Source organism: Hordeum vulgare, chromosome 2H (assembly GCF_904849725.1).
Source record: "Hordeum vulgare subsp. vulgare chromosome 2H, MorexV3_pseudomolecules_assembly, whole genome shotgun sequence".
In the NCBI taxonomy this organism is placed as follows: Eukaryota; Viridiplantae; Streptophyta; class Magnoliopsida; order Poales; family Poaceae; genus Hordeum; species Hordeum vulgare.
In genome coordinates this window covers 204,278,709-204,350,797 of record NC_058519.1, presented here as the reverse complement: position 1 = coordinate 204,350,797, position 72,089 = coordinate 204,278,709, and the positions used below count along the sequence as shown (strand labels likewise).

General features: G+C 43.2%; 2 protein-coding genes, 1 long non-coding RNA gene and 3 pseudogenes across 7 annotated transcripts; 3 read left to right on the top strand and 3 right to left on the bottom strand.

Moving 5' to 3' along the window:
• Nucleotides 1–8,672: 8,672 nt before the first annotated feature.
• Nucleotides 8,673–12,144, top strand: LOC123425851. 2 transcript variants are annotated; one of them, XM_045109594.1, is made up of 6 exons: nt 8,864–8,938; nt 9,066–9,085; nt 9,846–9,870; nt 10,488–10,575; nt 10,943–11,207; nt 11,668–12,144. In XM_045109594.1, exons 2-6 carry the CDS (start codon nt 9,070–9,072, stop codon nt 11,745–11,747), a joined length of 474 nt encoding a protein of 157 aa, XP_044965529.1. In that variant the 5' UTR covers nt 8,864–8,938; nt 9,066–9,069; the 3' UTR covers nt 11,748–12,144. The 2 variants fall into 2 exon arrangements, with proteins under 2 accessions (XP_044965528.1, XP_044965529.1); XM_045109593.1 differs by lacking the exon at nt 9,066–9,085 and having other exon boundaries at nt 8,673–8,938.
• Nucleotides 12,145–23,641: 11,497 nt separating this feature from the next.
• Nucleotides 23,642–38,630, bottom strand: LOC123425850. Of its 4 annotated transcripts, XR_006621917.1 has the most exons (7): nt 38,263–38,630; nt 36,928–38,164; nt 36,362–36,403; nt 24,871–25,002; nt 24,570–24,682; nt 24,306–24,405; nt 23,642–24,121 (listed from the first exon to the last, which is right to left on the bottom strand). It is a non-coding gene; the product is annotated as an uncharacterized LOC123425850 (long non-coding RNA). The 4 variants fall into 4 exon arrangements; XR_006621915.1 differs by lacking the exon at nt 36,362–36,403 and having other exon boundaries at nt 36,928–38,188; nt 38,263–38,629; XR_006621914.1 differs by lacking the exon at nt 36,362–36,403 and having other exon boundaries at nt 38,263–38,628.
• Nucleotides 38,631–39,653: 1,023 nt separating this feature from the next.
• Nucleotides 39,654–40,690, top strand: LOC123425849. Its single transcript, XM_045109592.1, has one exon. The coding sequence runs from the start codon at nt 39,773–39,775 to the stop codon at nt 40,178–40,180; it is 408 nt and encodes a 135-aa protein (XP_044965527.1). The 5' UTR covers nt 39,654–39,772; the 3' UTR covers nt 40,181–40,690.
• A 477-nt stretch (nt 40,691–41,167) lies between these two features.
• On the top strand, nt 41,168–46,473 carry LOC123426140 (annotated as a pseudogene).
• A 425-nt stretch (nt 46,474–46,898) lies between these two features.
• Nucleotides 46,899–50,199, bottom strand: LOC123429930 (annotated as a pseudogene).
• A 19,796-nt stretch (nt 50,200–69,995) lies between these two features.
• Nucleotides 69,996–72,089, bottom strand: part of LOC123426138 — a 23,804-nt pseudogene continuing 21,710 nt past the window's right edge.

Genomic DNA, 72,089 nt, shown 5'->3' with positions numbered 1-72,089 from the left:
TTTATCCTCTTGAAGACTTTGGTCCTCCTGATAAATTTGATCCGAGGTTCAGATTCTTCATCGGTGGTGTGATGAGGACATTCACCTGAAGATTTTCAAGACAACTTTTGGGAACCCAGATTTTCCTCAAGGGAGGGCCATTCCAGCAGTTAGTTCCAACATATCGAGCAAATACTTCACCAGATTGATTTTTGAACAGTTTATAGTTGGAGTCAAATGACTCACCTGAGGAATAGGATAATTCACATAAAAAGCCAATTAGATTGGATGGATCAAAAGGAGGCCCAGTAGCAGCAACCCATGAGGTTTTGGGATACTTCTCAGGTTTCCAATAAGATCCATCATCATTCAATTTCCTCTCAAAGGCAATTCCTTCTTTCCTCGGGTTCCTGTTCAAGATCTGCTTTTTGACACATCACAAAGGGTTTGATGTCCTTTGAGGCTTTTGTATATGCCTGTCACATACAATTCCTTCAGCCCTGCATTTTCATCAGTGACATTTGTGTTTTCCTCAAGTGAGGAATTTGACACTACACGAGCAGTTGAAGAATTTGTAGCAATTGCAGCATTTGATGATTCTGGTGAAGAATTAGCAGTTTTGCGTTCAATGCATTTAAGACATGGAGGAATGAATTCAGCTTGAGCATCGCTGATCTGTTGAGCTAGTAATGAATCATTTTCCATACGAAGATCATCATGAGAAATCCTTGGCTTCTCTAGATCAAGCTTCCTTTGAAGAAATTCATAGGAAAGTTTCTCATGATCAGCGAGGAGTGTATCATAACGATATTGAAGATTATCAAATCTAGACTGAAGACTTTTCACATCTTCAGTGGGGATTTGGGTAAGATTCATTTCATCATTCAATAGATCATCACTTCTATCTAGCAGTTTGTGAAGCTTTTCCAGGGCAGTTTCTTGTTTAGTGGCAATGATAGCAAGTTTACTGTAACTGGGTTTTTTATAATCATCAGGTTCACGGTCACTTGAATCAGAGGAGGAAGCATCATACAGTACCTTCGAACCTTTTGCCATGAAGCAATAGGTTGGAGCGAAGCCATCAGCATAGTCATCAGTGTGGATGGTGTTATCATCTTCTTCAAGGTTGAAGATTGACTTGCTGACGAAAGTGGTTGCAAGTGCAAGACTGGCCTGTCCGGATTCTGAGTCTTCATCAGAACCCTCCTCTTCATCACATTCCTCTGATTCTGCCTCGGAATCCATTTCCTTGCCAATAAGTGCCCGAGCCTTTCTGAAACTAGTCTTCTTGTGCGATGAGGGCTTTGAAGATGAGGATTTTGAAGATTTCTTCTTCTTCTTCGAATAATCAGAACTGTCATCCTTGTATTTCTTCTTCTTTGATTCCTTTCCCCAACGGGGACAATCAGCAATGTAGTGACCTGATTTCTTGCATTTGTGGCAGGTTCTTTTCTTGTAGTCCTCAGATGAAGATTCTGATTTCCTCATATCTCTTCTTGAAGATTTACCGAACTAGCCACGTCGTGTAAACCTCTGGAATTTCCTCACGAGCATTGCAAGCTCCTGTCCAAATTCTTCAGGATCACCAATGATATCATCCGAGTCTTCTTCTTCAGATGAGGAAATTGCTCTAGCCTTCAGTGCACGTGGTCTAGAATAGCTTGGTCCATATAGATCTTTCTTTTCTTCTTGCTGGAATTCTTGAGTATTGAGTCTTTCGAGTATATCAGCTGGATCAAGCATCTTGTAGTCTGGTCTTTCTTGAATCATCAGAACTAAAGTATCGAATGAAGAATCCAAAGATCTTAGCAGTTTCTTCACAACTTCGTGATCAGTAATGTCTCGAGCTCCCAGTGCTTGCAGTTCATTTGATATGTCAGTGAGGCGATCAAAGGTATCTTGGCAGCTTTCATTGTCGAACCTCTTGAAGCGATTGAAGAGATTGCGAAGAACATCAACACGAGAATCACGCTGGGTTGATACTCCTTCATTTACTTTGGACAGTCTTTCCCAGATAAGTGTCGCTGAGCCCAAAGCACTCACTCTTCCAAACTGGCCTGGGCTCAGATGGCCATAGATGATATTCTTCGCTTGAGAATCAAGTTGCTTGAATTTATTCACATCAGCAGCAGAGACACTAACAGAGATGATGGGGACGCCATGTTCCACAATATACCAGAGATCATCGTCAATAGCTTGTAGATGCATCTGCATCTTGGTCTTCTAGAAGGGAAAGTTCTTTAATTCGAAAGTAGGACATGCTGCAGTAACCTTGATCATGCCTGCAGTCCACATAACTAAAACTCCAGGTGGTTAAACCAAAATCACACAGAACAAGGGAGTACCTTGCTCTGATACCAATTGAAAGTGCGTTATATCGACTAGAGGGGGGGTGAATAGGAGATTTTTAGAATTTCATCACTGAGGAAATTCCTTTTGAGGAAATTCCTCACTGATGACTAACTTACAGCGGAAACAGTAAAGGATCAGGAGTGTAAAGTTTCACTACAACCGTTTTTCAGTATGAAGAATGCGAAAACATATTGCACAATAAGCACGCACGCAGAAAACAGATGAGGATTAACTTGCGTGAAGAATTTGGGGTTGAGGAATTTCAGAGAAAGTCTTCAGCAAGTTCTTCAAACAGTGACAATGAAAATCATCAACACATAATCTCAGGAATATAAAGAGTTGAGGAATTAGAACCCGTTTCAGAGCGAAGACAGTAGTTGATGGCCCAGTTCCAACTGCTGGGACAGTTGTACATCTGGTTTGGAGCGGCTTGGTATTGAAACCAAAAGACACACAGTCCCGGGACACACAGTCCCTACCGTATTCTCCTTGAACTAAGAACACACAGTCCTCGCCCAACACTCGTGGTAAGTCTTCAGGGCAGACTTCCAAACCCTCACAAACTCGGTCACCCGGCGATCCACAATTGACTGCTGGATTGCTCTAGACCATGACGCCTAACCGTCTGGAGGATGCACGGTCCTCAAAGGTAAAAGGCTTCAGTCCCACACAGGAACAACTTCTTCAGTGATGCTCAATCACTAGGTTCTCGGTTTGTGGTTTGGTGTTTGGGGTATTTCCTCACTGATGAATTATTCTCGAAGGCTTTGAGGAGTTTGGGTTGCTCTTATGACAAGTGTCAGTTTCTAACAGAGCAGCCAACCAGCTAATGGTTGTGGGGGCAGCTATTTATAGCCTGGGATCATCCCGGCATGATTTGACATTGATGCCCTTAACTAATATGACTGTTGGTGTGGATAAGACCAATGATGTGGCGTGGCTATCGGAACGGTCGGGACCCTCAACTGTGAGAGTCCTCATGTCACTCATATTCCTCACTTGAGGCTTTTGGTAGGATTAGGCTTGGGTTGAGCATCATGAGGAAATCCATTCCAATGTGTTACCTCGACCCCCTTTAACAGTACTGTGTTCCTATTACTCATAGTGTGAAGAAAACAAAAGAGAAAGAGTAAATCTTCATGCTTCAAAGTCTTCAGAATGATTTTTTCAGGACACACCGAATTCCTCAATTTCAATATCTTCATGAGGAATATCAATTTCATCGCAAATTCTTCGCGATTCAAATCTTCAGCTTCAGACCAATTTCTTCAACCGAAGATATACATTTTTAGGGGTCGATATTCATCGAATATTTCAAACTCCTCAGTGACTTATAGATCCTGTGTACACTCAAGAACACATTAGATACTTAACCTATAAGTCTTCAAACCACCAAAATCACTAAGGGGCACTAGATGCACTTACAGTTTCCTCAGTTGCTTTCGTGTCAGCGCTACTGCTGCCTCCTGGTTGGAATTTATGCTCGTGTCGTGTACTCTCTTCCAGCAAACGCTGCAGAACAGCAAGTGATGCTTTTCTCCATGTTGCAGAAATAATTCAACATGCTTATGTATTCTGTTATTCAGACATGCCTTTTCACACATTTTAATTTAATTTTATTCTGAAATGAGGTGCCACTATTACTTTTATATTGCTTTTAATTTAATTATATTGCTTTTATTAGTTCTAACCATGCATGTCCTGGGACTTACCAATGGCGGATTGAGGAATCGAATAGTAGATTCTTATAAAGCATGTCCTCATCATGCGGAAACTACTTTTGTTTGACGACTGGATTGCCAATTCGTATCAATATGCAACGAATGGGCATCAGATATATCCTTACGAAGCATAAACTTTTTATATCGGTAAGCCAGTTTGTGTCGTATGAACATACTTCCTTCGACCCAAAATTCTCGTCTTAGGTTTGTTAGATAGGGATGAAAGTAATACTATCTTTCTGCGAGGGTTCAGCAACAGCGGTGCATGCTAGCGTTCGTTGTGTTTGTGTATGCGTGGTTGTGCTCGCCCGTACTAAGCCGGTCAGCTGGAGCACAACATATAAAAAGGCTGTTGCGCGCAACCTTCATTACATTGCAGGGCCGAGTCATACGGCGCAGAACGTACATAAACGCCGCTATCTATTGCACGTACAAGCTGCGATTATAAGACCGCTCTCCATGCAAAAAAAGAAAGAATATAAGACTGCTCTGACTTTTACGTGGACGCTGGGCGCAGATGTTATGCCGCACTTAATTTGTGCCAGTTAACCTGCACGTTTCCTTTCTCGCAAGCTGCAACTGGACAACACATGTATGTCGTCGGTTCCATTTCCACATGCATTACAACATACATGAGGCTCGATTACAGGTAAACTCTGGGTTAGCCTATCTTGCCGAGACAACAAAACAGCAACCGAGGGAGACAACAACTAAACAACAACTCATTTGACCGGAAAGGAGAACGATATACAACATGCTAGCCAAGCTGACTCAACTGAAGTTTTGACATAAGATGGGACAGAAACTGACGATACAATACATATGTGTGTAACGCGAATTACAACGTTAGGCTTACAAGTAAAATCTTGGCTAGCTTTATAGTCCATTGTTTTCATCCCATATTATTTGATTATACGTGTGTTGCACGTGCACTGTTATTAGTCAACAAAAACTACAGGCAGCAAAATAAGCAAACATGGCAGACTGGCACAAGGCGTGCAGCATGCTAGCATTGATTATATAAAAAATAATATCCAATGACCATCGATTATAACTATTTGTTATTGCAACAGAGTAGTCGGCATATTTAAATGCGGAAGCGCTCATATGATTGCATTGGTTGAATGCACTGGTTGGCATATTTGATTGAAGGCCATTTCAATTTCAGTTGATTGTAATATAGACACTCCCTTTTTTTAATACCAAAATGTGGTTAAATGCACTGGTTGGCATATTTTATTGAAGGCCAATTCAATTTCAGTCGATTGTAATATAGACACTCCTTCTTTGTAATACCGAAGTGCTCTCTGTGTACGTAAAGTGTTTATGTCAAGTGGTTTATTTGGGTCAAGCCCAAATAATGAAAAATACAAGAATAATGATTTCCAACCAAACAACAAACTTATATATCTAAAAAACTAAATGTAGTAAAATTAGTTTTATAATAAGTACACATTTATATATATTCATGCCTTTTAAAAACCGGTCAAAATTCTTAAAAGTTGTTTCATTTAAAAAAATGAATTTAAAAATTTTCAAAAAAAAATACTCACTGTCTTTTTAATCTTTTAGTAAAGCATTTATTTTAAACCGACGTTCATTGGAAGTGAATATAAGAAGTGGCATGTAATGACAAATAACTTGAGGACTTCGCGGAGTCCAAGGTTTGTTGGGTGCGTCCTTCGACGAACAAAGTTGTCTATGTTTTAGCTAAGGAAGGTCGTATGAATAAGCTTCTGTTGCTCTGTTTTCTCCTGATCTTTAAGCTTGATGTTCCAGCTCCTAACTGCGGTCTATCAGAATCGTAAATAATGTGTCGTAGATAATGAACCGTGAATATGTGCTTTTCAACACTCGAGATTGTTGAAGCATGTTGATATCGTTGTGAGAACCCGACATTCGAAAGAAAGCATGCCAAATTCATAAGTCATGTGGCCTCGCGCCAGCGGAGGGGATGAACGGCAAGGGGCGACCTACATTGGAGGTATATCGAGAGCTCAACTCCACAAGGAATGGAAGGGAGGGGGTGGCCACCATTGGAATCGGGGGGAGTGACGGGAACAAAGTGAAGAGATAAGGACAACTTTTTTTCTTCGGGAAGAAGATGAGGAGAATGTTTTTTTAAAAGAAGATGAGGAAAGTGCTCCCAAGGACGCGCTTTGTGTCTCGTGCGGAGGCTTGGTGTCTACGCTCAAAGCAGCTCACTCGCAAGAGCTTAGCAAGTTATGCAAAAAACAATTTAAAATATATATTGTTTAATTTATTTTTTGAAAATATGTTGTACACAAAAATGCTATTAGCCATCAAAAAACAAAACATTATTACCACTCAATAAAAATGATAATAATTATTAAAAAAGTAATCCAATTTTTATGTAAGCATTACATTATATTTTAAAACTTTAAAAGAAACTCCTTCCGTCCAAAAATAGTTGTCTTACATTTAACATAATAATTTACATTTAATATTTAATGGCAAAATAAATAGGTTCTGCATTTTTTCTAGCCCGGTACAACGCACGGGCATTTGTACTAGTAAAATCATATGCATTGTCCTAGTTATCGTCGTCGGAGATGTCCACGACGTCGGTGCCGGGTAGAGGGGTGCGTAGGAGGGCTTCGGTTCCTCCTCTTCCTCCACCTCATCCAGGTAGGCGAGCATCTCGGCCTCCTTCGCGGTCTGTTTCACCTCCATCCCCTGCCGACGACGCCGTCTGGTCTGCACATCCGACTCCGAGCGAATCGAATCGAGGATGGCACATCCTTCGCCAGCTCCTCCTCCTTCCCCAACTCCTTCGGATCCACTCGATTCGGAAGTAGCCCCCCCATCGATTCGTGCTCCACGCGCTTGCATGGCTTAAATAGCCGAGCTAGGGACGACAAGGGTGGACGCGGAGTGGAAATTGGCGGCTACGACAGAACGGGAGGAGGAAAATGTGAGGGAGGGGTGGTAGGGTTTCAGTGTCGGCGGTCGGCTTAAATAGCCAGGCTAGGGACTACACGCCCTCCGGAGCGGTGCCACGCGACGACATCGGTCTAACGACGGAGACAAACTTCGGGCCGTCGGTGTTTTCGTGCGGGGCCCTAGTGTTAGTCCTACGTGGCGGACACGTCGGGACATGTTGTCTTAGTCAAAATTTCATGACCGGGCCGTCCGCCCGGATGGTAGACACGTACGTGTATGGATGCTTTGACTCCGCAAGTTGTTGCCGATAGTGTGTTGAAGGTCTTATGTCTCTGTGTTTGACATGTCGTGATGAAGCGCTTTACTTGGTCCACGATGTTGTAAATCTTGAGGTTAATTCGAAGATGTGGACTTTGGTGGATGATCAACAAGAAGATGTGATGGGTATGTCAAAAGGATATTTGACTATCCATGCATATTTATATTTTAAGTAGGGTTCATATTTTACGTGTACCATACCTAATCTCTCCCTAATAATAAAGCAAATACGGTTTTTGGTCGTCCGTCATGGCATTTTTGCAAAAAGATCCTTCCGTTTTCTGTTAATAAACCTGCAGTCCTTTCGTTAGTGAGGAAAACGTTTCACTTTATGATTAAGACCCTATATGTTTTCTGAGGCGAGGAGCCAGATCCAATCGGCGGCTGCGTGGTCCGGCGGCCTTGTGACTACGTCGGCCAGGAGCAGCGACCAGGTCATGCGGGCGCCCTTCTATTCTCCTTCCTCCCGTTTTCACTCCCCTGCTCTCTCTCTCTCTCTCACGCATCTCCCTCTCTTCGTTCTTTTCTTTGCAAGAGCACCCTTCTCCCTCCACCCTCCGCCGCGGCCGCGGCCGCCCCGCCTCCGAGATCCGGCCACCTCGGTCCTTCATACCCCCAGCACTCCTCCTCCGTCCGTCGCCCGGTCGTACGCAGGCCGATCCGCCGCCGCGTCACGACAGCGGGCCCCGCCGCAAGCGAGCAATGGACCGGGTCGGCAGCAGCGAGAAGCACCTCGAGGACTACACCATCGCCAAGTTAGTCACCCGACTCTCCCTCCCCTGCCTCCTGCGTTGTGATTCTTGTTGTCGCTTCGGTCAAATGCATGTCTAGGTGTGGGATTCGCGGGCACCTGCTAGGTGTTCGTTGAAATGCTCCAACGGCAGCAATTCCACGCTCTTCTTTGTTTTTTTCTGTTTGAGGGGCAGAGACGTCAGGGTTTCTTGATCCATGCTATGATGTCACAACATACTGTAGAATCAGAAATGGTGTCGCATTCACGAAACCTCGGGTTATGGACATGGTACGATGTAACCTTTTCCCGAGAGTAACTCATGGATGTGAAGGTGATTTGGGCATTAGGCGCACTATGCCTTCAGTTGCTCTACTGCCATATTCCTCAACCATCACCCTTTTTTTGGGTACATCCTGTGAGAAGTGCACTGCCGTATGGTCACATGTTATATATTCGGGATGTTCACGGCTATATTAGAATAATAATGAATTGTGTTAACAGTGTGCAGTTAAAAGTGCCTTGAGCATGGGCTGTGGATTTGTAGACTTTGCTTGGAATATGTGAGATGATGAACTTACCGTATGCTAAGGTTAGCACCAATAAATGGTATGTTTAGATTTGTAGACTACAGATATATGTGAGCAGGTCATGCCGGCGCCCTTCTCTTCTCCTTCATCCCGTTTTCACTCCCATGCTCTCTCTCTCTCTGACGCATCTCCATCTCTTCATTCTTTTCTCTGCAGGAGCATGGCTGAAGCCCCGTGGGATGTCGCCGCAGTGGACCACCGCCGGCTCGTGCCCCACGGCCGCCGGGAATGGATCCCCTGTGCCTGGATATGCTTGGATCCGGTTGGGCCCCGTCATTCACGCGCCGCCGGACCTCATCCCCAAACCTATCCCGCACATGCTTCGCCCCCAGACTCGTCTACAGGTACAGAGCAAGCTCTGTTTCGGTTTCATTTCTCGTCAGATTCGTGAGAGGATACAATTCATCTATAGAAACATATTTTCCCCCTTGTGTAGTCTGAAGATGTAAATCTGTTTGATTTTCTCTGCAGCTGAATGTGTCGTAGAGAAGGTAAATGCAATGTGACAAAAAAATATTCTTCCATTCATGAGTATTCGGCATACAGTCAGGACATCAAATAAATCACACACAGAGAATGTGACCAGTTGATGTAGTATCCGACGCTTAAGCAACCAGCGGAATTCAGTATACAACTTGACTTCAACAGGAAAGAAATAATTCCAGTTACAAAGATGAAACATAACTCTGATCTCTTGTTTGTCGAGTGACTCTGGCCGATGCCTCAAATAGGTTTCATCCTTCAAATAGTTCTCCCAGCATCTCCTCTAAAACCTCGGGACTAATGCTTCCGCAGCTAAGCTATTCAGCTAGTTCTGGTTGCTCCTTCAGGTAGTCACGGTAACCTGAAATAACTCTCTCGATGATTGCTCTCCGCAGCGCATCTCTGAGCAGGGGGTTTGGAACCTTTGAATGGTCATGTCCTGGCAGGCTCTGCAAAAGGTATGTTTTTTTGTAACAACTGTGGATGAGAATTAGCGATATTTTAGATTGGCCGGTGGATAGGCCAGGCCAGCATTTCCTTTCGGATGTAAGAAAGGGAGTAACCTCACTCACTCTAAAAGTATTTGGTTCTACTAGGGCAAGTTGAAGGGCAGTCGTAGTAATCATGTAGTCGAGTCGGTGTGCCAGACCAGCAGTTTGTGTCCCCAATTCTCTGTTATGGGATTTGAGATAGTTTAACCATTGCTATATTTCTGACTGCATTCAGGAGTTTAGAGATACTCATGGAATTGTTATTATTTTGTTGCAGGTGGCCCTCAAGCTACATGTATCGGGTGCGTGGGTTTTGGTGCTTTCTCTGTGGCGATTGATAAGTTCATGGATATGCATACATGAATTGGTGATGAAAACGTTGCATCCAACTACTGTATAAATCAAGTGACTCACGTGTCTTTGTAGCAAGCAACATTAGCAGGGATTCAGCATTGGCCGAAGAAGTTGTGGCTATTTTGCAATACTCAGTGTAGCCAAACCAAAATTTGACTACGTCTTGCGGCAATCCGTAGCACCGAGTAGCTATTTTATTTTCTTTAATCTGTAGCCAATCTCATGCGAGTCATATATATTTGCTTGAGAGAAGTCACTTAAACATAGTATGTTGCTTGTGTCTGTCTGGTCTCCATTGGCTCTGAATGGTTTCAGACAAGTCTATTTAACATTTTTACTTGTGAGTACAGTTTGCATACAACAACAATAGAAATGGCTTGAAACCTGATTAGGTCGACATAGTAATAATCTGGAATGATACTTTAGCATTGTTATAGCAAATTATCTCCAGCAGTCAATGCGATTACTGGCCAGTACACTTATCAAGCAATTTGAAGTTTTGAACGGATGGGTTTTATCATTGGCATTTCTGTATTTAACTAATTATATGCGTTTTGGTCCACAGGCAAAGAGCAGCTGTAGCCAAAGGACATGAATCTGAAACTGGACGCAAGAAGCAACTTGCAGCACAAAATGGCACTAACGAATCACAGGTATTGCAGAATTAATCCGATCTTAGTATAGTCTGATAATTGTCATACCAAGGGTCTCCTGAGGGATTTTTTTTCTGGTGCCACAGTCTGCACTTTTGAGCTTTGAAACATGCCATTCAATAGCTGATGCTAGCAGTTCGGTGAATGCATTATATGCATGATCCATTATCGTGATGCAATGCAATTGCTTCTCTATTTGTGTGGAACTTAATTTATACAATTGTTTTATTGTAGTGCACACACATTGTTTCCAGCTCCAGAGGCAACTATACTGAATATGACAACTAATTTTGATGCCATGCTGTTAAATATAAACAGTTCACTGTTTCATATTACTCAAATCTCTCTTTTTTTCATGGCTTTGCAGCAACGGCGAGTTCCGGTTAATCCTGAAAGCAGTAGTAACAAGTTTACTCCAGAGGAGGATGCTGTTACCGGCTTTCCAATGGATCCTCTGGTAGTAGACAATGGTCATGCTCACCGTGTTCCTTTGATTAATGATGGTCGTTCATCCTCCACTTTGGGTCGATCAAGTGGCACAGATCCAAATGCCCAAAGATTCTACACCTCTCAGATTGCTGCTGCCGAGATGTCTAACCCATCTACTGCAACTGGGCATCAAGGCAATACTGGTAAGCTGTCTAACCTTGGGGACAGTGCCAGGAAACAGTATTTAAGAGAGCATCGGTCGAGTTCAAGGTACAGTCAACTCGCTGCTGGTGACGAGTCTGACAAACCCAAATGGTCGCAATCACATCAATTCCAAGAAAGACCGTCATCTTCCCATCGGAAGGATGAAGTGGTGGCAGATAAGGAGCCTACAGGGGCGAGTTACTTAATTGTTCTAATTAGCTCCAGTTGGTTTTAATTCCTAACATTTATAGAGAGCAATGCAAAGCATGACCTAGCCCTTAAGAGCCGGGATCAGTTTCAATAAATTCCAAAAAATCTATATGTTAGCATTTCTGGTTGGTTCTTATTGGGTCTAGACTTCAGAGCGGATGTTCGGCAAATAATGTGCTGATAATTTCCCGTCTATATATTATCTTCAGTCAGTTATGCTCATAATTTCTCGCCTATATATTCATTCAGGTGAATGGCACAAGGAAGAACCGAATCCAGTACTCAGGACCATTGATGCCTCCCGGGGTAAACATGGAAGAGATCCTTAAAGAGAACGAGCGGCGGATCCAACAAGCCGTGCGAAGGGTTCGTCTGGACAAGGGAAAGGGCAAGCACGCCGAGAGAGACCAGTCAGAGTCAGTGTTGTATGCTGCCCAGAGAGTGGATTTACAAGGAGAAGAGATAGAACAGAGCTACTCGGGACTCCGCCGCCGCAGTCTTTCTCGATGGCCTTCTGCTTTTGGCTTGATGTGGATTTTGATTTCATTGCGATTCATCCATAGTGCAACTTGATGTTCTTCATTGCGGGGGGTGTCACATTAATGTGCTGTAATATGGATAATCGGCAGGGTAAAGTGATCTTCTATCTTGGAGGTGCGAAGCCGCCATCTTATGTGTCGTATTTGTTAGTATAACACTTGGATGAATACATGTCACTTCTTTTCAGTGTTTTGTTAGAGGTTTTCTGTGTAGAACACAAAAGTGGTCTCTATTTGTCGGTATTGTTTTGTTAAGTAGCTTAAAAGAGTTTGAACTATAATATTGTTCTATTTGACATACACTTAATTATTATAGTTTTGCCTCCATGGTTACACTGCACGTGACGCACGTACACCACATACATCAACACAAGCAACGTACTCAAATGATACACACCCTTACTCGTGGGAACGCGAGGATCACCTCCGTTCCGAATTTCTCGATTTCTTTCAGTCTTAGATCTCGAGGGCGAGATCTTCTTTGTAGTGTGGGAGAGTTTGTAGTGCCCCAGATGTAAACCTTGCCATATTTGGAACCTATTGCATGTGGGTCCACCTTGTCATGTCATCTCTTTCATGCATCTTTATGTCTTTGTGATTGCATGATGGTAGTGGTGATGTGGGTTCTTGTGAGTCCTTGTGATGTGCTTGCATTTGTGTTGTGGTGAGAGTGGAAGTGATGTTGTGGTGTTGGAACTTTGCAAAACCCTTTGACTACAAACCCCTTTCTTTATTTTTTTTCCCTAGTAAAATATTTACTTGCCCCAACCTTGATCCAAAACTGCCCATGATTTAGTGTACTTTGTGGAGGATGTCAAGATGTGTTTTTGTTGTTTTGTATCTTAGTTTTAAGGTGCAAATAAATCCAAAACAGTAAATAAATTGCTATTTTGCATTTAATCAAATTGCTCCAAATATTTCTTTTCTATTTTATTCAAATAGGTCATAATTCCTTATGACCAGGGGCATTTTTATTTTGTTTTTATCTCCTATAGAAAACCCTGTGTTATTTCTCTCTTTTCTGTTATTTCTGTAAAAGAAAAGCACTGGGTCTATCTTTTCTTTTAAGTACAGCCAAGGTGGGCTCTCTCTCTCACTTGTCGGCCCACCTCCCTCTCTCTCGCGTAGCAGAGCCCAGTCCCACGACTTACCGCCTCCTTCCTGACGCCGTTCTCCCAACGCGCTGCTTTCCGTCAGGCTCCAGAGAGAGACGCGCGACGCCATGAGCTCGGACATCGAGGTCCCCCCTATAACTTTGGCGTCCGTGCCCTCCTCCTCTCGCTAGGGTTCCCTCTCTCCCTCTCCTGCCGCCGCCACCTCTCTTCTCCCCCTCCATCTCTCCCTTCCTCCCCTGGTGAGATTCTCTGTAGTCTGTAAGCAGAGAGAGAAGGGGAGGTTCGCCGCCGTCTACGCCGCCTTCATCGTCGTCCAGCGAGGCCGCCATGTCCAGGAGATCGGTGGTGCGTCCCACAACCCATTCCCGGCGTTAGGAGCACCGGAGAGCGCCCTCACCGACGAGCACGAGCTCGTCTTCACCGCGGACCCGGAGGTCTACCTCCTCTTCTTCGGTTCTGCAGTTCGGGAGCTTCTTCGTCGCGTTCGTGTTCCTCTCCATCGCCCTCTCCGCCGATCGGGCTCTCCCTCCTTCCTCAAGGTGAGGATCAACCTCCCCCTTCCTTCTTCCTCCCGGTTCGGCCAAGATTCGAGGTAGTGCGTCGGTTCCTTCGGTTCGTTCTCTGTCTCGAGCAGCAGCAGTAGCAGGTGCAGGTGGTGGTCGTGCCGTGGCGTATAGGTAGTGCTAGGTGCAGTAGCAGTGGATCTCTAGGGGTCCCCTTCACCTCGTTTTGCTCCGGCCTCCGGGAGCAGCAGCACCACGACGAGGAGCCGGTGATCTCTCTACCGCCGCGCCTCTCTGTCGTTGTAGATCGGGAGCAGGTAGATGATCCTGGTGCAGTGCATGTGTAGCGCAGTTCTTGTTAGGTAGTAGATTGGTGAGTGCCCGCGGTAGTTGTGAGTAGCAGGCGTGCGTTTCTCCTCCGGTAGCACAGCGCAGCAGCAACAACACCGGCGAGGAAACCCGGCAACCTCCCTGTCGCTGGTGCGTCTCGGTGCAGAGCCTGGTTCGGATGCTTGTAGTAGCTTAGCTGGTTACTTTCCCCCGTTCTAACAGTAGCCGTGTCGTAGTGTGTTGGTGTATGTCTTTGCTTGTTTCCATGAGGTGCAGGGTTCGAGTCCCCTATGGTGCACCCCTTTTGGGTTTTCTTTTCCTTGTTCAGTAGATGCAGCAGCAGAAGTATACCTTGCTAGCTGAGCCCTCTCTGTCAAAGCCAAGACAGTAGCACAGTGGCAATAGCAGCGGTGCAGTGCAGAGAGGGCTTGGGATCGAACCCCCCCCCCCCCAAGTCTCTTTATTTTATTTTCCTTCCCATGTTTTATTTTTTCTTTGCTGTGAAAATTTGCTGCTAGCAACAGCTATAGCAGTGCATGTGAGACCAGTAGATGTTAATCTAGTTTTTCTTTTGTTTGTTTGTGTCCCTGTTGTTGCAAATGTAGGTGTGTATGTATATGTGTGGGTGTTTGCACTAGGTGTAGTGGTTGTATGAGTGCATATAAAGATTGTGTGTGTGTGTTGCACACCATTTGGTGGAGCTAGTGTATGTATGCATGTGTGTGTAAGTGCCATATGCATGTGTTAGCATTCTTTTGTGTTGCTAGCATGTGTAGGTGGTGTGGGTTCTAACTAGGTGATATGCATATGAGTTGATGATATGCATGTGGTGAAAACATCCCCACCTTGCAACACTTGTGCACCTTCACATGTCCATATGTGAGAGGGCATGGTGATTTGTATGTTGGGAAGCTTAGTAGAAGGGGTTGTGAAGTTGATGTGCATGACACAAACATGGGGTTCAAACCCCCATGTCACTTTGTCATTGTGCACATGAGCTCAACCATGTGGTAGTTGGTATAGTGGAACTACATGAAATGATGCCCTATTCACTAGGCATGATTTGAAGTAGTTTCCTCTTCCTTAATTTGTGGTCACTTGTTCCAAGTAAGAGCCCACATATTATAGATGATTTTGGGGGTAGAATCTCCCAAGGGATCCAGTGGTGAAGTTAGTTTTTCCATTGGGATACTTTATGGAGTTGACATATTCAGATTTGTTGCAAGTTTGCTCTTTGTTTCCATGGAATAGGGGGAGCCCAAGGGCATGAGCTTTTGTGTGATAGTAGTAGGGGTTTTGCTCTACACCATAGTGGTGTCATTTATCACTTGGTGTTATTTGTGTGCAAGCTATGCCTAGACAAAGTGGGCATGTGGCTGAAAATTCCAGCTTAGTGAAATCTGGAATTTCACTAAGTCTGGGAATCTGGAAACATTTTCGTCTCCTATAGATGAGGTTGTGCTGGTCATTGTGTTGTGATCTAGCCTTAGTTCAGTGCTAGGAATTTGGACCTGATATGTTTGTGAAGCTCCCTGTCAAATTTCATCTCATTTGGAATCATGTAGCTTGTGTTTGGATTGCTGTGAAAAAGCTTCAGAACAAAGACAGAAAGTCAGGTGCAGGAATTTTCACTAAGTCCCTGAGATCTGATGGTTTTGTGAAAGTTTGTGGCCTTGTATCTTCTTGTGTTTAATTCATTTTGGTGTGATTCTTGCTGGTGCTTGTAGTGTTCTTGGTTGTCTACATCCACATATATTATTTGTCATATTTGGAGGGCTGTAGCTATGTTGCATGTAGCTCACAAAGAGCTAAGATGCAGATTATGGCAGATTGTGTAGTATAGTCATTTTGATGATTGTGTGTGCTTAGTTGATGTTGTGGTGTTCTTCCTTGCTCCAATCCATTCATGTTGGGTTGTTATATGTCTTGGGAACCTGGGAATACCATATTTGTGCCAATTGTGGGTGTGGTGTTGATTCTTACACGTAGGGCTTCATATCTTGTTTCGTTGGTTCCCGTTGATCCGTAGCTCCGATTGTAATGTTCTTCATATGGTTTTGCATAGTTTTCACGAGACGCATCTGTTCATGCCATTCTCATGAATGTCAAAATATCTTAGTGTACAGTTCTGTCCAGAAACTTGTAGGAGTTTCTTTTGCTTGTGCTAGTGATAGAAATAGTGATGCATGCTCATTTTTCATCTCATGCATCATGTGCTTGTTGCATCTTGTGGTGCTTCCGTTCATTGGTTGTTATTCTTATGTTGGGTAGCACCAGGATCGCAGAACGAATACGTGGAGTCAGGAGAGTACATGCAGGACGAACCAGAACCATTCCAAGTTGAGGATATCACACGCAATATGATATGACCTTGATTCCATCTCTAGACTTGTTATGCTAGTTTGCGTTTCCATGTCATATTGCTCGCTGCCTACCACTGAATTATATTGCCTCCTGCTATGCCATGAACCCAAACACTGACCCCTTCCCAGCAAACTTGAATGGCTAAGTAGGCTTTGCTCGACTACTAATGTTAGCGTTGCTAGATGCAGGTGCTTTAACTCATGTGATAACATGAGCTTGATATCATTATCTTAAAGTCTGTTATTTTAATTAATGCACTTATACACTTGGTAAATGACGGAAGGCCTAGCCTTGTGCCGGGTGCTTTGTTCCGTTATTACCGCCTTAGTTACCGGTTATCGGTGTTTGATTCCATAATGATCGCTCCTAACACGTTCGGGGTTGTTGTGGGGACCCCCTCGATAAATCGCGTAGTGCTAAGGCTTGTCCGGCAGGACCCAACATTGGTGTTAATTTGCTAATCACTTAATAATAAACTGCATAGGGAATAGCTACCCCGAGGATTTTAATCAACAACCCGGGCCAGTGCTCCTCATGAGTGTTGGTCCAAACTAGAGTCGTGTGCGGGGCCAACCCGGGGCAACTCGAGCGATGTCTATCAGGCCACTGTACGCTGTGCTCATTCGGCGTGTCCTGAGACTGAGATACGCGACTCTTATCGGGGTCGTCGACACGTCGGGAGGTCCTGCTAGCCTTGTCTTACCTTAGCGGTATATCTTGCGTATAGGAATCCCAGCGAAGCTTTGGTTTCCCCAGAGTTGAGGTTTTCCTCTAAGGAATCCAACGAGATCACGAGATTCGTGATAGAGGATGCCTTTGCGGCCTATGTACGTTTGTGATGGACTAGTTGGAGCACCCCTGCAGGGTTTAATCTTTCGGAAAGCCGTGCCCGCGGTTATGTGGCAACTTGGAATATTTTGTTAACATCCGGTATTAGAGAACTTTAACATAAGCTAATAAAATTGCCAACTGTGTGTGTAACCATGACTGTCCCCCTCGAAGATCTCTCTTCGATCGGGAACACGGTGGGGTTATGAATGCCGTAGGTAGGTGTTCAGGATCACTTAGAGATCAAGTAATCATGACCGCTAGTGTAGACCACCTTCATAATTGTTTTACGTAAGTTAGCCGCTAAAACCAGCTTAGGATGCTGCAGCCTTATACACTTCACCCTTACCCTACCTAATAACATGACTAGTTCTGGCACCAAGGTCTTAGATTGCTGAGTCCCCGTGGCTCACAGATTCCTCCGAAACTCCCAACAGGTACAGGTACCCCAGAGACAGATGATCCCGACGGCACTCAACTGGCGTGGCAGTACGACGGGGAGATAGACCACCTCTACGTGAACTATCCAGAGGATTGAGGCGTGGTCGTGATCGTGGGCCTGCAGGCAGGGTAGCATAGCATTTCCATGTTTTGTAGTCCGTAGCGGAACTACCTTGATTGTATCTGTGATGTACTCTGAGTTATTAATGAGAAGACAATTGAATCCCAAATTGTCTACTTTTATTATTATTCGTGTTGTGTTACTTGCTTGCAAAACGCTTAGATGCGCTTCTTTCCTATTCGGGGCTTCTATCCCCAGATCGGAAAGGACCGCATCTTGGTCGTTACAGGTGGAGAGGAGCATAAGCAGGGTGCGGCGGCGCACACCAAGGCCGGGGCCTCATCCATGTCGACGTCGGCGACGCCCTCCGGCAGAGACCAGTCGAAGTGGTAGAGCAGGCCGACGAGGGCGAGCTCCATGCTGGCCAGCCCGTAGTTGAAGCCGGGGCACATCCTGCGGCCGGCGCCGAACGGGAGGAACTCGTAGCTGCTGCCGGTAAAGTCCACGACGCCGTCCTTGAACCGCTCTGGCTGGAACTCCTCGGCGGCCTCCCAGTACTTGGGGTCCCGCCCGATGGCCCACGCGTTGATCACCACGTGCGGCTTGGCCGGGACCGTGTACCCTTCCATATCGAGATATTCTGAAGCAAAATTGTGTCCAAACAACCTAAGCAGAAGTGCACCAATGAAACCATACATCCGTTTTGGTGTCCTAATCAAGGAATTCTGAATCAGCAAACATGTTGTGCAACAATATTTGGAGAAGCAGGGAGGCAGGGCTGTCCTGGATCGGTTGCTTGTCGCTGGCGTCTTGCAGCATGGGCTGCCGGATCTTGAGCCTGTGAAGGTCGGGGCGGTTGGGGAGCTTGCGGAGAGATGGTTCGGCCACACCTTGAGACACCAGGATACACATCCGTCCATGGCCGTCGCCGGGGTCGCAGCACAGGGCGCCAATGGGCCATGGAGCGTCGTCGCCGGCCTCCACCATGTGCCACCGCGTTGGATCCCGACCTGACCCAGCTCGCACCGATCCGCGACACGGCGTCCCGTCGTTCGCCGTGCTGAGCGTCTGGGACCAGACCCGCTTGCTCCGGCTGCGCGTGGACGGAGCACAGGCGCTGCTCTGGCACTCGCTCACGGCTGTCCGGGTGCTGGACCGCGTCGCGCCGTGGCTGCGCGTGCCCTCCTGCTCCCGTGTCCGATTTGGACACCGCTTCTAACCGTGTCCACCTACAACTGCTGATTCACCGCCTCCTGCTATAAGAAGCAACGTAGGCTGCGCGTGCCCTCCTGCTATAAGAAGCAACGATTCTTAGCTGAAAACAATATTCAGGTTGTCGTACTTGCAGAGAATCAACGATCCTGAGATAAAATCTCCATCAGTTTGCGTACTTGGACCAGAAAACTCATCAACTCCTGGAGTTGGACCAGATAAGCATCATGCGGCCTTCAAGTTCGATGGAGGCAGAAGCGACAAGTTCGCCGGAGGTAAAAGAATGTTCGCCGGAGGTACAAGAATCTTCGCCGGAGGTAGAAAAATATCCGTCGAGCCATCCAATATCGCCAACGATGGGTACACCACAGGTACGTAATGTCTGAGACACTATTCATAGATGGTAACATCAGGGTTTGGGAGACCAAGTAGCTTATCTTTCTCTCGCTTTCCTTCTGTGTACATAATGGCTTCTGTTATATGTGCATGGTGTGGAATGCTTACTGTAAGTATGTCCAATCTTATGTTCTGTTTCGGAAGTGAGTGCTTTGTGCAGTGTGTAAAATATTAGGTTGTAAATCATTATTCAGATGAAAAAAATCAGTATCATCGGGAATCTTATGTTAAAGGCAGTAGTATTCATGTTGGGGACATGCATAAATTATGAACCAATTAGTCCCGGTTCTCAATTTAAACCTCAGCCTTTATTTTTTTATTGTACAACGAATATGTATGAGATTTTCATGGAATGATCACCATGGTTGCCGTTTTGTATCTTACTTCTGTTTAAACTGATTCCTGCGATAGTGGTTGCCGTTTTGTATCTTATCTCTGTTTAAACTGATTCTTGCGACAGTGTTTGTGACAGTTGGAGGTTTGCCATTTATTTTGGTTGTGACTGTAGAAAATAGATGACAACAGTGAACTTAATATTGCAGAGGATTTTGATAACCGACCTACCAAAAAAGAAAAAAAAACTGAATCAGGTTTTCTGGAATCATCAGCTATGTCAACATTTACTCCTCTTTCTGATTGTTTTGAATCGATTGTGCCGGAATCAGACATTCAGATAGATCATGATCATGATCCATTACCATCAACTCCAGCCCCATCTAGCTCCACATTATCTCATGTTTTGTCATTACATGATGTTAACGAACCAGATTTACATAAAGCGATCAAAGTTGATGAGACATATGATCAGCACCATCCAGCCCCACAATATCTTCTGATTTTCCATTACATGATTTTAAGGATCCAGATTCAAATAAAGAGATCAAAGATGATCAGACATATTATTACCTCCCACAAGGTATTTGTTTTTCTTATGATGTGTATTTTCATATCCAATATATATTCTTAAATTATTTGTTTTTTGCAGAGTATACATTAACTGATCATGATCTATGTGCTCATATAGCAATAGAATCAAACCCTGGGAAAAAATTGCTGGTTCATATAGATGGAAGTATTGTGTTACAAAAGCAATTAATGTGTCTGCTAGATGAAAAAGAGTGGGTCAATGATGATGTAAGTACCCTTACTCAAACAGAAAATGTTTCAATTTCCTAATATCTATTAGTAATGTATTTTTTGAATCTTCATTACAAGTGATCAATGCATATATATATATGTTGTATAAAGGACCAAATACATCTCCAGAATGACAATATTGTATATTTTGAGAGTCCTTTTGTTACCTCACTATTTAAACGTGATGGCGAGCATGGCATACAACAAGATAGTGCCTTTATGACAGAGCTTGTCAAAAAATATATGAAGCATGACATGGTAATATCCATAACTATAATTTACATGTTCTAGGTTTCAATTTTTTTTAAAAAAAACTAATTATCTTTATTATAGATTGAACTTCCAATAAATACGAACAACACACATTGGTATTTAGCCATTCTGAATACAAAAAAGAGTGAGATTCAAGTAGTGGACTCATTGTGCTGGAAGTTTGACCGAGAGGATCTCGCTATTCGGTTAGTTACAACACCAATTTAATTACTATATGTAAATGACATACATTCATTGTTCACTAATGTGTATCATTTCTGCTAACTATTTTTTTAGCTACGAGGAATACAATTTCATTTGGACCACCTTAAAAGTCATAACTTGGTAAGTGATGATTGGAAAGACGTTGATCTTACTGAATGGAAGATCACATAACAATTACAAAAGCCAATTCAAAAAGATAGTTCTTCATGTGGTTTGTTTATGGTCAAATTTATGGAATATTTTACGGTTGTTCTCTACCCTACACAATTACACAGGTATATATTTTCTTTCTTCAATATAAGAAGTATGTTAATTTTACAAAAACTATGCTATTTTTTAACATATACTAATATTTTTTTGTGTTGCACGGGAGATGATTACTTCTTTTAGGTATAAATTAGCCAACATACTATTATGTTGGAAAACAAACACTGCAGATATGACTACGAGCGTTGAACAAAGTGATGATGACACCCTGGGAGATGGTGATGATATTCAAATATTGGAAAGTCTAGATGATATAAAAGAATCAAAACCAAAAATCCCAGTATCTATTGAAAATAAATACAGATCATTGATATCTATTCTATCAAATATGAGCTTGAATGAGTTAACAGGTGCACTCTGTAGCTTCATTACGTCAATCAATTACACCGACATTTTAGAGTAAGTCATTTCAAATTAGTAATGCAATTGTATAACAACTTATTTTCTTAATGGTTTATTATCTTATATTTTCTCAATTGTTATCATCATCAGGAAAGTATGGGTCCAAAGTTCAAAGCCATATCAAATTAGCTTGTCTCTCAAAAAACTACAAGGAATGATAAAGGGTGATTTACCAATGGACAGAGATTGCTTTAATTTGGTTGTACGGAAGGTTATGTTTGATGACATCCAAACGGCAAAAGAAACTAATCGGTTGATAATGAAGCATTATCTTGATATGAAATTTTGGGTATGTTATTAAATTCATTATTTCCTTTTTTCTATATTCTTAATTTTTTAATCACCTTTCTAACCAATTATTTTTATGTACTAGATTACTACTGATTTTGGATGGCACCCAGATTTTCGTAAAAAGTTAGATGTGGAACAACTAGCAAATTATGTTTGTAGTTGGCCTGGTATCAAATATAATGTTTCAAACTGCAAATCGGTGAGAACACTTCTTTATACTTTGGACCATAAATTTTATTACATCTAATATATGTATCCTATCTCAGATCAATATTCGAGTACAATCGAATAATTATTTTGTTCTATTCACATTACATTTTTTATTATTACACCTATAATGTATATATCCTATTTCAGATCCATATTCCAGTACAATCCAACAATGATTTCAATCTATTCACATTGGTGAAAGATACCAGAACAGTGTATATTTTGGACCCTGCTCCAATTAATCCAATTTACAGATGCAACCCACTCGCAAAATATGTGCAGAAAAGTATATGGATTGCAGAACACTTACCAAAAGCAATGTCAAAAACATGCCCTGGGTCTAAATGGAACGAGAATATTCTCCTATGGCATCAAAAAATCCTAGATGATATTCCAGTTTACAACAGGTATTTTTGAATAGATGAATATTATATGGTGAGTATTTGTTGTTTTGAAAATGAATTTAAATTTAAATTACTAACATATGTATTCTTATATATATAAGGGAACTGTCTGGTTATATTGTTCCCCTGTTCATGTCCACACGGGAAGATGAAAGACCACATTTGCCATTTATAAAGGTAAATATCGCGACCGTATAGATCATTTAATATTATAATTACACATCTTATTTTGATGCCATTCGTTTATAAAAATAATGGTTGTACAGGATGGATATGAACTCAGAAAACTAATTTTGGGTCAACTATTAACATTCAAGGACAATGAATGTGAAGATAACATGCCTGCCAGTGTACTTGAATCCATCAGTTGTATCAGGAAAATTCAATTTAAATCTGGTAAAAATAGTACGATTTGGAAGATTTTGTAATAACAAATTCTTTTTTCAAGATTGATTGTTTGGTCGTACTAACTTCTACTTGCTCAAACAGGACGTGCATGCTATTTCTGAAAAAAGAAGCTTTGGATGGAATCTCTGGTGGTAGCTTTAGATAACTAGCAAATGAAAGGGCTTCTCATAATTCATTGGATATAGACCAGCTGGGTCAATTACATATAGTTAGTTGTAAATAACTTTGAGTTCCTAGCTTACAACGAAATCTAAACATGTACTTTTTATAACAGTATTCTGTGCTTGATGGTGTTCCTATGTATTGGTTCAAATTATCATGTTGTTTACTAGCAATTGCAGTGCTCTTATTATTTTATTTCTACAAATATGAGATTCAGTTTTTTTTTCCGACAAATATGGGCTTCAGATTGTTGTCTCATTGAGTGTGAGGGATGTATAAGCAAAAATAAACAGCGCAAAAAATTACAAATAAAATGTAATTTATCACAACAAAAATGTTTTCCTTTTAAATAAAATCTTGATTTTTTATTTCAGAAAACACCTTCTAAAAAAACCGTGCTTGCTGATAAAAAATACGCGTGGCATCGCGCCGGAAGTCCACGACAGTGTAGTCAGCGTCGGGGTGTACCCTGCCGATCAAGGGGATCACGGGGAGGCTGTCGTGGACTGGATCTTGTCCGAGTTGATAGACGGCTATTATTTATGTCCGAGTTGACAGATGGCTATTATTTATAGTTATAGCCTGCATGTGGATATGTAGTTGTTGTTCACTTTAGATACACTTTCGGAATATGGCCATGCATAGGGTGCATGCGACGAAGCATATGACCAGTACGAGTCCAAATCCTATTTAGATTCCTACGTAGGTCCAAAACCTACTTGGTAGCAGGCACAGTTGGTGCTACAGATAATTTGCCAGTCAAGCGTGTCTGTATACGAATCAGATTATATTGTACAACGACTCCAAGTCCTATTTAGATTCCTAAAGAAGTCCAAAACCTACTTAGGGACAGCCACGGTTGGTTCTACAAATACTATCTCCAGGTGATTGTTATCTTACACAATCCCAAGCCTTTGGTTCAATCAACATCTCAATTTCACACGTCGCCCTGTAGTACTTGCCTTCGTCAAGCCAGCTTTACAACAGCTTTACACCATGGTCCGGCCCATGTTCAAATTTGGCAGTTAATAGACCAATATATCCCTCTAGTAGCATATCTGTGAGTCCTTCCAGCTGAGACCATAGATTAGATTTCATTGGCATGCTTGCAGATCCTGATTCTCTCAAAAGCTCCATCACAAATGATGCCAGACTCCTGAAGCAACACAGAATCATGAAATAAATAAACTTTGGCATGCATTGTTCAAAACCTTAGGAATCCATCTATTTGCTGGCTAGCTTTGGTTGTTCTCAAGGAAATAAAGAGACATGATGAACTTGCAAATTATAAAAGCGCAAGAAGAACATTAAGAAAATAGTGGCGTAGAATTAGACAAAACCTGATATTTTTGCTTCTATAATTTGCTTTGCAAGGTCATAAAGGGATCCAAGAAGTTCATCTCTCCGTTCACAGTATTCTTGGGCTAGCACACCATAGTCCTACCCACGTTCAAATTTGGCAGTTAATAGACCAACAGCACAAGACGACAGATGACATTATTGCAAATCCTGATTCTCTCAAAAGCTCCATCACATATGATGCCAGACTCCTGAACCAACACAAAATCATGAAATAAGTAAACTTTGGCATGCATTGTTCAAACCTGAGAAATCCATCTATTTGCTGGCTAGCTTTGGTTGTTCGAATAGCACTGATACTGCTTAATCGTTGTTGCTGGTGCCACCTAAGATGCTGTGCCAACAACATAAATAGAACCTGGAAATATAAGAAATGTTCACTGCTTAAATGATCAAAACAGTGAACTTGCACATATAACATGATAATTTTCAATGGACCTTTTAGGGACCAAAACAACCACGAGAACACCATATTTATCATGCTCACCATGCTTTTGTTTAGTTAATTCATAGTTGAAATTGTCAATCAAAGTGGCCATTAGTTACCTTATAAGCTTGGCAGCATCTTCTGGACCAGGATTTGCAGCGTCTATTTTCCTCTTTCCATCAACAGAACCTGGAGGTTTCCACCATTCTTTGCAGGAAAGATTGTCTTTCCCATAGACTAAATGCTCCGTGCTTTGCAATCAGTGAAATTGTAGACACTTATATTCAATACTTTATATTGTTTTTGAGTCCATTTTGCTTGTTTAAGTATATATAACTTCATGGCATCCAATTTTACTTTAACATGCAATGCACTCAAAACAAAATATCATGTATGGCATTACAAATATTTATTTCTCTCATGCAGGAAAAAACTTGGGCCATAACCTAAAATCATGGATACTAAGGAAAAAAGAAGAAAGAGAGAAAGAGAGCGGTATCAACGAATGTCGAATGAAGAAAACAGGAGAAACTCAAAAAACGCCGTGAAGCCTATCAACAAAAGAAAGATTCAAGAAAGACAGCAGAACAGAAGGCAGCAAAAAGCGCACAAGAAAAACAAAGATATGAAAATATGAAACCAGAAAAGAAGAAAGCAAGAATGAAACAAATAGTAGCTCACCGTCAAATGAAACGGGACACACCATCCAAAGACTCAATAGCAATGGAGAATCCTGAATATATCGCAACTGAACAGGACGTCAGCACTTCTACATTTACTTCTAAATACAGGGATCATGTGGCAGTAGGAAAAAGGCAAGCGTTGCTACACCGTCGTAACGAAGAATTCACAAAAAGACGGAAACAAACTATTTCCATATCATCAAAAGAAGATGCTTCAATGACGGGAAACTGCAATGAAAACAACCAAACTCTAGAGTAGCCACAAGTCATGATTTATGGTAATAATCCCAAATTAATACTCACATTCCAAGTCAATACAAATATGTCTATACAACTAACCATCTATTCTGGACAGACATCCACTCCCCAATGTTTCCAAGCATAAGAGAAACAGATGCACGAACAGAAGTGGATTTATGGCCAAACATACCCTCCTCCAACGTGCTTGCAACAATCAAAGATGTGGAAGCACGAAACAATCATTATGCAATGATGGTCACTGTAAGTTCTTAAATTATATATAAATATTTTAAAATAATAACATTTAATAAATGATGATAAATTATTAAATAGGTGATGATGGAATCATATATGAGCAAGAAGCAAGTATTATGGAAATAGATGCCGCGATAAAATCAATCTACAACGACGATCTCGGTAATGTTATCAATTACATATATGTTATTAGGCAATACAAACAAAATATATAATCAAAAATTACAACACAGGTAATGATGGAGTCATATATGAAGAAGACACGGACGAAGATGAATACGTGTTCACCGGTGAAGGTATGCTTTAAACAATTATTACTATAAATTTGCACAATTATAATAGTACTTACTAAATTTTATATGTTGCATATCAAACCAGAGTGGGATGGAGAAATGGAAATTGAAATCATAGAAGATGAGGAAAGTCTCAATCCTGATCCATATGATTTCGTCTACAACAACATACCAACAAGCACAAACGTTCTCGAAAAAGAAGAAGATTGCAGATTCTGCAATGCAACCAAATTCAAGTATGAAACTAAGGGTTTATGCTGTAGAAAAGGACAGATAAGACTAGCCAATCCCAATATACCACCTGAACTAATGAGACTTTGGACAAGCAATGAGTCTGATGCACGACATTTTCGACAAAATATAAGATTTTTTAATGGGCACTTCTCATTTACAACTCTATATTGTCAACTTGACAAAGACACGACTGACATGCGAACGGCTGGTATTTACACCTTTCAAGCACATGGTCAAATATATCACAACATACATTCATTTGGTAATAGTCGCTCGGATCCAGAGCATCTACAACTATACTTCTACGATGATGATCCAAGCTTAGAGCATCGATACCGCCGTTGTCGTGACGAAATGTACGAGCAAGACAAGCATATGATTGGCATAATAACAAACATCCTATGCGATAACCCGTACTCTCAGCAGTTTAGGAGTTTGGGACAAGCCGAACACCTTGAGGACTACAGACTCGTCTTAAACCTTGACCAAAGATTGGACCAAAGAACATACAATGAGCCAATCAATTCTGAGGTAGCTGCAGTGTGGATTGAAGGAAATGAAAGAGAAGATACTTATGACAGAAATGTAATATTACATGGGAACAATAACGAAAAAGAGCACATTCGGTCATATTACGGGTGCTATGATCCGTTATCGTACCCTCTATTCTTTCCAAGAGCTGAACTGGGTTGGCATAGGAAAATCCCAAAGAGGGAAACACGAGACAAAGATATTGGTGCTGATAATATCAGTAATGACGATGATCTAGGTAAGAAATTCATATACTATTATATTCAAAATTCAATTTTCATACAATATTACCTACTCAACTAACTTTTTATATTGCAATGTTTGCACAGACTCAATCAGTGGCCTATGGGTAACCATGAGAGAATACTACTGCTATAAATTTCATACACGACCAGGCATATTCAACCCAATTTTACATGGCAGACGGCTTTTTCAGCAGTTTGTTGTAGACACATATATCAAGATTGAAAGCTCCAGACTTGACTACATCTGGCATAATCAAAAGAAAATAAGAGCGGATCTATACCAAGGCCTTCTAGACAGCATTCAAGCTGGACAACATAATGCAGATGCAGTCGGAAAACAGAGAATTCTAGCCTCATAATTTATTGGAGGGCCACGAGACAAACTTCGTCGGTATCTAGATGCTATAGCATTGGTTAGAAAATATGGAAAGTCGGACGTATTCCTAACAATGACCTGCAATCCCAATTGGGAGGAGATCACAAGTGAACTAGAGAATGGACAAACACCACAAGATCGTCCAGACATTGTCGTTCGTGTTTTTAGGGAAAAATTACAAGAAATGAAGAAGCAACTATTTGAAAAGTCAATTCTTGGAAAAGTTCAAGCATATACATATGTAGTAGAATTCCAAAAGAGGGGATTACCGCATGCTCACTTTTTGCTTATCATGACTGGAAAATACAAATACACATGTCCGGAGCAGTATGACAGAATCATCTCCGCCGAGCTCCCTAACAAGCACAAGTACCCAGAGCTATACAAAATGGTGATCAAACATATGATGCATGGTCCTTGTGGTGCATTGAATAAACTTTGTCCATGCACAAAAAATCGCCCATCATGCAAGAACAATTATCCAAGGCCATTCAACGAAACCACAATTCAAGGCAAGGACTCCTACTGTAGTGCCCAGATGTAAACCTTGCCATATTTGGAACCTAGCTCATGTGGGTCCACCTTGTCATGCTATGAGAGAGCCCATGCTCATTATTTCATGTGATGTCACCTTATTATTTTTCTCTTCCTTTGCATGCATGCATTCCATATCATACCATGTGTTCTTGTTGTTGCATTGTGTTCTTGTGATTTCATGTGTTGCCTTGTGATGATGTGCATGTGGTGTATAGCTTGTGTGGGGTGATGCATGTGATAGTATTTGAATAGGTTTCAAACCATCCTCCCTCTCTCTCTAAATTCTACTCTATGTCAAGATGCACTTCTTCCTTTCCCCTTTTAAAAATGCTCATGTGTTAGCTTTGAATTGTGGTGGATGAGAGATGTGAATTGCTGGTTTTGAATGGGTGTTTTAAAGGTGCATAAAATTACAAAACAGATCAACTAATGCTGTTTTGTAAAATACTTACTTGCTCCTAAATTCTTGTTCTTATTTTTATTGAATAGGTCTTGATTTTCCATGTCCACGGATGTGCTTGTGTTATTTTTATCACTTGTATACTTCCTTGGGCATTTCTTTCTCCCCTAATTATTTCTGTAAATAGGAAACCAAAAGGGAAAAGGTTTTTCCCTTATCTGCCGCCCTCGTGGGCTGGCTCCCGCGCAGGCGTGGCCCATCTACCCCCTCCCTCGCGCATAGGAGCCCAGTCCCACGACGCCTCCCTCCTTCTTTCTGACGCCGTCCCCCCGCGCACCTTCTTTCCGTCAGTAGCCGAGAGACCGAGAGAGTTGACGCCGTTGCACAAACGTCGAGGGGCCCCATATAACCTGGGCGTCCGTGCTCCCCCTCGCCTAGGGTTCCTCTCCATTCCCTCCTGCCGCCGCCATCCCTCTTCTGCCCCTCCATCTCTCCCTTCCTCCCCAAGGTAAGCTTCTGTAGGAGCTACAGACAGAGTAGACAGCAGCTCCTCGCCGGCGTCCGCCGCGCCCCCATCTCCGTTCGCCGTCGTCGCCATGTCCGGGAGCTCGGGGTGGATCCCCGCGATCCATTCCTGGCGCTAGGAGCCCCGGGGACCCACCACACCGACGGGGCCGAGCTCGTCTTCGCCGCGGCCACGGTGCCCTCCTTCCTCTACTTCAGCAGCAACAGATCTTCCTCGTCGTCGTTCTTCTACACCACCGGCGCTTCTTCCTCCACAGATCGGCCCCCCCTTCCTTCCCAAGGTGAGGCCGCACCTCCCCCTTCCTTCCTCCTCCGTAGTTCAGCCCGGATCCGATGGTGCGTGTGCGTTCTCTCTGATCAGCAGCAGAAGTAGAGGTTGATGTGGTCGTGGTGCAGTGTGTGTAGATGAGCGTTGTGGTGTGTTGCGCAGAGGGGTGCGTCCTTCCCCCCTCGTGATAGCAGCTGCAGCAGCAGGGCACGTTGTTCTTCCCTGTCGCGAGTTCTCTGCCGAGCAGCAGCAACAGCAGTTCGTGTATGTGGATGTTGTGGTGGTCTCAGCGTTGCAGAGTAGAAGGGGAACCCTCCCCGCGTAGCCGCCGAGCAGCAGCAGTAGTTGGGTCCTTCGATGGTGCAGGCAGATACCAGCAGCAGTAGCCGAGCGCAGCGCTGGCTTCTTTCCCCGCAGTGCGCGCAGTTCTGCACCGGCGAGTGCACCGACGCCTCTCTGTTTGCAGAGAAGGTGCCCTTTTGTTTCTGCTTCTTACCTAGCGCAGAACCCCCCTTAGAGCAGTAGCCCCCTTTCTAGCCGAGTGGTGCGAGCGTCGCGCCTCCACCATAGGGATATTGGGTTCGATTCCCTCGGCGCCCCTTTTGTTTCTTTTGCATGGTGTCTCAGCACAATAGCCGCAGGGGTAGACCATACCTTGTATGCACCCTCTTTGTAGTCGAACCAGTGACTTGCAGCAGAGCGGTGAGGCTTTGTGTGTTGTGCATGTTGGAACCAGGGGCACAGGGGTTCGAATCCCAGGGTGCCCCCTTTTTATTTTTCCTTCATGCTATATTATTTTTCCCCTTCTTTGCTTGTTGCCATGCTTGTGCCACAATCCATAGATGACTTGGCATTTATTTTTACCCTTTGCTGCTATAAGAAGTGCCATATGATGTGTGCATGTGTGTGTTCATGTGAGAAGTGCATGTGTGTGTGAGTGTGTGTGGTGAAGCTAGCCTAAGTGAGTGTGTAGAGGCACTTGTGTCATGTGAGAAGTGCATGTTGTAGTGTGATAGGGTTTGAGTGCATATATATCTTGTGGTGCATGTGGTGTGAGGAACACCCCCCACATGAACATAGTTCATGTGCACCTAAGTTTGTGAGCATGTGTTTGTGGTGGATGAGCTCCCTACTTGAGTGATCTAAATAGATGCAATATTTAGTGTTGTCCAAGAACATGTTTGATGTGTGTAGTGGAGTGGATGTGTGTGTGTGGGACACCCCACCTTTGCAAGCAAAACTATGCACCTTCACATGTCCCTATGTGAGAGGGCATGGTGATTTGTATGTGTGGATAGCTTGGTAGAACATGACACAAACATGGGGTTCAAACCCCCATGTCACTTTGTCATTGTGCACCTGAGCTCAACCATGTAGTAGTTGATATAGTGAAACTACATGAAATGATGCACTATTCACTAGGCATGATTTGGAGTAGTTTCCTCTTCCTTAATTTGTGGTCACTTGTTCCAAGTAAGTGCCCACATATTATATATGATTTTGTGGTAGAATTTCCCAAGGAATCCAGTGGTGAAGTTAGTTTTACCATCAGGATACTTTCTGGAGTTAACATATTCAGATGTGTTGCAAGTTTGCTCTTTGTTTCCATGGAATAGGTTGAGCCCAAGGGCATGAGCTTTTGTGTGGTAGTAGTAGGGGTTTTGCTCTACACCATAGTGGTGTCATTTATCTCTTGGTGTTACTTGTGTGCAAGTCATGCCTAGACAAAGTGGGCATGTGGCTGAAATTCCAGCTTAGTGAAAATCTGGAATTTTCACTAAGTCTGAGAATCTGGAAATATTTTCTTCTCCTGTAGATGAGGTTGTGCTGGTCATTGTGTTGTGATCTAGCCTTAGTTAAGTGCTAGGAATTTGGACCTGATATGTTTGTGAAGCTCCCTGTCAAATTTCATCCCATTTGGAGTCCTGTAGGTTATGTTTTGGCTGCTGTCAAAAACCTTCAGAGCAAAGACAGAAAGTCAGGTGCAGGAATTTTCACTAAGTCCCTCAGATCTGATGGTTTTGGGAAAGTTTGCAGCCTTGTATCTTCCTGTGCTTAATTCCTTTTTGTGTGATTCTTGCTTGTGCTGGTAGTATTATTGGCTAGCTACAGCCACATATATAATTTGTCATATTTGAAGGGCTGTAGCTATGTTGCATGTAGCTCACAAAGTGCTAAGATGCAGATTATGGCAGATTATGTAGTTTTGTCATATTGATGATTGTGAGTGCTTAGTTGTTGTTGTGGTGTTCTTCCTTGATCCAATCCATTCATGTTGGGTTGTTATATGTCTTGGCAACCTGGTAATACCAGATTTGTGCCATTTGATGTGTGGTGTTGATTTTGACATGTAGGGCTTCATATCTTGTTTCATAGATTCCCGTTGATCCGTAGCTCCGATTGTATTGTTCTTTATATGGTTTTGCATCGTTTTCTTGAGAAGCATCTGATCGTATCATTCTCGTGCATGTCAAAATAGCTTACGGTACAGTTCTGTCCAGAAACTTGTAATAGCTTCTTTTGCTTGTGCTAGTGATAGAAGTAGTGATGCATGCTCATTTTTCATCTCATGCATCATGTGCTTGTTGCATCTTGAGGTGCTGTTGTTCATTGGATGTTATTATTATGTTGGGTAGCACCGGGATCGGAGAACGAGTACGTGGATTCGGGAGAGTACGTGCAGGACGATCAAGAACCATTCCAAGCTGAGGATATCACAGGCAAGATGATATGACCTTGATTCCATCTCTAGACTTGTTATGCTAGTTTGCGTTTCCATGTCATATTGCTTGCTGCTTACCACTGAGTTATATTGCCTCCTGATATGCCATGAACCCAAACACTGATCCCTTCCTAGCAAACTTGGATGGCTAAGTAGGCTTTGCTCAGCTACTAATGTTAGCGTTGCTAGATGCAGGTGCTTTGACTCATGTGATAACATGAGCTTGATATCATTATCTTAAATGTTGTTATTTAATTAATGCACCTATATACTTGGTAAATGACGGAAGGCCTAGCCTTTTGCTGGGTGCTTTGTTCCGTTATTGCCGCCTTAGTTACCGGCTACCGGTGTTTGATTCCATAATGATCGCTCCTAACACGTTCGGGGTTGTTATGGGGACCCCTTCGATAAATCGCGTAGTGCTAAGGCTTGTCCGGCAGGACCCAACATTGGTTTTAATCTGCTGATCACATAATAATCTGCATAGGGAATAGCTACCCCGAGGAATTTAATCAACAACCCGGGCCAGTGCTCCTCATGAGTGTTGGCCCCACCTGAGCGATGTTCGGGGCCCCACTGGTCACCAAGAGGTTTAGCCATCCCGACGTCTAGCTCATCCGTCGTGTCGTGAGACTGAGATACACGGCTCTTATTAGGGTCTTCGACACGACGGGAGGTCCTGCTAGCCTTGCCTTACCTTAGCGGTATATCTTGCGTATAGGAATCCCAGTGAAGCTTTGGTTTCCCCCAGAGTTGAGGTTTTCCTCTAAGAAATTCGACGAGATCACGAGATTCGTGATAGAGGATGACTTTGCGGCATGTGTACGTTTGTGATGGACTACTTGGAGCACCCCTGCAGGGTTTAATCTTTCGGAAAGCCGTGCCCGCGGTTATGTGGCAACTTGGAATATCTTGTTAACATCCGGTATTAGATAACTTAAACATAATCTAATAAAATTGCCAACTGTGTGCGTATCCGTGACTGTCCCCTCGAAGATCTCTCTTCGGTCGGGAACACGGTGGGGTTATGAATGTCGTAGGTAGGTGTTCAGGATCACTTAGTGATCAAGTAATTGTCGACCGCTAGAATAGTCCACCTTCATAAAATGCTATGTAAGATAGCCACCAAATCAAGCTTAGGATGTTGCAACCTTATACGCTTCACCTTATCCTACCTAATAACTTGACTAGTTCAGGCACCAAGGTCTTAGATTGCTGAGTCCCCGTGGCTCACGGATTCCTCCAAATCCCAACAGGTTCAGGTACCCCAGAGACAGATGATCCCGACGGCACTCAGCTGACGTGGCAGTACGACGAGGAGACAGACCGCCTTTACGTGAACTATCTAGAAGATTGAGGCGTGGTCGTGAACGTGGGCCTGCAGGCAGGATAGCATAGCATTTCTATGTTCTGTAGTCCGTAGCGGAACTACCTTGGTTGTATGTGTGATGTACTCTGAGATATTTATGAGAAGGCAATTGAATCCCTGATTGTCTATCTTTATTATTATGTATGTGCTGTGTTACCTGTTTGCGAAACGCTTAAGATGCGCTTCTTTCCTATTCGGGGCCTCGATCCCTAGATCGGAAAGGACCGCATCTTGGTCGTTACACCTACCCAATATATAGGAGACGCAATGACGGGAGGTATGAAATGGTCTGAAAATGCACATTGGATAACAGGTGGGTGGTTCCTTACAATCCCTATCTTTTAAGGATGTTCAACTGTCACATAAATGTTGAGATATGCTCAAGCATTAAAGCCATTAAGTACCTCTTCAAGTACATCTACAAGGGTCATGACCGAGCTTCTGTATCTATAACTGACAATACAAACAAAGTCGAAATCGACGAGATTAAGCAATACAGAGACGCGCGGTGGGTGACACCTCCTGAAGCATTGTGGAGAATATATGGCTTCGAACTAAGAAAAATGCACCCACCAGTCCTGCAACTTCAGCTACATCTCCCAAACATGCACATGGTTTCATATCATAGCATGGAAAAATACAGAATGTTATCGACCGTGAAGGCACGGAATGATCAATGTTGACTGCATACTTTGAAGCAAACAGCTTATATGAGAAAGCACGAGGCATACTATATAGAGAGTTTCCAGAACATTATACTTGGCAAAGTCAAGGGAAGTTTTGGAAACAGAGGAAGCAAGTCACTGTATTCCAGGTCGGCAAGATAGTATCGGCACACCCAGCTGAAGGAGAACGATACTATCTTCGAGTCCTCCTAAACCACGTGACAGGGGCCACAAGCTTCAAAGACCTACGAACAGTAAATGGACAAGTAATGCCAACCTTTCGAGAAGCAGCATAAAAAGAGGTCTCATTGAGGCAGATAGCACATTGGATGACTGCATGACAGAAGCAGAATTGTTTCAAATGCCATCATCGCTACGAAGACTATTCGCAACAATCTTGGTTTTTTGCGAGCCCAGCGACGTACGTAGCCTCTGGAACAAACACCTTGAGGCAATGTCAGAGGACTATAGTAGAAATTGCAAATGCAAACACACCGTCGAACAAATGGTTTTGAAAAACATCAGAGGCATGTTGCACTCAATGGGGAAAGACATAGAATCGTATCCTCTTCCGGAGATAGACCAACAACACGAGACGACATATGACATACCAAGGGAGATCATGGAGGAGACCTCCATCGAGGTGGACCATGAGGACACATCTTTGCATAAGAACCTAAACAACAAGCAGAGCGAGGCCTACGACGAAATCCTAGCAGCAATTGACCACCAAAGAGGTGGTATATTCTTTGTTGATGGACCTGGAGGCACGGGAAAAAACATTTCTTTATAGGGCGCTCTTGGCCACAATACGCCGGCAAGGCAATATTGCTGTGGCGACAACCACTTCCGGCGTTGCTGCTTCAATAATGCCCGGAGGGAGGACCGCACACTCAAGGTTCAAGATTCCACTCAAAATAGACGATGGGGATATTTGTGGATTCACAAAACAGAGTGGGACAGCCAAGCTACTCAAAGCAGCATCGCTAATAATCTGGGATGAAGCATCTATGACCAAGAGGCAAACGGTGGAGGCCCTGGACAAAAGCATGCGGGACATAATGGACAGACCAGAACTTCCGTTCGGTGGAAAAACAATCATATTTTGAGGGGATTTTAGGCAAGTGTTGCCTGTTGTGCGAAAGGGAACAAGAGCACAGATGGTAGATGCATCACTACGAAGGTCCCAGCTTTGGAATTCAATGCGTCAATTGAAGCTTGTGCGCAACATGAGGGCTCAAAACGACAAGTGGTTTGCAGAATACTTACTACGCATTGGAAACGGAACCGAGGAGACAAATGAAGATGGTGAAATACTACTGCCTACAAGTATATGTGTTCCAAAAAAGACGGATGACAATAGCTTGGATAGGCTCATCGACAATGTCTACCAAACGGACAATGCTTCCCTAAAAGATCCAAGTACATCACGTCAAGAGCAATTTTATCCACAAGGAACGATTCTGTAGACAGAATCAACCTAAAAATGATTGATCGCTTCCAGGGGGAGGAGATGGTATACCACAGCTTCGATTCAGTAGAAGACGACCCACATAACTACTATCCACCAGAGTTCCTAAACACTCTCACCCCAAATGGACTGCCTCCACATATGTTGAAGCTCAAAAAAAATTGTCCAATCATACTACTCAGGAACATCGACCGTGCTAATGGACTATGCAACGACACAAGGTTGGTCGTACGCAGCTTTCTAAAAAATACAATTGACGCAGAGATTGTGGTGGGACAGCACTCTGGAATGCGAGTTTTCCTGCCTCGAATACCATTATGCCCCTCTGACGATGACATGTTCCCGTTCAGTTTCAAGAGGAAACAGTTTCCGATCAGGCTAAGTTTTGCAATGACAATAAAAAAATCACAAGGTCAGACAATACCGAATGTCGACGTCTACCTTCCTGAACTGGTTTTCTCACATGGTCAACTATATGTAGCGCTTTCTAGAGCAACAACGACATCAAACATTAAGGTACTAGCAGGTACGCATGATGTGAACAACCAGAAGAAAAAAAACACCGGTACAATCAACAAATGCACAAAGGTAAAGAAGGATAAGAAGACGAGTACAAGCGAGACCTATACGAAAAATATTGTCTACAAGGAAGTCCTCACCAAATAGGTAATGCTTAGGATAAACTAAAGTGTTTATATTTCACATTGCATTGCTTATCACATACGCTAGCCTGACCATTTGTCCAAGGTATGAAGTTGTCGATCAAAAACATGCTGAAACAAACCTGAAAGCTAACCTTTTTCATAGGACCTATTTTCTGCGACGGCAACCTCCAGATCTGACAATGGGCATGAAGGAATTCATTAGAGAGGTGTCAGAGAGAAGATGAAGAGGATGATGTGATGTGCGTGGAGATGGCAGCTTGATGAGGCTGGGTGATGGAGGTGTTAAGGACAGCGGCGACATGCCGGAGGGATCGGGAAAAGTTGATAGATGAGATATACGGTCAAGGAACGATAGCTATGTGTCGAGTCTGGACTACTCACGAGAGAAAAAAAGGACTACGATGAATAGTAGGAGTATTTTTTTTAGTCTTTTGCGTTCAGTTTTTTTCTAAGACATTATGAGCCTCTTGAAACTCTGCACCACCTGCATGTATATATAATATATATACTGTTCCTGAACTTTGTTCATAAACAGCTTAACACAATTGTAAATATATTGAGGAGGTTCTCTGCCACTTAAGACTGGACATATGCTTAAATGGAAGATGCTATCATCATGTGGTTACTTGAGCAAGTTGATATCAGTGCGCATCATGATATATGTTTCAAGGATAACTAGAAGTGGTCAATAGGATACCTCAGACATCCCGCTCTGTGTCCATAAAGACCCATGTTCTTTGCATATGACTGAGCACATCCAATTTGGTGTCCATCTTCAAGGAATATATGGATTGCATTGCCATCTCTCTCTGGATCACTGCTAGCAAATCCTTGGTATGCCATTTCAAAAAATGGGAAATGGTTATTCAACTATAGAAACCCAAGAGTGAGATATGTAAACCCTTAACTGTTAGCAAGGAACTAAGCTTTTATGGCTAAACAGTACCAAACAGAAGTACTGAAATGATCTGTTGATTGTGAGTGGTTTGAAACCAACACTTTCCATATCAATGTTTGTGTGCAATAACCATCTAGCCACAGACTACATCGGTTATCTACAAGACAAACAGTTTCAGACATTTACGCACTAACAGTTTCAGTTAACTATTTTTCAGACTAAAGCAATTTCAGTAACTGCTTCTCTGACTAATAACAGTTTCAACAAACTGGTTCAAACACAATCAGATTAGCACCCCAATAAGATACAACCTCAAGGATCATGGGCCTGCATCATGTAGTTCATAAAAAAAATTCAAGCAAGACTATCGATTCAGCTCCCCATCATCACCACACAAACACATTCAGAAACTTGCATGAACTGTATATCTACAAAATTACCGTTAGAAAAAATATTGATATGTAGTCTGCATAAAAGATAAGGATAAGAAACTATAGATTCTTCCCGCAAACAAAAACTATAAAGCCAACTATGTTGAGCCGGGTGCATCTCAAATACTCAATCTTATCGGACATGCATCCCATCTGCAACAAGATATATCTTTCCTTGGCGACGATGACAAAGATAAAATAGCCAGTATATCTTTCGGTGCGTATGCAAGTTCCTAGGTATCCATCAAATTGGGATTGGAGCATGGCCAGTTTAAATCTTTTCACGTGCACAACAACTCAATTGCTAAAATTAATTCATAGTGCTACAGAACTTTTACTCTATAGATTGATCAGCACATTTTCTGCCTTCAAGAATCTCACAAGACTACTTGTGTTCTCGATGAATAATATAGTCAGTGGCAAACTGAAATAAACAGCAGTTCAACATGATGCGGGGATGGATATGGAGCATCCAGTGGCTGAGCTTGTTCCTAGGCAGCCATGGCGGCTCTGCATCAGGAGAGCACGAAAGGGAGGAGAGGGAGAAGGAGGTCCGACGGCTCGACCGAGCGCACACAACGGAGAGACTCGGCGACACGGAGCTCCTGCAGAAAACAAAGAGACACGAACTGAGAGAGGGAGAGTTGCAGAGGAGCAGGAAGGAAACAGGGGGGCGACGAACAGGTAAGAAACAGTGGCTCACCGGCGTCGGTCTTCTCCGCGTGGGACTTGGGCTGTATTGTATCTCCGACCGCTCGCGCCTCACCTTAGTCAGCGGTGACGGGATCTGGCACCTCTCCCTGAATCGAATCGAAGCGGGATCGAGCCCAGTCCCTGCTGCAGATCGCCGCCGGGGTCGAGCCCACTCTGGGTCGAGCATGCGGGAGATGGCCGCCTTCGCTCGACGGACACTCCGATGCGTAAACAAGAGCTGGCATGCATCCTGGGCGAGGATGCCGGGACACGCTCGGGAGATGGGGGATCTGGGAGGAGGATTAGATCACCGCGGGGGGTGGCTGGTCCGAGCTCTTGGAGAAGGAAATGGTGGGATCTCGGAGGAGAGGTGTGCTTCGCTGAGATTGGGAATATCTATCTGATCAGGAGGAGAGGTGAGCACACACGTCCACTACCTGGGTCCCAAGCACCGCTACCACATCATTTTTTTTGGTCGAGTCTTCTCTTTCTATCGATCACACACATGGAAATGGCCCGGAAGTTGCATCAGAATATGCTCGTGGTGAATTAGGTACTATTTTTTTACAAAACAACCCACATACTTTACTAAAAGGACTCTTAATGTTAAAGTGGGTAAAGCAATTGGTCCTCCATCAGCAACTTTAGGGCATCTCCAAGGCTAATTCGTAAATTTTATGTTGCAACACACGGGCATATATTACTAGGAAGAGATGAAATGGGATGGGAGAGATGATGCTGCAATTTGTCTACCAAACGACAATGCCTTTTTTTTCATAACATCAATTGTTATTGTACTGCAAGTCGTTTGGCCCAAGCCCAAAATTCACAAAATGAACAAAAACATATTTATTAAAAAAAACATTTTCAAAATTTTTTTGGAAATTCATTAAAACAATATTTTTTTTTAAACATTTAACATTTAACCTTATCATCGACAATTATTAAAAATCCATATAAAAATGATACACAATAACACATGAAGCAAGTTTTGCTAAAAACAATAAAAAAATAATATTGAAAAAATATTTATGGAAAATATGTTGTACACACAAATGACATTTCCAATAAAAAAAACGTTATTATCACATTATAAAAAAATCCTTTGGAAAAACAATTAACAATTTATCTCTTACAACAAATTTTAAAAATTAATAATTTTTTTTAACTATTATAAAAAAATTCATCAGTTTTTATGTAAGCATTACCTAATATTTTAAAAGAAAACATTTAACACTATTATATACATTTATTTCAATTAATGTCGCATAATGGCATAACAAACATATTTTATATTTTATTTTTACCCGGTGCAACGCACGTGCATTTGTACTAGTAAAATTTAATTTTATTAGGTGTCCCTTTGGAAAAATGTGCACTGCCCTAGCCCTAAGAAAAGGAAAGAAAAGGAAACACACCGGCCATAAAACCGGCCCACGCGCCCTATAATATAACATGAGGCGCCCGCAAATCTCGCTCACACATTTCCAGGGTTAGGGTTTGGCGCCGCCGCCGCCGCCATGTCTCTCCGCGCGATGTGTCTGCGTGGCTTCGCTGAAGCCCTCGTCCGCCGCGCGCTCGCGCTCCACCCCACCTCGCCCGCCATCCACGCGCCTCGACGTCATTTCTGCGAGGGAGATGCCATCGCCCGCCTCCATTCACGTATGGACCGCTGGGAGATGACCTCAATCGAGAGGCACTCGATCCTCTCCACGGCACTTGGCCGAGCGAACGCGGCGCTCGCCGGCGCTGCCAACACGGCCGCGGATCGCGCGTCCAAGGACGATCTGGATGCTCTGAAAGTTGCCATGCGCGTTGCCTTCTCTGTTCTCGGCCTGACGGTGGGTGGCGGCGTCGCCGCGGTGTTCGCCTTCCGCTACACGACCGAAAGGGCCACCCGCGATTGCGCTCAAGTCCTCGTGTCTTAGGAGATCTCGAAGGTGCGCATCGACCTGTACAAGGTTCTGGGCGAGGTCCTTAGCCCCGAAGAGAAGAAGAGACTCGCCGACCTAGAGGCGGGGGAGAAAGCTTGTGCAGGAATCTCCGTGCAGCAGGATGCGCGGGAGAGGGCCCTGCAGGCCCGGGAGGAGGCCCTCTCCAAGAAGGATTCGACTTGATCTCTGCTTTAACTGTGATTTTGAGATTTTGTTGTGTCGTGCTATTTGCCATGTACCTGTGTTAACTTGCCACTTGCTGAGGGAGGAGATGATGATATTTTGTTGTGTCGTGCTATTTGCCATGTACCTGTGTTAACTTGCCACTTGCTGAGGGAGGAGATGATGATATTTTGTTGTGTCGTGCTATTTGCCATGTACCTGTGTTAACTTGCCACTTGTTGAGGGAGGAGATGATGATATTTTGTTGTGTCGTGCTATTTGCCATGTACCTGTGTTAACTTGCCACTTGCTGAGGGAGGAAATGATGATATTTTGTTGTGTGGTGCTTCTGCCATGTACCTGTGTTAACTTGCCACTTGCTGAGGGAGGAGATGATAGATTTTGTTGTGTGGTGCTATCTGCCATGTACCTGTGTTAACTTGCTGAAGGAAAACTCTGCCATCTGTTATTATTTTTCTTCCACCTTGTTTATGAACGAAGTTTGGTCCATTTGATCCTATGGAGTACATCACTCGGGTGTTTTCTTTTTTGCTGTAGCGAATCCCAATTGAGTAGTTCATGCACATATGTCCTGAAGCTTGGTTATATATGAAACCTATAGTTGGTCATGTGGTTTCATGCTATAAAAATTAGGAAAACCTACAGTATTAAACTATTAGTACTTTCGAAGCATCGAGGCAAGGCTGGTTAATTCGTCATTTTTGGTGAAAGTGAAAGCAATATTGCAAAAGATAGACCGAATCCCTATGTTTCTTTCATCCATAAAATTGTTCTGTTTATACAGCTTGTTGCGGATGTATGTTTATAGGTAAATCTTCAGCTTTCAACTTCTCATAAATGATGAGGAGTTGGTTCCTTGTAATTGCATTCAAATAGATTCTTTCCACAACTAAATTCTTTCTTGGCGCTGCCTTCAGGACCTGTAAGTATCGAGTATGTTTTGAGAGGAACCATTTTATCTTGGGTTTGCAATGAAACTTGGTATATTGACGATACGACCAGTAACTAAAATATGTCACTAGTTGGTGGGCTCCAGGAATGGTTAAAGCCATACCCAATTGAAAAAGGATATTATCCAAACGTATTTCAACTAATTGTAGTAAAGCTTGGCATGTTGACCTTTTTTGCTTTTGCATCATTTATTGGTTTGTTTGCTGGTATGTTCTGTCTGGCTTCAGCTTTTGCAACCATAATCTGTATCTCAACCTAACTGGCCGCATGCATCTTTTCGAACATGCACCCTATATGTTATTTCTTGAAATAGTATTATTTCCTGATCTGATCTGATACCTTCTAGTGTTTGTTTGCTCTTGCAGCTTTCTTACCAAATTGTTGACTCTATGATTTGGCTTGGGATACGTGATATGATAAATGAATTCAGGAAAAAGAAGTTGAAGCTGCGTTCAGTAACATACCTAAGTGGTGCACAGGGTTCTGGAAGTGATATTCCTCATGGATACATCTGGAGCCCTCATCTTGTCCCAAAACCAAAAGGTGTTTGATTAATATTAATTTGAGCTGAAACTAGACCATGCTTAACCTTGTCGTTTTTTATTGTGTCAATTGCCATTTGCCAAAGCTAAAATATATTAATATGGTTGAATGATCTTGTTTCTTTGCCATTTTATAAGTCAAGATAGTACAAGGTCCATTTGGTCTTATCTTGCATTTCTCCTTTCTTTAGTTTTTTCGTATAATACCATCCTTTTGCTAGTATTTATAAGAATTGAATCTGGTAAGTTAAGTAGCTAATTGTTATGGCACCAGTAATGTTGCATGCTTGAGTCATTGCAGTTCTCCTTCAGATTTGTCAATATATTAGCAAGCTTAAAATTGTGGGTGCCACTAATTGAGCAGTTGCATCTCAATTGCCTCTTTACTGCAAGCTAATAGATTGAAAATTCAGGAAATGCTGTTATTTAAAATTTAACATTATAAGGTAATGCTCATTACTTGCTAGAATATGTACATGTCTTATCACTGCTAATTATTTATGGAGCTTCTATAATTCGTGTTGAGATTATAACTATAGTTGTGAATTCTGGAGTAGCTTGTTGAGAAAACTAAAACATTGGAACTTTCAGATGAAGTTTATCCTCAAATCAATATTTTGTTGTTGTGAATGGTTTGTAGCTCAATGTTAAAGGTGTCATATATTTTGAATGCAGACTGGGGCCCCAAGATTGATGTTGTTGGGTTTTGCTTCCTCGATCTTGCGTCTGATTACGTACCATCTGAAGAACTTGTGAAATGGCTTGAAGCGGGTGACAAACCCATTTATGTTGGTTTTGGTAGTCTTGTAAGATCACTTTGACCTTTCTTATATTTACTTCATGTTGGTTTTAAGTTCCAATTTTCAATTCTGATATGGTGCATTATTTGACATTCTCTGTTTAACTTATTGTACTGCTTGGCAATATAGGGTTAGTTACTTAGTTGCATAATGAATCTTTCTTAATTACCCTGATGTCATTGGCAGTGAAGGCACTTTGGGGATTAGTGTAACTTTTCATGTTTTACGACAGAAAGGGGCTTTGTACATTTTTTTCCACTACCTACGGTAGTAATAAGAAACTGGTTTACCACTTCGAATCTTTGTAGCATCTCATAGCAGAAGTTATTTGTGTGCTTTAGGCGGAGGTAGTTTAGCTCTATAGTTTAGTACTCTAGTTAGTTAGGGGAATTGTTACAAATTCAAATAGGGATTTGCTGTTACATTACATCTAAAAAAGATAGTCTCAAACTCTCAGCTAACTGTGAAGTTTAAAATTGAAATGCTAGGTGCTTTTAAAAAGCCACCATAATGCCTTAACTGATTCTTTTCATTTTTTTCCTGATACACTAGCCAGTTCAAGATCCAGCAAAGATGACTGAAACCATTGTCAAAGCACTCGAAATGACTGGACAGAGAGGTATCATCAACAAAGGTTGGGGTGGCCTTGGAACATGTAAGTTCATCTTGTGGTTTGTGGGCATATATTTTGAGTCCATCCTGAGTCTTGAACCTTTGGGCTTTTTGCAGTGGCAGAACCAAAAGATTCCATATATGTACTTGACAACTGCCCTCATGACTGGCTTTTCCTGCAGTGTAAGGCAGTGGTAAGCCTTTGCTACTTGCTACTCTGGGTCCTTTGGGCTTTTGCAGTGGCAGAACCAAAAGATTCCATATATGTACTTGACAACTGCCCTCGTGACTGGCTTTTCCTGCAGTGTAAGGCAGTGGTAAGCCTTTGCTACTTGCTACTCTAGGTGGGTTGGTGCATTTATCTTCAATTCATATAGTATTTTTAGTGATCATCAATCAATTCTAAATGTTTCCCATTTTTGTGTAAAACTAATTAACGAACAATTTCCATGGGGCATACTTGAGAAAATCTGGTGAAAGAATTCCACTGTGGCCACGGTGCTAATAATGTCTGTTTATTCTGTTGAGATGAGGACTCACACTTTTTTGTACCCCACAGGTACACCATGGTGGGGTGCTGGAACGACGGCTGCTGGCCTGAAAGCAGCGGTACTCCCTCGCTCCCTGTTGCATTACGTTACGAGCTATTCATCACAATGTCACATGACTTCCACAGTTCCACACCATTCCCGATGCAAATACAGTATCCCCTCTATATTGATTGTCGCTGCTTTAGTAATAAAGCAGCAACAATTAGGCCCTGTTTGGTTTCGCTTTTTCAGCCGGATTCCGCTGCCTCGCAGCCAAATCGTGGCCAAAGAGCGAACCGACGCGCCCTGATTTCACGGAAGCGCATCCAAAAATACACGCACGAGGGGCAGCAGCCCACGAGGTGCTTTCCCAGCTTCGCTGCGTGCCCCTTCAAACCTAGCCCTGATAGATGGGTGGAATTACCTACCTTTGCCATTGGATGGGTTGACCAGAAGTCACGACCGATTTGGGAAACCATGACAGAAACTCACCTCTCGTCTTCCTCTCCTCTCGCGACAAGGGTTGTTCCCACGCCGCCGCGAGGTGCTGACCCGCGGAGTAGCCCGTGGTTCTGGCCAGCCGGCGCCGCCGGACGCCTCCCCCCCTCTTCGTCTCCCATCCGTCCGAAGAACCTCCTCACTCCGCCACCAGGAGGTCTTCTATTGCCTCTGCCGCTACAAATAAACGGAGAGGAGCACCGGCTAGCGACGGCCGCCGGACGCTCCCATCCTCCTCCGCCCGATGTGCTTCTCCAGTCCACCACCACCCCTCGTCACCGGGGACTGCTCGGCAGCCGGTGCCAAACGGGGCCGAGGAACACCCCGTAGCCACCGCTCATAAGACTTGAATAATTATTTGATTAGGTTTTATTACTGCTCCAAAGCAATTTATAATGATGTTATTATTATTAAACAACGCGCAACCAACCTAATTGTTAAGGGTATTTCAGACTTTTATCTTCACAGCCACAGCTCATATAACTAGTTTGCCAAATGACCTACAACTTTCTCACGGCAGATTTTTTACAGCTACTTTTCCACAGCTGCATTCAAAAATCCACAGCCCAACCAAACAGGGCCTTAATATGGATCGGAGGGAGTATAATTTTTTAAGCCAATTATTGTTAGGTAGAGTTAGAATCAGCTGAAAATATCCCTGATGAGGGCATTCCTGCAGTTGCCAATGAGATAATTTTTATTAGCAGCATTTTCTCTGTAATTTTTTTGAAGGAAACAGCAGGACTCTGCCTCGTATTTTTATTAATTTTAAATAAATGGTACAGGCAAATGTTTTACAAAAGCATAAGAAGAAAATAAAGACTATACAGAACTCTTATAACTAGCTACGCAACTGGCAACAAGCACCTGATCATAATGTTTGCTATTTTTGGACCAGTTCTTAGGTTCAGTTTAGTTCTAACCCACTGTTTTGGTGATTTTAGTGTCCTACAACTATTGTACCTTTCTTTGGCGACCAACCTTTCTGGGGAGAGCGGGTGCATGCTAGAGGGGTTGGGCCTTCGCCTATACCTGTTGATCAATTCAATCTGCAGAAGTTGGTTGATGCTATAAACTTCATGTTAGATCCAGAGGTAACTCTACAAATCTTTTGCACTTGGGCATATGTTACTTTTCCTTCTGTTTCATATTGCAAAATATATGACAAGAATACGGACACAGATGTGCATAGGTAGGCTGCAGGTAATATTACAGATTTGGTTATGAATTATGATATACCTATATACATAATTACTAGATTGTCATATTGATAATTACGGAGTAGAAGTTTAGAACCTTACATCCACACCATTTAAGACCTAGACCGTTTTTTACATGAAGACTTCATCCGAATATACTTTGTTTTAGTGATTCCTCTCTGAATGAGCATTTGCTTGAGTTTTTGAAAGATTCTGTCATCGTGTGGATTGGTAGTTTGGTACCCAGCAGGGTTCCAAAAACCAGGAACTGACTGGTTACTGCCCAAGAAATAGGAACCCGTCTGGTTCCATTCCCTTAATTTGGATCTTTAGAATGTTCAAATTCGGGATCTTAAGTTCTCAAATTGGACCGGCTTTGGGACTTACATATACACAAATCAGTACTGAACTAGGTTTGTATGATCTCCTGTTAGTAAAATTATAGCATAAATAACTTCCCATGTGATTTCAGGTGAAAGAAAAAGCCGTAGATCTTGCCAAGGCCATGGAATCTGAAGACGGCGTAACGGGCGCAGTTAGGGCATTCCTCAAACATTTGCCTTGTAAAACAGATGAAAGTTCACCCCCGCCGACGCATGGCTTTTTAGAGTTCCTTGGCCCAGTAAGTAAATGTTTGGGGTGCTCTTAGGTGCTGGTCAGATGCAGGTATACCATTCCTCCTGCTGAAAGAAGAGTGTAAAGAAAGGCTCTTGGATGACCGCTATGCCATTGTGTGCGATAAGAATGTGGAAGCCAAATATTAGAAGTTGATGTACATGCGGCCAGGAATGCATGATTTATCATTTTGCTTTCTTTTTGTATGTGTGTTGTGTAAAGAGTACTTGTCTGGTGATTTGATACATCATTTTGGTGTGGTTGCAACCTTGGCCTGCGGCAACCGATGATCTCTCATGTATGACCAGGCAACCTGTGTATACGGAAAACTTGAAAGAGGGCAGTTTAGTTCAGTTACTCCTTTTGCAGTTTATGATGTGTTTGATTTGAAACTGCTAGACATGTCATGGTTATAATTATGTTTCATGTTTTCCCTAGTTCTACAAGTCTTAATTTTAAGATAAGGCACAGACTTGTGACCTTATGCACAGGGAAAAGTAATTCTGTCACCCCAGTACATTTTGCCAGAAAGAAAATATCAAGAAGTTCCCAGTAGAAATCCATCATTATAAGGCAAAGGGATCTTTATTAATGTCTGAAGAGATTATCAGAAAATCTTGTTGACATATTTATAGTGTATGTAACCAAATTATTACAGGGAGCCAAACATATTGGCTTATTGAAAAGGAAAAGAAGATAGCAACATATTGTCATGCCGTGGTTGAAGCAATGAGTTTCATCTTCATCGACCGCCTTTGCCTTAATTATGTAAGGTCATTGCTTCAGTTGTCCATAGAAAAAAATGCCTCTTTTACTTCAGCTACTGATGTGTAGATATCGTGCATCGCTGGGCGATCCTTCGGCAATTCCGCAGAGCATAACAAACCAAGCTTAAGGAGCCGGAGAGCACATATATCCTTGAGCGCAAATGTGTTGTATTCTTGCAAGTTTGGGATATGATCGACACGCTGATCTCCTGTCTCCGAAGTAAGACCGGGGTGAAGAATGTCTTGGGTTCGTGAAAGTGATGCATCTACATACTTGGGGAGCGTCAAACCATCACTGAACTCTTCATTAGTAGGTCGTTTCCGTGTTAGCATTTCTAAAAGAACAATGCTATAGCTGTAGACATTTCCCTTGGTTGAGATTTCACTGCCCATGCCATACTCTGCAATAATGTTTTGAAACAAAAAGTTCTTCAGCGGAGAACAAAAGTGAAACATGCTAGTATTAATAAAAAGAAACTAGCAACTAATATAGTTAGTCATACTATATTTTGTTAACATTATTTTAGAATGGGCTTGTAAACTATACTCACGAGGAGGTATGTACCCAATAGACCCCCTTGGTCCAACTATGCTTGTTGTGCCGCTCTGTCCTCCCGATGAACATCCATGAATTAGCCTTGCTAGACCAAAGTCATAGACACGTGCAGTATCGTCGTTGTCGAAAAGTATGTTGCTTGGTTTCAGATCACAGTGAACAACCGGTGGGATGCACTGGTTATGGAGGTATTCAAGAGCACAAGCAATGTCAACTGATATGTATATCACTGCGCCTAAACTTAAATCATCACACCGGCGGTTATGAAGCCGTTCTTCAAGGCTACCTTTGGCCATATACTCAAAGACTAGAGCCCTGAACTCATTTCCCACTGGGTCATAAGTTGAGCATGCAGTTATAACCTTCACGAGGTTCCGGTGTCGGATGTGTTGCAATGCTTTGCACTTAGCAATGAAGCTATGCAATGCGCCATGCTAATAGAGTTTGAAGACTTTAACATCAACCGTACCATCTTCCGCGTCGAACCAACCTTTGTAGACAATCCCAAATTGTCTGGAGCCGACTACGTTGGCCAGACAAAGACTATCTGTTGCTTTGATAACGTCACCATATGTTATCCTTTTTAACTCCATGTATGAATGTCCAATTCTCTCACTGGATTTGTATCTCCTTCTCAACCAAAAATGAACACCCCCAAGATCAAAGCAAGTGCAATGAGAGTTGATAGAGCTATGAGCATAGGAACGACGAACTTGTGTTTTTTTGTGGATGCCGAAGCAAAGCATCTAGGAAACTCTCCTTGTGCACCATTTGAACAAAGGTGTGGATTTCCTTGGACAAAATTACCACTTCTGTTAGCAAACACTCCACCTATTGGAATCGGTCCTTCCAAGTTGTTGAAGGACATATTCAGATATTGCAACGAGGTGAAAGTGTCGAGGAACTCCGGAATTGTACCAGATAGGTTGTTGTGGGAGAAATCTAATATCTGGATGCCTTTCAAGTTTGATAGCGATTGTGGGATGTTTCCTTGGAGGAGGTTCCCTTCTACACGAAGCGCTTCCAACCGGACACATGCCCCGAGTGTGGACGGTATTCTGCCTGTGAAATTGTTGTGAGAGATGTTCAAGGACCCAAGGTTTATCAAGCTACCCATCTCTACTTGTATGGACATTGCGAGTTGGTTGTGTGATAAATCAAGTAACCAACTCAATGAATTCAACCTGGCCAACATGTGCCCGCTTATGATTCCACCAAGGGTATTTCTGGAAAGGTTTAGTGCTATCAAGTTATGGCAGCCGCCTAAACTTTCAGGTATGCTTCCACTCAACTGATTTTCTTGCAAGTAAAGCTCTTCTAGTTGATTTAGGCTGCCAATGGAAGGAGGTATTTCCCCGGAAAAATTGTTTTTGAGAGGCTAAGCACAATCAGATTTCTTAGCTGACCAAGGGTAGAAGGTATATGTCCCATGAAAATATTCATATCAAGATAGAGCATGGACAGTTTTGACAGGTTTCCAATCTCCATGGGAATAGTGCCGGAGATGTTGTTTGTATTTAGAGATAGAGAGGTCAAGCTTTCGGGTAGATTCGCTATGGAATTTGCTGGTAAATCACCACGCAGGTTGTTTGTGTCCACATTTAGATTTTTCAGTTGTGTACAGTTCGCCAAGGAGGAGAAGAATGTTCAGTCTCCAGCCTCTAGCTGGTTTGCGTACAACATCACATACTTCAAGTTGGGCATGGAGCCGAAGGAAGGAATCACCCCAGTCAGATAGTTGTTGCCTAGATGGATAGAGATCATGCGGGAGGCATTTTGTAGTGTGGCAGGGATGTCTCCCTCAAAATGATTGTCAGCCATCATCAGTATTTGGATGTTATGAAGTGTGTTACCCATATCAAAAGACAGTGTTCCTCTAAGATTATTGTTGGCTAGCCCAAGAACGGACGATGAAGACAAGTTGTAAATGGAGTGTGGCATTGTCCCTGAGAGATCGTTGTAGGAGAGATCAAGGATTTCTAGAGCTGTCAGCTTACCGAAATCTGGAATGAATCCTTGCAACTGGTTCTGGCCAAGAAAGAGTGCGGTAAGGGTTGATGAACCACTCCCTCCGTCCGGAAATACTTGTCCTAAAAATGAATAAAACAAATGTATTTATAACTAAAATAAGCCTAGATACATCCATTTGTAGGACAAATATTTCCGGACGGAGGGAGTATTTGCCAACGATTGCAGGATTTCTCCGCTGAGAAGATTGTTGGGGAGACAGACGGACTCTAGAGCCCCTGAGCTCCCAAGGGGAGGTGGAGTCTCACTGGAAAGTCTATTGTTTCCCAAGTCTAGAGAAGAAAGGTTGTGAAGCGTCCCAATACTGAACGGGGTCGTGCCAGTCAGGGTGTTGAAGCTGAGGTTGAGGTACCGGAGTCTAGAGAGCCGGCCAAGTTCCGACGGGATATGACCGGAGAGGGAGTTTTCCGGCAAGTGAATGCTTACCAAATAAGTGAGCTTGGAGATGCAGGGTGGGGTCTCACCGGAGAGGCCTTCTGCCTCCATATCCAAGGCCACCATGAGGGGTTCTTGCCTTGGCCTCCTTGTGCACGAGACGCCGTACCATTTGCAGTAATCTAGCGAGGTGGTGTTATTCCATGTGGCCAAAGCTCAGGTGCGACCGTGGAGGCTCGACTTGATGCACAACAGAGCATCTCTGTTGGCGTGGATGCTATCAGTTAGTGTTGCAACAGATGACAAGAGGTTGGAAGCTGATGAGAGGAGGAGGATGGCTAACAGAGGACAGACCATGTTGTCGGTATGTAACATGGTGGGCATGAATAAATTCTCGACTGTGTTGTGTTTTCATACTCCAGGATACGTTTGTGTTGATTTTATAGACTTCACATGCATCTAGACATATTCTTTAACGTCTGTCATGGGAGTAAAGTTCCACGCCAAGTTAAGAATTTTTCTACCAATAATGCATTGGTCATGGTGTAAGTCTTCACCACCATATATGGTCTCAACAAAAAGGGTGCACTGCAAGTTTACACCACCAGTGTGTGTGTGTGTGGATACCAGACAAAATTTTACCGAGTTTCCCATAGAATGAACTCAACGAAGCTCGCTAGTTTGATTGATCAATAAAGCTCACTAGTTCTATATATAAAAAAACAAACTCAACGAAGTATTGGAACTCGGGACAAATCACGATTCTAGTGTTGCAGTATATAACTGCTCCTTTTCTTTAATCTTTCTTTTATTAAAGCTGGTCATTGGGCCTATTGGACGTGTTGATCATGCGGCACTCGACCATGGACGAGAATAATGCTCAACTCTTGGCATGATGAGTTTTTTCCATTCTCGCAAAGAATCAACTAACGTGTGGTGACAGCTGAGACGACACTAGTACCTGGTCATTTCCTTCAGCCCTTTGGACGTGTCGTAGCACTGGACAGTGCACTTGGACATGGAGTGTTCAATTCTTCCCTGATGTAGCCGCGTTGATCACACAAGTCAAGTGCAAGTGTATGTCTCTGTTCATGACAACTACATCCATTCAAAAGTAAAGTAGGTGCAGCGGCTGCCATTTTGGGGTGCGTGGCATCATCAATCTCATTGGTAGGGCGACGATTTTCATCACGAACATGGCTTTGGGTTGGTCAATGTATTTATTTTGTAACATTTCATTAAATAATGAATTAAGATGACTATGTGCATTGCTCGATGCAGAGACTGAGGGTAATCCTTCTTTTTGAAAAAAATAGACATACAAAGAGGAGATCATTGCTCAACTCTAGTCTACGCTACCCAAAGAATCAAGCACTAGTAGAAAATGGGGCTATAGTCCTGGTTGGTAAGGGCTTATAGTTCCGGATCTCCAATCGAAAGACCCCCTCCCCCTTTAGTCCCGGTTTGCGCTGCTGGGGCTCGAGGACCTGTAGTCCCGGTTTGTGTTACCAACCCGAAAAAAAAGTTTTTATTTTTTTATTTTTTCCGATTTTCAAACCTTTGAATTATTCGACAATTTAATCTCTAATCACGCACTCGTTACAAATCATCTAACTTCTCGTCCAGTCACTCACTCCACTTATCAAGTCATTTAACTTCCTAGCCGGTCACCCATCCTTTCATTAATCCAGCCCAAGCACGCTTAACTTTTCGGTTCTATCTCCACTAGTTTCCAAGTCTCCACTTGTTATTTACTTGACAATAGTAAGCTATCAATCCTATTAACCCTTAGGTCTTGATGTCACATGATTTAATTTTTTGAATTCCAAACAATTATTAAAATAAACAATAATGATTAATAAACAAGAATAATTAATTTTAAAAACTTCAAAAAAGGGAAATTTTTCAAAAAACAAAACTCAAATAATTCTCAAAAAATACAAACAAAAAAATTCCAAAATACCTAACAAGTTTAAAATAATATAACTAATAATAATAATATTGAATATCAATGAAATCAAATAAGTAATAATATTATTTTATTCATTTTTGCCATTTATTCATTTAATATGGCATAATTAATATCTTTAAATCTTTAAATCGAAATTCGACAAATAATATATCCATTATTATCAGAAAAATTTGAGGAATACAAATATGACACCCTTTTTTTTAAATAAAATTAGAAACAACTAACATAGCAATAAAGTAATATTAACTAATTACGAAAAAAAAATTATTGTCAAACAACAAAAACTAAAGTTAATTATATTTAAGTGGCAAAAAGAATTACTTTTTAATATAGCAAAAATAATTGTACCAACTAAAGTGCCAAGTTTCAACCTTTTCAAACTTCATTTGTATTGCTTTTAAATTTCAGGGTCATTTAACTCAAAAAAATCATTAAATACATGAAAAGTAGCAAATGAAGTTAGAAAGGGTTGAACTTTGAAGATGTGGCTTAGAATGATGCATACTGAATGCATAAAAAGTCAGGAGTTGAAATAAGTTAAAAAAAATGAAATGCCTTTGTAACAGATGCGTTTTCGTGTGAAACCCTCATACTTCGAAGAAGATGGTCCAGTTTGTACACGAAGTGCATCTAGTTTTTGCTGTAACCCTCTCAACTTTTTATCACATGCTATGTGGTTGAAATGATGATACAATGCCAAGTTTCAACCTTTTCAGAGTTCATTTGTAGTGCTTTTAAATTTCTGGGCCATTTAGCTAAAAAATCATTAAATGCATGAAAAGTAGCAAATGAAGTTAGAAAGGGTTTAAATTTGCAGATGTGGCTTAGAATGGTGCATAGTGAATGCACAAAAAGTCTTGAGTTGAAATAAGTTAAAAAATGAAATGTCTTTGTAACAGATGATTTTTCGTACGAAACCCTCATACTTCGAAGGAGATGGTCCAGTTTGTACACGAAGTGTATCCAGTTTTTGCTGTAACCCTCTCAACTTTTTATCACATGCTATGTGATCGAAATGATGATACCATGCCAAGTTTCAACCTTTTCAGAGTTCATTTATAGTGACAACAATTAAATGACTAAAACAACTATATAAGCAAAACACTACTGTTTTAATTAAAATCCTAATTTAATTTTTTCTAAGAATAACCAAATAAAACTTACCGTGACAACAATCTAACATGTGACTAGGAGCAAAAAGAATTAAATTTAAAACTATTTTTAAAATCAAGTTCTTCACAATCTAGGGTTTGAAGCTAATTTGAACAAGTTCAAATTTAAACCATTCAAATTTGAAAACTAATGACACAAACAGAAACTAGACAAAATTTTGAATCTCAAAAGATATAAGGAATATAAAACAGAAACTAAAAACAGACAACAAATAGAAAAACAGAAAAGAAATTTTCAAAATGCTTTAGTCCGCTTTGGTATCTCAACTGGGACTAAAGGTTAGACCCTCTTATTCCCGGTTTGTATCGCCAACCGGGACTAAAGGTCACAAATGAATCAGGACTAAAGCCTAGCTGTTGCAACATGGACTAGAGTTCACATTAGTCCCAGTCCAAAATTTAACCGAGACTAATGGTCCGAACAAAAGGTCCTTTTTCTACCAGCGAAGTGCGCCACCCTGTGGTAGCAGCGCCATCTCCAACCATTGAAAAGTAAACTAGAGTGCGTGTGCGTGAGTGCGTCCATACCGGCCACTCGAAATTTCTGTACGAATCCTGTATATATAGACCAAGAAGCAGCAGGGCGATAGTACAAGAGAAGAGAGTGGTGAGTGATATAGCCTTCGTTTTGCCATAAATAGTATGGCTTCTAGTTGGAGGTACCAGTACATGGGCTTTGTCCTTGTCCTTGTTATACTCGAGCTCATCCTGCTCATTACGTCCACCTATGGAGGGGAAATCTGTGGCGGGGCCCTGGATCCGGATCGTCCGCCTCCTGAACAGCCATATGGTACGTGCTCCCTCACCTTTGTACTCTTGCAAATCGTAGAATCTTAACTATCAAGGACGTAGAAATGCAGATTCTATGAACTAAAATCGTAGAATCATGGTGGTTAATTTTGATCGTAAAGTCGTAGAATTGTATAATAAAATCGCGATTCTGACAACCTTGATCACGACATCAAATAAATATAATATGACAATATATTCAATGATGAATCTAGTGACAATGATGTTGTACGTTGATGGTAATACATATTTTTATATAAACTTGGTCAAAGTTTGAAGAGTTCGACTTCAACCAAATATAATATGTGGAATAAAAAGAAACAGAAGGAGTGTAAATTTAATAAATATAGCCCACACTTACGGGTTTAATAGTTTAGAAAGTAAGGTTTAGACAACAAATAAATCTCATATGTTCTACGAAAGGTTATTTTATAGGAATATATTTACCGTACCTATGCGTTTTAAGTTCAAACTAATTTTGTATCAACGATAGCCAGCTAAGAAAGAAGTTTGCTAATTTTTATGTAAAAAACGAAACTTAATGAAAGTTACTGTTACAAGTTTTCCATTTTTTTCGTTTTGGCAAATTGTTGAATGTTCCTCATATTCGTTGGATAGATTATACGATTTGCACGTCATAAATCGTTCTTGCAGGTAACGGTGGCCGTCCCCATGTGTTTGCTACAACGCATATGCTTGTATGTGTGGTTAATGGCATGTCAGAATGCATAGGAGTGTCCACTCAAGAAAAAAGAAGAAGAAAATATATGGCTGACCCTGAAAAAAAGGAATACATATGGGTGTTCATTTTGTTTGACGTTTTCAAGAAAAAGAGGTATGGGGTAGTTGGCTTTGTTAGAATTATACTGTGTTCAAGTTAGTGATGGAATAGTTCTAAATCACATTTAGTTTGTCTGGTGTTCCAAGTTTTTCCTTGCATTGTACTCCCTATGTATTCCATACGAGATCAATATCAAAATAACAGAAATATTCTTGGCTTCGACACTCTAACATTACTAGATCCTTGGTCATCCACTATTTTAGCAATGTGTCATCACTGCTAGATTAATCTCCTCTCCCCGGGGCCTCCAATGTAAGCACCGATCACGCGCACACACACAAGAACTCGAGTATAGAGGTGATTTTGCGTTGCGTGCGACCTTTGTAACTTTTCTGTTTTCTTCACTCTTCTCATTCTTTTACAGGGAGAAAGAGACCATAAACGGCCCATGAAAAACGCCCATGACGAACCTTGTTGATAGTGCCACCCACGATCCAGCTCTTGCAGGTGTAAACTAGTTTTTGGAAAAAAAACATCCTAACAAGCTTATGTACTCATTTGAAACAAACCAGCCGTTATTTCTGCTATAAGTGTAAAACCGCTGCCGTGGAAGCAAAACAGCATCGCGCTGCCATGGTAGAGAAACGGTGCGCACGAGGTTTAAATAATATTTCACTCCCTAAACTTTGTGAGCCTCGTTGATCTCCAACACTCCGTATTTGCACGTTGCTCTTGATACTTGACCCGTCCTAGTGCTTTGGTGACCACATCAGCAAGTTGCTCCTCTGACCGATCGAATTCGATCTGGATCTTCCCCTTCTTCACGCATTACCGAATGAAATGATATTGAATTTCAATGTGTTTGCTTCGGTCGTGGAAGATAGGGTTCTTACTCAAAGAGAGAGCTAATTTATTTGCAAAAAAAAGAGATAGCTCATTTGTTGTCCATGTTGAGCACAACTGCCCGTTGATATTTATCCTTGATCTCCCAGAGTAGCCGTGCAGGACAAAGACCTTGACACGCGGCCGTGGTGGCTGGCGTATACTCAGACGATTATGAATAGAGCCACTACTTTGTTTCTGCGGTTGCCAGCTCATCAGGTTGCTACCAAGGAAGAACATGACCCTAGTAGTGCTCCTGCGGTTGTCCATGTTGCCTCCATATCACTGTCGTTGTAGCCGACCAGAGGCGCGCCATGGTCATCGCAGGTGTACCGCACTCCCCAATGCAGTGTTCTCACAATGTAGCGAAGGATGTGCTTCACCACCGTCATGTGCTCGATCGTGGGATGCTGCAAGAACCTTGAGACGTAGCCAACGAAGAAGGAGAGATCCGACCTGGTGTGGACGAGGTAGGAGAGCATGCCGACAACACTCCTATACTCCATCGCATCCACTGGTTGCATCGAGATCGGCGGATTGGGGCGGTGAATACCAACGCTATGCAAACGGATTGGGGCCGTGAATACCAAAAGCTCAATTCTTTTTTTGAGCGTATTGGGATCACTCATCATGTTTCCTGCCCTCATGCTCATCAACAGAATGGTTCCGCGGAACGCAAGCATAGACACATTGTAGAAGTAGGACTATCACTTCTTGCTCATGCATCAATGCCCTTAAAATTTTGGGATGAGGCATTCCTTAGTGCCGTATATCTTATTAATCGCACACCCAGTCGTGTTATCAAAAATCAATCTCCACTAGAACGACTCTTTGGCACTAAACCCAACTATATTTTTCTTCGCATTTTTGGGTGACGTCCATGAACAACCGCTAGGCAAGCGGTACTAAGCTCCTGGAGCGGTACTACCGCTGACCAGGGGCAGTACTACCGCTGGCTGCAGCGGTACTACCGCTAGCAGTCCAGCGGTACTACCGCTAGGGCCAGCGGTACTACCGCTGGGGACCATTTTGCAAAGAGACAAGAAACAAAGTGGCGGGGGCCGCACCAAAGAAGAAGGTAAGGGAGAAAACGTGAAGTGTGCGCGTGCAAAGATAGATTCCACCCAAACCTTTCCACTACGGATCCCCTCTTAATAGTACGGCTTTCCTATGACTCAAATAAAGAGAATCGTAGACAGCGCCGTGATTCCGTTCCATGAATGAGGAGACGAGTCGTCTTGTGCCGTTGACGTGTGTTATCTGAAACCTTAACACACACGGTTAGTCCTTTACGGTACTGTCATCAATCACCAAAATTACTTAGGCATAAACTATGCCCCAACAATCTCCCCCTTTTTGGTGGATTGATGACAATACCGGATTTGCACAGAGAATAATATGAAAACAAAAAGATATAGATATATGACAATACGGGGAATATGACTCACAACATATGATGGAAATAAATCTCACATAGGTTCATGTCTCACAAATGATAGCAAACTAGAAGCAAACCAAGTTCGAAGCAAACCACACGAAAGAAAGCAAAGCAAAGCAAAGTTCGACTATGAAAGCAAATCCAGCTCCTAGACTCTCTCCCCCTTTGGCACAAGACACCAAAAAGGGGCACACCTAATGCCACATGTAGCTACTCCTCATCCTCAGCATCGCCAGACTCGTCGGTGCCCTCCTGATCGTCCTGCTCCTCCTCTTCCGCCTCATCGCCAGACCACTGGTATCCTTGAGCCTGCATCCAAGTAGCCTCTGGAGTGATGTCGTCCTCTGATCCGCTGGAGATGTCCACATAAAGAGTCCTGAGAACACGCTTGTGCCTCTGGCGGCTCTCCTTCTGAGCCACGTGCGTCTGGTACTGACCCTTAGCCTGCATACATAATAGAGTCTTCATCTTATCCTGCAGTTTGATGGCCCAAGATGGCATGGCAGAAGAGCGGGACTGAGAGGCGGTTTCCTCTGTCAGCAGCAGTCTCTGTGTCAATATCCATGTGCTGAGAGGAAGTTGATGGGTTGGCCCATTTCTCCTTGACGCGAAGCTTGATCGGGTCGTGCACAATGTAGTCAGACTGAGCGTAGAGCACCTCCTCCGGAAAAGCCTCTTGCCACTTATGACGAATATAAGCGAACAGATAGGGCCCGTAGATGGGAACCTTACGCATGATGATGCAGTTCCAGAGCTCCGTGAACATCACATCAGAAATATCAAGAGGGGCAGACTCCTTAGACATAGCCTCCTCACAAAGCAGCAGCATCTCAGCCAAGGAGCCATGAACCTCGTCGAAGTTACCAATGCAAGGGAAGAGGGTGTTGCGAAGGATCTGATGCATGATGTCCAAATGCTTGGGGAGCACACCCTTCCTCACATAGAGTTTCTGCAATCTGTCCTTTGCGGGGGCCCTATCGGTGGGGGCTGCAGCATGAGGACGCAACCCTAGTGGAGTGTCAGCTCCCTGGAAGTCAATGTTGAGGAATTGCATGAATTCACGCCAGGTACCGGTCATCTTCTGAGTCCCAGTCATCCACACCATAGAGCGCTCTTCATCAGGAGAGAAGTGGACCGTGACATAGAACTGAGCAACAGCAGTGGGGTCAAAATCTGTCTTGTAAGTGATGATGTCCTTGATGCCCAGTTTGTCAATCAGAGAGAGGGCATCACCAAAATAGTCCAGGTTCCACTGAAGATGAGCTAGGTCAATCCACTGAATGGAGACATAGTTTTTCTTGAAATGCGCGACAACATCACGGTAGATCCTGCACTGATCCTTTGCCCAGACATGGTCAACATCCTTGATCACAGCCCTCTCGTTGAGATAGTGGTTCTGAGTGCGAAATCGCAGAAAGTCCTTGGGGGACATTGTTCGGACATTGATCCTCTTATCCTTGTGCGCGGTCTTCTTGAAGGACTGCCTTTTGGGTTGCAGACCTGAGGTGGCAGACCCCTCGGGAGCCTCTTGGTTGCGATACTGCTTTGACTGCGTGTCCCGTGGGGGGTTCGAACGGCGAGAACTACCTGTGACACAGAACACACAGCGAAAAGAGGCGACAAAAAGAGTCAAGGCAATGAATCTTGAAAAAGCAGAAAAATAAACACTCATTGCCAAGCACATAAAAAGAATGCACAGTGAATCCTCCTGGCGGTAGTACCGCTGGGGCCTAGCGGTAGTGCCGCTACCCCTGGCGGTAGTACCGCTGGGGTTTGACTTTCAGATCTGACAGATAAAAAACGTTACAAGGGCATGAGCTGTATATGAACACTAAGAACTCCACCCCAGCCCTACTTACATGAGGATCACAGGTATCACCGAAATAAGTACATGCCTAGGCAAGAGAGAGCAAGTTTTAGATCTAATCCAAACATAGTTCAAGTGCTAGATCTAAAACAAGTAAATCCTAGGGCATGGCAACATAATCAACAACGATCCATAGGACCTACACTCCCCTCAAATATCTCCTTCATGCCATCCAAGAACAAGGCACAAGATCAAAGACATGGATCCAATCCCCAATGCTCCTATCCCTAGAACAAGAACATCAACAAAATAGAAGAAGGGAGGAGCTTTACCGAGATTCATGGCTCTTGGAGGAGGAAGGAGAGGTGGAGCAACCCATCCAATCCAACGGAGAGAAGGAGCTCCACAAAACGAGATCCAAACAGGGAGATTTCGGGCTAGGGGAGGAGGAGCCGCGAGGAAGAAGAAACAGGCTGAGAAAAACGGGCTCGCCCTCCTTTATATAGCCCAAGGGGTACGGGCCAGCGGTAGTACCGCTGAGGACCTAGCGGTAGTACCGCTACCTGGCGGTAGTACCACCAGATGCAGCGGTAGTACCGTTGGGGTCCTGGCGGTAGTACCGCTCCCCCTGGCGGTAGTACCGCTCGTCCTTGAGACAGCCCTAAAAATTTCCTAGCCGGTCGTGTTAGATGGGAATCCTGGCGGTAGTACCGCCATACCTGGCGGTAGTACCGCTGGGGTCCTGGCGGTAGTACCGCTGCAAATGTCACAACGCGGCTTAGGATAAGAGAGGAACTTGGGCACATGACAAGTAAGTAAAAAATGAGATAGCACCTAGAAAAATGTACTGACTTGTCATTGTATATCCTTTCTTCTATACAAAAGAAAGGATGGAGGGGCGGTGGCCGAGGCCACCTATGTTTGAGACAATGGTATGACACCGCGAAGAATTATCCTTGGGTTCATGACCAATGCTCGTCTTTGAAGCACAAGTGCCATTTGACAATGGCTAAAGTGAAAGACTAGATTGATTTATGCATAATGGGGGGAGGGAAAGTTCATTGAGAGAACAACACTCCCCCTATGTCCATGCCTACATCTAGACCAAGATGGAATGCAAAGTGAGGTGCAACATGCCTAGTTTCAATCCACATTACTTGAATCAATGATATTTAGCTCATGCCTTAACTCTCGGAACCTTGCTTCATCTAGAGGCTTAGTGAAAATATCTGCAAGTTGCTCTTCAGTGTGGATGAAGTGAACCTCAATATCACCTAGCTTGATATGTTCACGAATGAAGTGATGACGAATATCGATATGTTTGGTTTTGCTATGTTGCACTGGGTTGAGGGAAATCTTGATAGCACTTTGATTGTCACATAAAAGAGGCACTTTGTCACAAGTGACACCATAATCCTTTAAAGTTTGCCTCATCCATAGCAATTGTGCACAACAACTTGCAGCTGCCACATACTCAGCTTCGGTGGATGATAAGGAGACACAATTCTGCTTCTTTGACGACCAACTTACCAATGCGCGACCAAGGAATTGGCATCCTCCAGACATTGACTTCCTCTCCACACAATCTCCTGCCCAATCTGAGTCAAAATAGCCAACTAGATTGAAGTTTGCTCCTTTGGGATACCAGAGGCCAAAGTTTGGGGTATGAGCCAAATATCGAAAGATTCGCTTAACAGCCATGTAATGACTTTCTTTTGGTGCGGATTGAAACCGTGCACATATCCCTACACTCAACATAATATCCGGTCTAGATGCACAAAGGTAAAGGAGGGATCCAATCATGGAGCGGTATACCTTTTGATCCACTGCTTTACCATTGGGATCACTGTCAAGCTTGCATCTTGTTGGCATGGGGAACTTGACCGGTTTGACATCTTCGAGCTCGAACCGTTTGAGCATGTCTTGAGTGTACTTGGCTTGTTTGATGAATGTCCCTTCTAGACCTTGTCTAATCTCGAACCCGAGGAAGAACTTCAACTCTCCCATCATGGACATCTCAAACTTCTCAGTCATTAGTGCAGCAAATTCTTCATTAAATGAAATGTTAGGAGAGCCAAAGATAATATCATCAACATATAGTTGGCATATGAACAAATCCCCTTTAACCCTCTTAGTAAAAAGAGTGGGATCTATCTTCCCAATTTCAAACCCACGATCTTGTAACAACTCAGTAAGATACTCATACCACGCGCGTGGGGCTTGTTTAAGGCCATATAGTGCCTTATTAAGTTTGTACACATGATTGGGGAGCTTGGGATGTTCAAATCCCGGGGGTTGTTTGACATAGACCAACTCATTCAAAGGACCATTAAGAAAGGCACTTTTCACATCCATTTGCTGTAATTTGAAGTTATGATGAGAAGCGAATGCAAGCAACATGCGAATAGATTCTAGACGAGCAACAGGGGCAAAGGTTTCACCGTAGTCGATACCCTCGACTTGGGAGTAGCCTTGAGCCACTAATCTTGCCTTGTTTCGAATCACAATTCTGTTGGCATCTTGCTTGTTCTTGAATATCCATTTGGTCCCGATGACATTATGTTCCTCCGTTGGCCGAGGCACTAAATCCCAGACTTGGTTGCGCTCGAAGTTGTTAAGTTCTTCGTGCATGGCCATAAGCCAATCCTCATCATCGAGCGCTTCCTGTACCTGTTGAGGTTCACAATACGAGACAAACGCGTGATGCTCACAATAATTCCAAAGCTATTGACGGGTGGATACTCCCCTTTTTAAACTGCCAAGTACATTCTTCATAAGATGTGACTTGACTCTCAGCTTGTTCGCATTCTTGGCTGCTTGACGCTCCAACAGTTCTTCATTAGATAACGGGGGAGCATCGACTTGTTTCCTTTGCTTGCCCTTGCGTCTTGAGCCGACTGTTGGAGCTCTAGAGGGGAATTGTGAGACAGTCTCCTGATCATCTTGTCCTTCGACTTGAGCAGGTTCACTAGTTTGTTCTTGTATTAGTGGTTGCTCTTGATCTTGATCTTGTGCTTCTACTTGGTCTGGATCTCGGGGTTGCACTTGATCTTGATCATGAGCAGGTTCAGAGTCTTGGGGTAGTGCTTGAATATCATGGGACACATCACCATTGTTGGGCAATTGATCTTGACCTTGAGCTTGTTCAACTTGTTGAGAGTCTTCTCTTTGTTCATCGGAAGCGTGTGGGGCTTGTGGGGGTGATGGCTCCACTTGAGTAGAGCATTGTCCTTCTCCTTCGGCCACAAGGGGTTCCTCAATGGGGAGTATTTGACCAATCCCATTCTTCTTATGGCTTGGGGAGGAATTTCATCACCTACATCACAAAGACCACTTTGCTCCACTTGGGAGCCATTATTTTCATCAAACTCTACGTTACACGTCTCCTCAGTTAGTCCGGTGGACTTGTTGAGGACACGGTAAGCATGAGAGTTTGTAGCATAACCAACAAAGATACCCTCATGTGCTCTAGAATCAAATTTAGCTAACCGTGCTCCTTTCTTGAGAATGAAACACTTACAACCGAATACCCGGAAGTACTTGAGATTGGGTTTGTTTCCAGTTAGAATCTCATACGGAGTCTTGTTCAAGCCTTTGCGGATGTAGAGCCGATTGGATGCATGACATGCTGTGTTGATGGCCTCTGCCTAGAAGTTATATGGAGATTTGAATTCTGCCATCATTGTCCTTGCAGCGTCTATCAAGGTCCGGTTCTTCCTTTCTGCCACGCCGTTTTGCTGAGGGGTATATGGTGCAGAATATTGGTGCTTTATTCCCTCATCACCTAGAAACTCATCTAAGGTGTAGTTCTTGAACTCGGTGCCGTTGTCACTCCTAATCATCAAGATCTTTGCTTCATGTTGACGTTGCGCTTCATTAGCAAAGTTGATGACCGTTTGTTGAGTTTCACTCTTCCTTTTAAAGAAATATACCCAGGTATATCTTGAGTAGTCGTCAACAATCACTAAGCAATACTTTCTGCCTCCAAGACTATCAAATGATGGAGGACCAAACAGATCCCTATGGAGAAGTTCTAATGGCCTCTTAGTGTAGATAAGAGTCGTTGGACGATGAGCAGTTTCATGAATCTTCCCTTCAATGCAGGCACTGCAAACACGATCTTTAGCAAATCTCACATTTGTTAGTCCACGAACATGGTCCCCTGTCAGAAGACTTTGCAAAGATCTCATATTGACATGAGCTAAACGGCGATGCCAAAGCCAGCCCATGTCAACTTTAGTCATTAAACATGTCGCAGTCTTAGTGGGTTGCTTTGAGAAGTTCACCACATAAAGACCATTTTCGACATGTCCAACATAGGCTACTTTAAGAGTCTTGCTCCTCAGGAGGACTACAGTGTCAATATTAAAGAATGTGGAAAAACCCATAATTGCAAGTTGACGAACCGAAAGTAAATTGTAGGCAAGTGACTCAACAAGCATGACCTTCTCAATAGATAAATCTTGAGATACGACCACCTTATCAAATCCCAATACCTTTGAAGAGGATGCATCGGCGAATTGGACATGGCTGGGCATAGATGGAGAAGGATGCACATCCACCACTAAGTCCTTGCTTCCGGTCATATGATTTGTTGCTCCACTATCGAGCAACCATGACACCCCACCGGAAGCAAACTCCTGCAATAGATCAAGGCTTGGTTTTAGGTACCCATTTTTAATGGGTCCTTTCATGTTAGAGACAAGGGTCTTAGGAACCCAGATAGCCCATTCAATATCCTCATCGTAGGAACCAACAAATCTGGCATAAACATGCCCATCACTAGCACAACACAAAACATAAGAAGAATTGAGTTTGCCGGCTGTGTCAGTAGGAACGGTTTTGCCCTTCTTGGGGTTCCCATAGTCTACCTTGTTCCTGTTCACCTTCTGAGTCCCCTCACCCTCTTTGAAAAAGATGTCCATGAGGGTGAGAGATCGTTTGTTCTTGTTCTTCCTTTTACCTTTTGACTTGGAGGTAAGTGCAAGTCCTTCCTTTCCTACAACACCCTTTTGAGTGCTCAAGAGATCGTTCAGACTCTTCTCACCTTGTATGCATGCCACAAGGCCCTTCTCAAGTTTCTCCTTTAACTTGGCATTTTCCTCCACAAGATGAACATGCTCACAACAGGGGTTAGTTGCACAAGCATTATCAATTAACACAAAGGGAGGACAAGTAGAGATCTCCTTGGTAAGCTTTGCTTGGAGTTGATCATGAGACTCTTTCAGAGAGAAATGAGCACCTTTCAAGGCTTTGTGGGCCTTGTCAAGTATGTCAAACTCCTCTTTGAGTCTGTCATGGCCAACCCCAAGAGCATACTTTTCAGATTTAAGCATGCGAGTAAGAACAACATCATGATCTAGTTTCTTTTGCATTTTAGCGCAGTCATCATTATATGACTCCTCAAGAGCCAAACGAAGAGTGCGCTCCTCTTCTAGAGCACTAGATAATTCGGCAATTTCATCGGCATAGTCGCGACTATGTCCCTGAAGCTCGGAGATGGTCTCCTCATGAGACTCAATGAGGTCAGTGGCCTCACCCAGTTGTTCCAAGAGAGCAACAAAGTGCTTCTTGGGTTCTCCCTTAATAGTGCACAGAAACTTATCAAGATCATGCTCATTAAGTTCCCCAACATCACTATCTTCAACACAATTTAACAATGAAGGAGCAGAAGCAATGTTGGTCTTAATGATGGGAGTTACCTGATTGATACCTTTTGCCATGAGGCACTTGGTGATGTGGTTCTCGTTGGGGGCGTTGAAGAGAGACACCTTCTGGGAAGAGGTAGTGGCAATAGCAACAGTTGTCGTTGCCACTGTATCATCATCGTCACCATCATCATCGGAAGGATACTCTTCCAGGGCCACCATCCCTTTTGGGTGAGGTTTCTTCACAAAGTTGTTCTTGATTGGAAATGATTTGGTTTTGTCTTTGCGAATGAGCTTGCCTCCGTTGTCTTCCCTTTTCTCATAGGGACATTCTGCCACGAAGTGACCCACGTTGCCACAGTTATAACATGTCCTTACTCGTTGTTTGGGTTTGAATCCACTCGAGTTGTTCTTGGTGAAGGTGGGTCTTGAGTTCCTTTTATTGCCCCAGAATTGCCTTGATGCAAGAGCCATGTGCTCATGATAGGCATACTTTGTGTCTTCAGGGCAACTCTCCTCTTCCTCATCTTCTTCTTCTTCTTCAAGCATTGCTCTTGCTTTCAACGCAAGGTTGGGTGAAGTTGTCTTTGATTGAACACGAGCAAGTGCATTGTCGGCTATTTCGTTCATGATTGACATTGCAATGAACTCATCCCACACCTCACTGGAAGACAAGGAGTGGAAGTCTGGCCGCTAACGAATGACAGATGACATGGCTTTGTTGAAAGGCATGATGGCTTTGAGGAACTTGCGCTTGACCCATGTATCATCCACATCCTTACTCCCATGATCCTTTAGCGCCACAGCAATAGCAGTCACCCTCCGATAGAGATCACGAGGGTCCTCGTCTTCCTTCATCACAAACTCATCGGCCTTATCAAGTATCACTTCATAGTTGGATCGTTGAATGCTTGAGCTTCTCTTGTACAACACCATAATATGCTCCCAACAATCCTTGGCCAACGTGAAGGGACGTAAGTGGGGAAGATCTTCAGGTGGAACAGCAGACTGGAGAATAAACAACGCAGAGTGATTATATTGATTGTCTGCATCTTCTCTTGGAGTGAGGTTGCTTGGGTCATGGGGATAATATCCTTGCTCGATGATTCTCCACAAGTTTGTTGAGCTGTGATTCAAATGAGACTTAATAGAAAATACCCAGTTAGCAAAGTCACCTTTCACAAACTTAGGAGGAGGACCAACAGGATTAAGACGAGGTGCGGGAACGGATCCTCCATAGACCATGGGGGGTGGAACTGAGGCGTATGTTCCAATCCCATCCTTTTCGTGAGATGAAGCAGGTCGCATACCTTTAGCCGCTTCCTTAGAGGAGTTGGCCTCCGAATCGGTGATGGTGGGTTTAACCACTATAGCCGGTTCGGGTGAACTTTTAAGTCCCTCAATTAACTCTTTAAGCATGGTCTTGACTTCGTTCGTCAAGGACGTCTTGAGGGATGCCATAGCCGTATTCAAGTCGATCCTTGTGACCGAAGTCAAGTCCATGGCCTCGGGTTGCCCATGGTTAATTTCCTCTCCGCCTTCCATACTCTTCGGGTGGTTAAACCCTTAATAAAGAGACGTGGCTCTGATACCAATTAAAAGGATCGATATGGTTGGCTAGAGGGGGGGGGGGTGAATAGACAATGACCACTTTTTAAATTAATCTTAGCAAGTTAAGGTAAACACCATACGAGTTCACAAATAATACGACAAAGAGGTGAACCCTAAAGAAGCTAACAACGAGAGCTATTAAGACAAGTAAGATATAGTCACAAGCATAAGCAAATACAAAAGTAAAGGATAGAGATAACCACAAGTGGAACCGATGGAGATGAGGATGTGTTACCGAAGTTCCTTCCCTTTGACAGGAAGTACGTCTCCATTGGAGCGGTGTGGAGGCACAATGCTCCCCAAAAAGCCACTAAGGCCACCGTATTCTCCTCATGCCCTCGCACGATGCAAGGTACCGTGATTCCACTATAGGTGCCCTTGAAGGCGGACACCGAACCTTTACAAACAAGGTTGGGGCAACTCCACACAAAGCTTGGAGGCTCCCAACTAGACCACGAAGCTTCACCACAATGGAATATGGCTTCGAGGTAACCTCAACCGTCTAGGATGCTCAAACACGCAAGAGTAACAAGATCCGCAAGGGATTGGTGGGGGAATCAACTTTTCTCTTGGTGGAAGTGTGGATCCAGGCCTTCTCAACCAATCCCTAAAGAATCAACAAGTTTGATTGGCTAGGGAGAGAGATCGGGCACTTTTGAGCTTGGGGCGCAACAATGGAGCTTAGAGAGGTAAGAGATGAGGTTCCTCAGCTAGAAGAACCCTTTATATAGTGGGGCAAAAAATCATACCGTTTTCCCACTCTCTGCCCGAGCTCCAGTGGTACTACCGCTGGCTGCAGCGGTACTACCGCTGACCAGGGGCGGTACTACCGCCGCCTGGCGGTACTACCGCTGGATGCAGCGGTACTACCGCTCGTACTCCAGCGGTACTACTGCTGACCCCAGCGGTACTACCGCTGACCCCAGCGGTACTACCGCTGGGCCCCTGGTAGTGCAAAAGCACTACTACCGCCAAGAAAGTCTTCGCAAAAAGGTCCGTCCACGAACAACCGCTAGGCAAGCGGTACTAAGCTCCTGGAGCGGTACTACCGCTGACCAGGGGCGGTACTACCGCCAGCTAGCGGTACTATCGCTGGCTGCAGCGGTACTACCGCTAGCAGTCCAGCGGTACTACCGCTAGGGCCAGCGGTACTACCGCTGGGGACCATTTTGCAAAGATACAAGAAACAAAGTGGCGGGGGCCGCACCAAGGAAGAAGGTAAGGGAGAAAATGTGAAGTGTGCGCGCGCAAAGATAGATTCCACCCAAACCTTTCCACTACGGATCCCCTCTTTATAGTACGGCTTTCCTATGACTCAAATAAAGAGAATCGTAGAGAGCGCCGTGCTTCCGTTCCATGAATGAGGAGACGAGTCGTCTTGTGTCGTTGACGTGTGTTATCTGAAACCTTAACACACACGGTTAGTCCTTTACGGTACTGTCATCAATCACCAAAATTACTTAGGCATAAACTATGCCCCAACAGTTGTCTTTGATGAGCATGTTTTTTCCTTTGCTAGCCTTCACCCTAATGCCGGTGCCCAACTTCGCAAGGAGATAATTCTATTTCCATCATGCTCCTACTAATTCACATTGGACAACAGTCAAAAGGATTCTTTGGTATCTTCAAGCAACAAAAGGTTATGGACTCAAACTTGCTAGGTCACACTCTATGTTAGTTAGTGCTTTTTCAGATGTAGATTGGGCAGGTTGCCCACATGACACACGGTCCAAAGGTGGCTTGTAGTTTTTCTTGGTGGTAATTTGGTTTCTTGGAGTGCGTGTAAGCAACCTGCTACTGTATCTCGATCAAGCACAGAAGCTGAGTACAAGGCATTAGTCAATGCTACTCCAGAAGTTATTTGGGTCCAGAATCTGTTAACTGAGTTGGGTGTTCCTCATCCAAAGGCACCCTTGTTATGGTGTGACAATCTTGCTGCTACTTATCTCTCCGCTAACCCTGTGTTTCATGCTAGGACCAATCATATTGAAATCGACTATCACTTTTTACGTGAAAGAGTAGCCAATAAGATTCTCAATTTTCGTTTCATTCCGAGTGGCGATCAAGTACCGATGGATTTACTAAACCGCTTTCAGTGCGGTAGTTAGAGGCTTTTCGTCGCAATCTCAACTTGGACAGTTGTGATTGAGGGGGAGTGTTAAATATTGTAATCTCGGTGTTGTATAAACCAAAGGTTGTTAGGGTGCGTGTGTGTATTTCCTTCTGTTGTAAACGTGTTAGGATGTTAGGATTCGATCTCCTCCTTCTGCTAGTTTCTTGGAGATCAATCCTTCACCAAACAAATCCGCAACTCTTCTCTATATTAACACGTACGCATACCTGCCGAGAGGTATACGCTTCAGCCTCGTCTTTTACAGAGCTCATCCCGCTCAACTTGAAGCGGGGCTCCATGGGCACATGGCACGGGTTGCATCCTGCCATGCATGCCTTGTCGAGAAAACTGTCGTCCCTTCTTCCTCGCTCCCGAGCCGCCTCACAATCCACTCCTCATTCACAAGCCTACTCAGACACCCAAGGTCATAGCCGATTGTCGTCGTAGAACGCAACTGCCTATAGATACAACCACCTTTCACATATGACCGAGCAAAAGGCCCAAAGCTCGCAAGGGCAAGAAAAGTAGCACGGAAACCGGAGACAATCCCACCCTTGAGGATATGAAAAATGCCATAGTATTCCCAGAACCTGCACACCCCTAATATAACCCCGACTCACCGGGCTACATGGATCTAGATAAGCCCAAGGATCTCGACGATTCCGAAGACATCAACTACATCCTTCCGACCGAGGAGAAAGATAGTTTGGGAGACGAGGATTTCATCATCCCCGAAGACCCACTTGATCAAGAAGTATTCAAGCAGTAGCTTATCTTGCGCATTACGAGTACAACCACGTCTCTAGGGGAAGAAATCTCTACCGGGGCCCTGGATCCGAATCATCCGCCTCCTGAACAGCCATATCCGGGGTGGCCGGGTACGTGCTCTCACCTTTGTACTCTTGCAAATCATATGTTCAAGAGACCTCTTGTAATATCTAATCAGTTAAGTCACTAGACAAATGTTTTTCTCTTTCTATAAAGAGATATGTATATGATTCCTCTGCTTCCTTTTTACTACACCTATTAGATTTGACCGAAGTCAAACGTCACAATATCACAATGATGTTGTAGGGCAACGGTAACAAATTTTGTTGTATAAACTTGGCCAAATTTTGAAGAGTTCGACTTCAACCAAATCTAATATGTGGAGTAAAAAGAAATAAGATTACGTAAATGTAGCCCACACTTACGGGTTTAATAGTTTAGAAAGTAAGATTTAGACAACAAATAAATCTCATATGTTCTATGAAAGGTTATTTTATAGAAATATATTTACCGTACCTATGCGTTTTCAGTTCAAACTAATTTTGCATCAACGATAGCCAGCTAAGAACGAAGCATGCTAATTTTTATGTCAAAATGAAACTTAATGAAATATACTATTACGAGTTTTCCATTTTTTTTCGTTTTGGCATATTATTGAATGTTTCTCAAGTTCGCGATTTGCACATCATAAATTGTTCTTGCAGGTAACAGTGGTCGACGCCCCCCATCTGTTTACTACAACGTATATAGTTGTAGGTGTGGTTAATGGCATGTTAGAGTGCATAGGAGTATCCAATCAAGAAAAAAAGAAGATGAATACATATGGGTGACCCTGAAAAAAATACGGGTGTTCATTGTGTTTGGCCTTTTCAAGAAAAACAACATGGGGTAGTTGGCTTTGTTAGAAGTATATTGTGTTCAAGTTAGTGATACAAGGTTAGTGATAGAATAGTTTTAGATCACATGTAGTTTCTCTTGTATTTCAAGTTGTTTCATTGCATTGTATTCTCTTTGTATTCCATACGAGATCAAGATCAAAATAACAGAAATATTCTTGGCATCGACACTAAAGCAATTAGACTATCGTTTCAAAACCCTTCCTCCTCCTCTCGCCGCCCTCCAACATTTCCCGCTCCTGAGCCCTCACTGTCCGACACCATTTCTCTCCATCCTCACCACCTGTCCCCATCCTCTGGCGTGATGTCTTCCAGCCCGTCCCCGACTGCCGTGACGGAGACACAATCTGCCTCGTCCGTCAGCGACCCTTCTTGTGCTTCTCTTGCAAGCCATAGAAAATCGCCCATAAGATGCGCCATCGCCGGCGGCGAGAGAGGGAGGCAGAGTTGGTGATGCAGGTCGATGCGGGTATTGTCGAGGAGATATCTCCCACGGCGCGCTGGGCATCCCGCACCCCATCCAACCAAGCACCTACATAGATTGTGCCCTCCGGCACCCTTGGGACCGAGGAGGATCCGACGGTCGGTTGGGCCATTCCGAAGAGCTTTCCGGCCATGCAGAATCTGTAGGTTAATGAATGTGATTCACAACAAATCATTCGGGAGCGGATGAGAACGGACACCGCCACCGCCCTGTCCGCACTCACGATGTTCGACCGAATGACCGAACAAGACCCGGTACGTTTGCTCCTGTCCGATCAAATGTTCAATGTTTTGCATAGATCAGTAGTTCGCACATGATGAGTGCTTGGAAACCATGATCGTGTAGGAGACGTATGTGGCAAGCATGATAAATGACAATGAAGATCCGACTGATATGGATTATGACTTGGAGGAGACCACCACATTTGTACTTGGGGGCAACATCCGATCCCAATCCGAGCAAGAAGAAGAAGGGCAAGATGGATAAGGCAAGAGGGCCGGCTTTCACAAGATTTGAGTACGTCTTGTTGGTCAAATCTTGGTTGGACACAACATTGGATCCAATAAGCGGCACCGAGAAAAAGGAGAGCACGTATTAGGAGAAGATTTGGAAGGACTATCATGAATGAAAGGAGTATGTGGAGCCGCATCGTATCGTGACCACCCGCAATGTGGCATCTCTCAAACGTTGATGGGGGATCATTCAAGAGAAGTGAACAAGTACGTTGGTTACTACTCACAAGTGACCAAAAAGCCTCAAAGTGGGATGAGAGAGACAACTCATGTAAGCTCAATTGCCTCATCTTTTTGTCATTTCAATATGTTTATGTGTTTTCGTTCGTGTGCTCATATGTATATGGTATGCTAGGACGCAAGTGGAGCATGCAACCCGGATGCATGAGGAGCACGCAACGCGGACGCAGGGGGAGCAGAACAAGCTGGAAGAGCAGGACGACCAGTGATCCGACAAGCATCCCTTCTCGCTCGGACATTGATTTCATTTTGACATGTCTATTTTGTTAAATTGTACTTTAATTTACTTTATTTCAAACTGTTGAATTTGGACAATTTGTATGAGATGATCGACGTGCATGAATTCCAATTATTTGAGGGTTCCATTTAAGATATGTAAATGTGCGACACAAAATATGAGGAGCCGACGGGCACTTTTTACACACGTGCCCGAATGCTCTCTTGGGCGTATAAGGGTCGGATTTGCCAATTACGGTTATAGAAGCTCTAAGACTGCTTTATGTGTTTGCATAACTATACATCTCAACTAGCGCGGAATAAGAGGACTCTCGACTAGGCCGCATCCCAACATCGATGCCAACAACTACTGGATTGGTGGCCATACAACAACCTCCACATAGTACAAATCATAAACTTACAGAGCACATAGTGCCCTAGAATCACCTAAGGACTCTTAAAAGGCAGCTCCAACGAGCTCCTCTATTTCGTCCAAGCACAACCGAGCACGCCAATCCACCGAGTATAATATCCCCCCATCGCAAAATAAATGTCTAAACTTTATACTAACTTAGTGAAAGACTCGTAGTAGAAGACTTGTCTATACTAAACTGCTCGTCAAATCCTCCCTCCCCTGGTCATGGCCAAATTCTTATCCACACAGACCTTCATTCATGCAAAAAAATAATAAAAAAACGTTGTGCTCTATGAGTTGATACTTGGTACCTGGTCCTTTCCTTTAACTTCCAGGAAGAAAATTGGTCATGTTTCAGGGAAGGTTATCTGTGTTATATATATATATCCTTTGTAAGCTTTCGCAAGTGATAAGTTGATTAGTTGTAAATTGCCGCCATTTGTAACTTCGACCGACATAGTGAAGATTTGCTGGGTGGCGCCCGTGGATTTTCCCATTCGCGT

Excerpts from the sequence above, each read along its gene's own strand:
- LOC123425851 (XM_045109593.1), top strand. The coding sequence starts at position 8,755 with ATGGCTGAAGCCCCGTGGGATGTCGCCGCAGTGGACCACCGCCGGCTC. Across the intron at positions 8,939-9,845 it reads GCCCCCAGACTCGTCTACAG|GTGGCCCTCAAGCTACATGT; the intron begins GTACAGAGCAAG and ends ATTTTGTTGCAG. Across the intron at positions 11,208-11,667 it reads TGGGCATCAAGGCAATACTG|GTGAATGGCACAAGGAAGAA; the intron begins GTAAGCTGTCTA and ends ATATTCATTCAG.
- LOC123425849 (XM_045109592.1), top strand. The coding sequence starts at position 39,773 with ATGTCTCTCCGCGCGATGTGTCTGCGTGGCTTCGCTGAAGCCCTCGTC.